At 37.2% G+C, this 72,089-nt stretch overlaps 1 pseudogene; it reads left to right on the top strand.

Annotated features, from left to right (window-relative positions):
* Nucleotides 1–28,045: 28,045 nt before the first annotated feature.
* Nucleotides 28,046–28,135, top strand: LOC141464198 (U2 spliceosomal RNA; annotated as a pseudogene).
* The last annotated feature ends 43,954 nt before the right edge of the window (nucleotides 28,136–72,089 follow it).

Below are 72,089 nucleotides of genomic sequence, written 5' to 3'. Positions count from 1 at the left end.
TTCCTTCCCTGGCAACTTTCTACTGGGTAGATAGAGGCTCTACAAGTAGGAGATGCACCATTTAACACCACAAAACAATTTCTCTTTGCTAATACACAGAGAAAGTAGCTAGAACTGACCAGCTACTACCTGAATCATAAATATTTTCACACACCCTCCCTCAACCCAAAAAGTCTTTGTTGGCCAGACAGTCCTTGGGGGGCAGAAAGGGACCTTTTGTTGTGCCTTGGAGTTGGTTCATCCTCAGTGTTGCTGAATTGCAGTCTTCTGGTTCTCTGCTATTCTCATGTCAGTATTTTTCCTCCTGAATCCTTAGCCGCTGCCTATGACAGTCTCAACAATTACACTTATGTGTTACTAGTTTTCACATCTTAATAAAAATTTGCTCAGTAAAACTGCCAAGTTCACCCAGCCTTGCTGCACTAAACCAGTACTTGGATCACAGAAACATGGGGCTGGAGGTCACATTAACAACCTCAAGCCGGTTGGAAGATAACTAAGTATCCATCCCAGCTATATGCTTAAATTAATTGTTGCGGGGGGAGGAGCAACTTGGGTATCTATAGGAAGAAGTCTAGTTGCCATTTGAGGCTCCTGGTTTCCAAGTGCCTTTCCAGAAGCCTGGAGGTTTCCCAGGATATCATGTCTGCCATTCCCTCTGGGGATATCCCAGCTTCCCTATGCACTGAACATCTATTTTTTAAGCATGTAAATCAGTCCCTGTATAACCACACAAAGTGCAATTATGTAGGTTAGCAGTTTTGCAGGTTTATTGTTTTTAATTTATTTTAAACATTTTATTTCTGTCTTCATAGAGATGCATTTCAAAATCTACATTTGTTTTCATAAATTGATGCATGAATAATTCTGGATAAGCCACTTGTGGCAAGATCCAAACAAGGTATCTATCTATTTACCGCACTTGTATAAATGTTCTCTGCATGTATAGAGTAGGAGTAAGAGGCTGATATATTTTCTGAGTCTGGCCGCTGGCAAGATGACTAGCTCAAGAAAGAATGCAGAAAGTCAGTCTGTCATGTTTACCTCAAGTAATGTCACTGACCTCAGTGGAAGTTAGAGGCTGCTACCTGTCAAGGAGCAAGAAGACTCTAATACATCTTTTTCTAGAGGTTAAGACTCTTTGTAAATTAGGAGATTCTCATTATTTTCAACAGTTTCTGTTTCCAAAGTGAGATGAAATGTTACATATTGTTCTAGCAATCAGAATTTCACCTTCCCAGAGCTTCAGATGACATTGGAGCCACCAGACACTGCAAGATAGATTGTAAGAAACCCCAAATCTAATAGCAGTGTAAAATATGGTACTAACAGGTAGTCAGGCAACAAAAACTGCTGTAATGCTAAATAGAAGTATGAGGATGAGAACAAGATTAACATGATCAATAGAAGGAAATCCATGGGATAGGACAGAGTGCCAATGAATAACCAGAGCAGAAAATTAACTTTCTGTGAAATCATAGTGACATACTGATAATTGTGTGAAGAAATCTACTAGAGAAAAGTCCATGTGCTGATAACAAAGCTTTCCTTTTTACTTGTTGGTTGGGATTTTTTTCTTTGGTTTTTGGTTTGGGGTTTTTTGGTTTTCTGGTGTTTTGGTTGTTTGGTTTTTTTTTTTTTTTTTTTTTTTTTTGCCTTGGAAGCTAGAAAAGGATATTGTATAAAAAATTAATTGAATAGTGACCATGAAGAAGGAGAAATTATTAGTTTCTGGAATTTGGAAAAATAAATCCTGTAACTAAAAGACAAAACTAGTGCTTGAGTAGAATCCATACCTTTCACTACCAGGGTCAGAACTTACTTTATGCACTGATCTTAGCCAAGGTTTATTACTGAAAGGATCTGTGCCTGGCCTTGGAACCAAAAAGTGCTAGAGTGGAATCTGAGTGCAAGGACTTGTCTAGTGGTTCAGGTATTTGCCTGAAAAGTGAGAACTGCTTCATCATACCTTGTGTTGTCTTGAGAAACCCTTCTCCAGCCTTTCCTTTAGAAATTCTCCCAGTGTTAGAGAGGAACTATGGAATAATCAAGCAGAGGCTTTGCTCTGGCTTGAGAGGGCACTGAGTTGAAAAAGATCTGCTTTCAACTAGACAGAGTGAAAATTTGAACTCAGATCTCTAACATCAGCTTTCTAGTCAGGAAATCACTGAGGAAGACAGGAACAGTTTTGCCACTAGGGTGCTCCCCAGGAGGTAGAAATCTTCAGTAAAGCATTGCTGCTTCTTGATGTATTGAAAAAGAATATTTCAAGACAAAAGAGTTTTAATTCTACTGCACCAGAAAAGGACATTTTTAAACCTCAGGTTTGTCACAAAATAAAACTGCATTCTCCAACCTGCTCTGATGATAATAGGTGCTTTATGCCTACTCTGATAGACAGGCACAGCCATGTCTTACATGCTCCTCACAAATAAGCAGAGTAGTATACGTCTACACAATTCCTCTGGAAAATTAGAATCTCTAACAAGTGACATACATTCATAATGTCATTTTACACATCAGCAGTGATACAAGACTACAGAAAAATACTGATTTTGTTATTTTTCAGACTGCAGAGTCCAACCTCAAACATTCCACAAAAGGACGAGCTAAAGCTGAGTCATGAATAAAGGCAGGATGTCTATACATCCCAGGAAAGATGGTAACAAAAGATAGTATTACTGCAAAACAAGATACTGTTTTCTCTTGAGTTGTCAGTAAGCTCCAAATCCTACTTGGTACTCTGAAGATCTGAAGCTAGTACATACACTGTCACGCACATCATTTGTTTTCTTACAATCTCTACATAATCATATTAAGCATCAGAAGCATGCCAGTGACACTGATTTAGTGAGAGAGAAGTGGAAGAGGAGAGCAGGATGAAATAAATTTAGGAAGACTAAATTCCTAAACACCAATGCCATTAAAAGTTTAAAGTAACATTTTCATGCTTCCAGGTAGAAATAAGTGTTTGAAGAGTTGCATGAAAAATCAAGCTTTCTGATTAAATGTTACTAACACACCAGCTCACACTAAGGAACATTTAAATCAAATATCCTATTTTTTTTTAATTATCAGAGAAAAATTATAAAATCAGTATGTCATTATATATGTGCTTGAGTGTGTATATATATACATCTATAAAATAATTTTTATACAGTCAGGTTCAAAATGTTTTCTTATTAGTAGATGACAGACACTAAGAATAAAACCATTGATCATATTTTAAATGAGCCTATTTTATTTATTTAGATAGCTATGTTTGCTTAGCATTTCTACACTGTTTTTTCTCCACCTCCATAATAGATAATGAATTTAGTTCTATTAAGACATTTTCCCACAAAATATTTCCAGGCACTGGAAAACTGAAAAAGATAATAAAAATAAGATTGTAGTTTGAAATATTATTTAAATAGACAATTGTTTTGATAATCAGATAGTTATTTGTTTTTATATATACATTTATATGCATATGTATATTTACATATAGGTATACAGGCACAGAAATACAAAACCATATCTGTGTATATAAGTTTTTCATTTACTTTTTTAAATCCACTTTTGTCTTAATGAAGTTTTGAAGATAAAGGAAAAGTTACCTTCTTTATTCCTTCTTTACGCCTATTTAATCTATGACTTGACAATACTCAGCCTTCATCAATTATTTTTTATCCGTGTGCTAGAGGTTTAACCTGGTGCGATTTCTGGGAAATGAGGCAGTCAGTGTTTCTTGTCAATGAAAAATAGAAGTGCCTGACATGCATGTTACTATTGCTTGTACCTATAAATGGCCTCATGTCTTTCAGTGGTTTAGAAAGCTAGAGAGGGCAACTTGGTGTTGTGGCACTCTGAATAAAATAATAGAAGAATAAAATAATAGAAAATAAAACAAGAGATTGAATGTGATTAAATCCAAGATCACTGATAACAGCATGTTTTTCTGGCCACCACAATGCCAACACTTTGTCTGCCGCATTAAATATGGTGGGGACCCTGAACTGTGGCAGTGGGTAGGACAATGTGGTGATACCCTGTGTTAGTTTCTCATAGTCTCGGATGTATCCATGGAATCTATCCAAGTCATCTATTCTGCATTCTTTTACTAATACAGGAATATCCATGTACATTTATATGCACAGATGCTATGATGCTGCACAGCAGGAAGACAGGTAGCTTAGCTAATCAGTCAGTAGTCACGGGAAAAAAGATACCTATGTTCTGGAAAGCATAAGAACTGATCCCCTGCTGGGTGGTAGATTTAGCTGAGATACAAAGAGAAGAGTCTGAGGCTGTATTTCCTTTCTGATATGCAATAGTTTCTGTGACAATGCAGTGCATAAATTTGAAATGATTAAGTAATGTTCAAATTACAAGCATTCATTAACAACTGAAAGAGAAAAAAAATCCAGCATTCAGACATTACTTGGTAGTGCTTTTGAAAAGCATTGTGAACTAATGACTTTCCAGTCATTTCTGTGAGTAGAACTGCTGTTTCTAAAATACATCAGCCTTTCCTTCAATGGATGTAAATGATATATAGGTGAATGGGCTTAGCATGGTTGGACACGTCATGCCTGAGTTGGCTGCTGCTGCTGCTGCCTCTGGCATGATTGAAGCTGAGTTAGAGCAGTCTCATTCAGCTTATCCAACTGTGTAGCTGACATATTTTGCTTCATCATCTTCAAGAAACATATTTGTAGAAGTATGTTACTTTTTCAGACACTTTTTGAGGAGAGTTTTGGACTAAGAAATGTGTTAATCTATTTTTGGTATATGTGGTATCACAAAAATAAATTACTACAGAAAATTAGGGTTTACTCTTGCAATTATACTTTCTGTTCCTTCTACTAGTGGACTACAAGCTGTAGTCTTGGGTAGATTAATTCATTGACAAATGAGGTTGATGCTGTCACTATAGAGTTTCTTCTAAAAAAATCTTACCTTGGGAAGCACCTAATAATTAAACTCGTGCAATGTATAGTAAACAGCTATTCCAAGACCACTTACTTTTGCTTGTTATCTAGCCACTATGTGAACAGAGATAATTCAGAAAAAATATGTATTTTCATCAGGTATCTACTTTCTTAATTCTGCAGCTACTGACAAACAAATTACAACAAAAGAGAATCCTTCTGTACAACCCAGGCTGACCCCCCACTACGCACATGAGTTTTCATTTGGAAGAAAAAAAGGCATATTTTTATTTCAGCATCAATACAATAAGCACAACTGTAATAACTTAGTGCGAAGCTTGAATGTTACTGGAAATTTCTGAAATTTCATGCAGTCTTGAACAGTTTGTTAGCATTTAGGTTTCCATAGCTGTTAGATATATAGCAACGCCCTGTGCTTCATCTTGAGATCGGGAGATTTCCTATAAAAATGTCATTTAAGACTCTCCATGTTTTGATTTCTCATTAAAGATTTGATTTCTGCTTATTGTCAAAGTTAATTTCCATGCAGGTTAATACTTTGGCTGAAGGTAGACTCAGCCTAGCGCTGTTCAAAGTCACATATCTTCCTTTTTTTTTTTCCCCATGCCATTTCCTCTGGCTGAAAATTAAAGACAGTTTTGGTGAAAGAAAATCCTGCCCAGCTGCCCCAGCATGGCTGGCAGAGCGGGTGCCTGTGGGGGAGGTGGATGGGGGCTGTCTTCAGCCAGTCACAGCCGATTCCAGCCGCTTCCAGCCGGCTCCGCACCAGGCAGAGCCCGCACACCACACACCACAGCCAGCCCTGTGCCGCCCTGGCTTTGCTCTGCCCCCCGTCAGGCATCTCTGCTTGTGCCTTCTTTCCCTCCAGCGTCTCTCCTGCCCCTAGCCATTGCTGCCTTTCTTAAATACGCTGGTGCAGCAGTGCCCCTGGGTGCTTCAGCTCTGGGACACAGTGGATCTATTTTGTCGGAACTGTCTGGAACCAACTGTGTCTGGCAGCCCCATGTCGTCCTCCTGTGCAGGCCACCCCTGCAGCCCCTTGCTACCAAACCCCCGCCAATTATGCCCAGTGTGCAAGCTTACAAACACAAAATTATATTCACAATATGGGGACAGATTAAGGCGGCAGCAGGGCGTTTCTCGTGTTGCCTCTTTGTCCCTGGAGAAGCCTGAAAAGGCTGAATTACCCTGTCGTGTTGGGAAGCTCCACCTGGCATAATGACTGAGAGAGGAGCCAAGGTCCTTCTTGAGTCCCTTCCTCTCTGTGTACCCAAAGTCCTGGAAGGTCAGGAGCTTCACCCTGGAAACCTGCTTGGAGGATCCAATTCTAGAGCTACTTGTGTTTCTTCAAACACATCCAGAGAGCATTCACTCTAAAATGGCCATGCAGTGGGAAGCTTTGTCCTTAAAACTAGGGAACAGAGCAATGATGAACCAAGGGCAGTGAGGAAAGAGTTGGAGGCAGATTCATGCTTTCTGTGGTTCAGTGGACTGCCTCTTTGCCTCTTTGCTGTGCTGCCCAAAGGTGGACAACATCTTGCCCCTGCTGTTCTGGCTCCCTCTTCTACATGTTCTTGATGTCAGAGTGCCTAGAAGCTCAGTGAGTTGTGGGCCAGCCAAAGGGATACCTTTTCTTTAGGGCCTGGAACAGTGGGCAGTGGGGTGGCTGGTTGCATTAGGGGGCTCCTCTGATAGCAGCCCATATGTGTGACCTAAAATAGCTGGGTTGGGAGTAGGGGGTCTACGGGTTTAGAAGAAGGAGGAGGGGCAGAGTGCTGAGGTGCCCTTTCCTTGGGATTGTTCCCCCATGACATTTTGCTTGCCAGAGAGAAAGGCTGCCCCTTGGGCACAGGCACTGCCCTCTGCTTACTCTTGTGTATCCTGGCCTCAGGCCCCCTCCATTAGCCAGCAATGTGCCCTTGTCACCAAGAGGCCCAATGGAATCCTGGGCTGCATAGGGAAGAGTGTGGCCAGTAGGCTGAGGGAGATCATTCTCCCCCTCTACTCTGCACTGGTGAGGCCACAGCTGGAATACTGTGTCCAGTTCTGGGCTCCCCAGTTCAAGACAGATAGGGAACTACTGGAGAGAGTCCAGCGTAGGGCAACTAAGATGATTAAGGGATTAGAGCACCTCCCTTATGATGAAAGGTTGAGAGAGCTGGGGCTCTTTAGCCTGGAGAAGAGAAGGCTGAGGGGAGACTTTATCAATGCTTATAAGTATCTAAAGGGTGGGTTGAAGGAGGATGGAGCTGGACTCTTTTCAGTGGTTCCCAGTGACATGAGGAGGGGCAACAGGCACAAGCTGGAACATAGGAAGTTCCATTCAAATATGAGGAAAAACTTTACAGTGAGGGTGACAGAGCAGTGGAACAGGCTGCCCAGGGAGGTTGTGGAGTCCCCTTCTCTGGAGATTTTCAAGACCTGCCTAGATGCAATCCTGAGTAATGTGCTCTAGGCAATCCTGCTTTAGCAGGGGAGTTGGACTAGATGATCTCTAGAGGTCCCGTCCAACTCTGACAATTCCATGACTCCATGATTCCGTGATGAACCTGTTGGAGCGAGTCCAGAGGAGGGCTACAAAGATGACCATAGGGCTGGAGCACCTCTCCTATGAAGACAGGCTGAGAGAGTTGGGGTTGTCCAGCCTGGAGAAGAGTAGGCTCCGGGGACACCTTGCAGCAGCTTTCCAATACTTAAAGGTAACCTACAGGAAAGATGATGAGGGATACTTTATCAGGGAGTGTAGTGATAGGACAAGGGGTAATAGTTTTAAACTGAAAGAGTGTAGATTTAGATGAGATATTAGGAAGAAATTCTTCTCTGCAAGGGTGGTGAGACACTGGAACAGGTTGCCCAGAGTAGTTGTGGATGCCACATCGCCGGAGCATTTGGTGGATTCTTCAGGGGACAGCCTTTTCAGCATGCTGCACAAAGGATGACAGCCAGTTCTTTATGGTTCTGTGGCATTGGGAAGTCACTGTCCTTATTGGAAAATGTCCTTATTGGAAACAAGTGCCTCATTTCTAGTTTAATTTGTCTGGCCTTAATTTTCAGTCTCAGAAATTGTAAGAGAGTATGGTATGAGAAACTCTGAGACTACTTAAATATCTACTGTGGAACTCAAAATGTGCTTTGTTCTTGTTTTCCTTAAATTTTCTCTCAGAAAGAAAGAAAACATTCTACATCAAAGTAGTAGTGTGATTCATTTGAAACAATGAAAATGACTGCTATATCTATTGCTTAGACTTGGTCAGGATTATACTTTAGCCACTGGCTCCCACCTACCACTTTTCTCTCCTTCCAGGCATGCATACCTTCTTCCCAGCCTCCTCAGTAGTGTTCATTTTAGTGCAGGCAGAGAAGATTACTTGTTATTTCTAATCACTGGGCACATACTGCAATCCCACACAGAAATCAATCTTTGTCAGTGTTGAAGTCCAGCAGTTCATTAACCTGTATCTCATTTCTCAAGGTTCACAAGTCAGCAGAACTGAGCATCAGATTTGACAAGTATTCTCAGGCCTGCGGATCTGTGGGCTACTTGCTGCATTTCCAGACGTGGTCCTGTGAGTGGTAGGTAAGAGAAGCACTGCAGCCCTCCTCCTCTGAAGCCAAAGGCAAACTTCCCATTGTCTTCACATAACATGATCTTTCCCTTTGAGAGGGACAGATTATCCTACAGCAATACACCCTTGTTTGTCAGATATCAAAAACTTTGGAGGTTTCAGATTGTCATTCAGCCAGCAACTAAGCACCACGCAGCTGCTCGCTCACCCCTGGTGGGATGGGGTAGAGAATCAGAAAAGTGGGAAAACTCATGGGTTGAGATAAAGACAGATCAGTAGGTAAAACAAAAGCCACGCACACAAGTAAAGCAAATCAAGGAATTCAATCACTACTTCACATCGGCAGGCAGGTGTTCAGCCATCTCCAGGAAAGCAGGGCTCCATCACGCGTAATGGTTACTTGGGAAGACAAACACCATAACTCCAATAACCCCTTCCTTTTTCTTCACCCAGCTTTATATGCTGAGCACGACATCGTGTAGTATAGAATATCCCCTTGGGCAGTTGGGGTCAGCTGTCCTGGCTGTGTCCCCTCCCAAATTTTTGTGCCCTCCCAGCCTACTCATTGGTGGGGCGGTGTGAGCCGCAGAAAAGGCCTTGACTCTGTGTAAACACTGCTCAGCAGTAATGAAAAATCCCTGTATTATCAACACTATTTCCAGCACAAATCCAAAACACAGCCCCGTACTAGCTACTATGAAGAAAATGAACTCTGTCCCAGCCAAAACCAGCACACAAGTCAAATGAAAGAGCACCACACAGAAAGGTTTCCAAGTCAGAGGGGTCAGTGAATCTATTTTCCATGGCTGTTTTGTTTTCCATACTGTGAAAACTTTTTTAGGTTGTGCAAAACTGCTCATGCATAGTTCCATGTTACACACAAAATGGGGAAAGAATCTTTTCAGATGGCTACAAATCTCACTCTCATCTCACAGTAAATGCTTTTTCTTAACTGAAAAATGAAATCTGTACTAGTGGATAAGCCAATGCTTAAAAGTTATTTAGACGATTGTTGTAAGTCATTGAAGCCCAACTTTCTTTTTTATAGGGAAGCACTCTCCATGAACGATTTGTAATTCAGTGCTGAGGAGACTCAAATGCACAACTTCCTCACCTAATTCACTAAGACAAGGTAGAAAAGGGGAGAAGAAAAAAGAAAAATGTTTTTAAATCTGTGAGAGTATAAAGAAAATATTTATTTGAGGGGAAAGAAGCATTGTGGTTGAATTATTTATTGAATTTGTTGTTTATCCTTGGAACAGTGCTGACAGATAAACTGAATGTGTAATGAAGAACAAAGAAATTTAGGATCTAAATTGGGGTAGTTCTAATGAAGTTAATGGTTCTGGCCCAGTAGCAGTTATAACATATTAATCTTTCAATTTTAAACCGATTTCACCATATTTTACTCTTTTCATTGTATTGGATAAGCTTTGTCTGCCTAGTCTAACTACATGATGGTTCAGATCCCAAGTATTAGATTTTTTTTCCCTAAACTCTAATACATTTAATTCATTTGTTGCATATCATCCTGGTGAAGTAAAATATTTTCACCAAATCCTGTTTAAAAATTTCAAAAGTTTCATTTTGGGAGAAATTTAATTTCTCTGATTCAGTTTTGCAGGACTGTGTCACTGTAAGTCACAAACTCACAAACATTAATTCCAGGATAATCTGTAAGATTGTCTGATCTTGTATCACAGCAAGCCAAACAAACTGTTTGGTTGAAGAGTACTTTTCAGAAAGGCATCTAGTCTAGTGCAGGGTATTTTCCATTGATGATGTTGCATAAACAATATAATCAAGTTATCTCTTTATCTCTATTTGGGATATATTAAATATCTTTAGCTTTTAACATTTTTCCTTGTAAGGCATTCTGTCCAACCTTCAGTTCGGATCTGGGCCTTTTCTCTGTAGTGCTTCCAAATATCTGATCTTGTGTTTAAAGGGGAAACAGCAAAACTTAAACCGGGTTTTCCAGATGGTTTTCACTAGTGCTGTGTTCAGAGATAACATTAAATTCATGAATTTTTTATTTACTGCAATGGGCAACCATTTTGAGTTGCTTTCTACTAAGTTTATGTATTCACAGACAAACTGTAAAGTGACTGAATGGCTGCCCAGGGTCCAATCTTTCAGAAACAGTGGCAAGCCCATGTGCCTCATCAACGGTTAAGCGGAGTGATCTGACTGCCATTTTCCCAAAACCAAGAAGGCCTTTGCCTTTGTGAGTTGCAAGCATGCCCGTCTCTGCTTATGGCTCAAAACGTCAGTGGTATCTTGCTTTTATTAGAAAAAGTGACTCCCACACAACGTATCTCACTTGGAAAAATGTTAGTCACAGTTGTTCACAATGACCAGGACTGAAATTGTCACAAACCTAATAAAATTCTTGTGTACGTTTGGAGCCAGGAGACATGGATATTTGTAAAAATAGTATCCTTTCCTGGTGAGAGTTATCTGTTCCTGCTACCAGAGCTTGGGAAGAGGGCCTGAAAGCCTTATCTTTTAAGAAAGCAAGGCAGGCTGTTACCAGATATTAAGTGCAGATACGGAGTGGAAACTAGTTCTAGTTATGGACTTGAGATCTGATTGCTTTTAGGTGACACCCTGGACTCCTGCTAAAGGCATACCACAAATTTTCCCATTTAGGCTGTAAGTATGCAGAAAGAGATCTGGGAGCCTCTGTGCAGTCTAATCTGCATGTAGAGACATAGTTTATTAAATCCTAATCCTCTTCAGAGTATTCCCTAATGTAGCCTGCTATTCTATCAGAATGGCCCACTGTCTTTGTTTTTACATTTCTTTTGCAATTGTCTTTATAATGCATCTTTGTATGAACTGCATATGCTTAAAACATAGTTCAAATTGTATTCTGCTCTTGCTTTGTCCTCATTATTACTGTCCTGCTAAACTTTGTGTAATCCACAAATTTCATCAGGAGACATATTTAAGAAACAGATGCCTAAATGAAATTTCCTAAATACTCATCATGATTCCAATCAACTTTACTGATTTTAAAGTGTTCTAGGCACAGAGAAATGCCTACTGAACTCAAATGTACACACGTACATGCAGACATGCATGCTTCAGTTTATATATGCATATATGTTTATGTTATTTATGTTGATGTGTCAGAGGGTAAGTTATTATATATAGGCATACTATATTTAATATTTAATGAGAGAGAAAATCGTTAATGATAGCAACATTGTACATAATTCTACCCACTCAATTTAGTGAGAAAAAATTCATAGGAGCTTTGATGAGCATTCTGTGCAAGAATTAATTGTTCAGAATAGTGTTTGCATTCTGAACAAGCAGTAAGTGATTTCAGACCTGAACTCGAAATTATAGTAGAATCAAAATTATTGCCAATTTTTTTGCAATCCTCTTAAAGATATATCACTAAAGACAGGGAGAAGGACTTCTATACAGCATTAACTGCCTAACAAACTAAAAAACAGGTCAACTAAAAGACCAGTTAATTAAATTTTTCACTTTATTCCTGGAAAACATATTGTGATTTTGTCAACAGTATCAGCAGGGTCTGACTTCCAAAGATGAGACATATAACACTGGTGCAATAGGGATTGCTGAGTTCAATTAGCATTTAGATATTATTTTTCAAGCAACCCCCGAGGCAATAGCCCCTGCACATAAGAGGAAAAAACCTTTTATAAACTCAATTAATAAAAGGAATGGTAAAAATCCATTATGGAAATACAACAGTCAGAGTAGAAACAATGCTATGTCTAAGGTACAATTAAATGTTCTAAAATAGAGTGCAGATGCCTTATCAGAATAACAGCAGAGAGATCATTAACTCCCCTAGGTATACAGGGCAAAGTAATGAGGCCAGGCTAGGGCCAGCCAAACATTAAGAAAAAAGCTAGGAATCTCCATAAAGCACCTATGCAGGGGTTAGAAGAATCAACAAATTTAGAGGTTAGGGTTAAACTCAACAGCAGCAGTTTTCCAATGTTTTTAGCCTGTGCTGAAGCCAAACTTTGTGTAATGCCTGCTATGAAGCTCTGCATGCATATGCTACAAGACAGAATTCAGATCCAAGTTCTGATCTGTGAACCAGGTTGGGTAATTCCTTGCCAATGTCCCAATATGTTTCAAATATTTAAAAATAGATGTGGTCTCTCTTTCTTATTTCTCTCCTTACTTGGAGAAAAGAGAGCTTAATCGATTAATAAGATTATTGTTTCTTTAATGGTGCTACCCATCTACTTCAGCAGACTTTACTCAAGTAAATCTAAAGTGAAATTACAACTATTATTTTCTAAAGCAATGAAGGTTGTGTTCGCTCTCAGTGCAGGAAAAAACATTACAAAATTCAGTGTGAGATCCCAAATGAAGGGAAAGTGGTAATTATTTTAAGCAAAACTTTTCAGTCACTCATACATACTGTATTCTAGATTTCATGTGCTCATTCTTCCATACTCATGAGTACCAATATATGTATGCATAAGCAGTTCTTTGCACCTCACATGGAGGATAAAGGATGCCAGTTATAGATACTGTCTCCTTAGTCTGTACTTTGAGTACGACCCATCAAGGTATGGGTCTTTACTATGCACAGTTATGTCTCTGGGCTCTTCATGATTAGTAATGTTGAACTGGTATTTGTACAGGTCATTCCTATCCATTAGGAGTCAACAGTTACTATTCTTTGATCTCTTGCCTCAGAATCTTGGTTACTTTATGGTTTACTACTCATAAACACTGTGCGTTATCTTTTCCCTTGTTCCAGGTATTTTTATGACTAGAGTATACCTTCCTGTTCTGATGACAGGAAGAAAAACAGCACATACAATGTGTGTCACCTCTTGTTATCACAGCTTGAGTTTCCTGCTGATAAGTTGTCTATGCTGTGGCTTTGTTGTCACTCAGGCATTTTGATGTTGATATAAGCAACACACTTGTAATGTTTACCAATTTTGTCCTTAGTAGTTAATTTTAATCATTCTTTAAAACCCTTGCTCTATTGTTTCTCAGGTGTTTTCACACGTACTTATTTCCATTCATATTTCATACCAACCTTAATATTTACATTACAGATCTTTAAATTGTTTCTTGTGGGAACAAATTCATAATCTAGGTACAGCCGAAATTGCTATCCAGGAATAGTCTGAATGTCAAGCTTAAACACCCAGCAAATACCAATATATATTTTGTAGTTTCAATTCATATTGTTAGCCGAGATTCACTGCCATGATCATTATGAGAGGGCATGATTCTATGGATCACTGTGATCCAGACAAGCCTGCTAGTAAAAGTCAAAATTTTTTCTCCAATGAAAAATGAAATTTAGTTAAAAATAATGTTTCTAGCATCCAACAGCAATCAGAAGTTTATGTACTGATACATGTGCTTGAGGAAAGACCAACTTCTGGTGAATGTGATATCGAGGAAGTAGGCTGTATGAGTAGTTTCAATTTTCTTTATTACTACCATCTTGTTTAAGTTTAGCTGTACCCAATGGTTCTTGATCTATCTCTGGCTGCGGCTAAGAGTCTGAGATGTCCTTGTGTAAGTTTAACATGAAAGAGACATTCATTCCTGATGTATCCTGCAACTTGTATCAGCCACAAGTTCTTTCTGTGACTTAGCAAAATGAACACAGTTAACTCCAATTGGGTTCTCCTTCCTTTGTCAATTTCCTTATGATAGCACATTTATGAAGGTATACACTATGCCTCTGAAGTAAAACTCTGGGAGGAAAAGTGGTTGGTGTTTTTTTTTTTTTTTTTTTTTAATCAGGTGGTCCACTGCAAAGATGTATATATCTACTGCAAAGTGATCACAATGTTATTTCAAATATGACATTGGAGATAAGTTGTACTCTTACCTCTTCTAAATCTGGTGCAAAATAAAATATATCTTGAAAAAAGTGCTAATAAGTTCCAGCTCAAAGCACTCCTTACTTTCCGAAATATCTTTTAAAAATATTTTTATGAGCACTGGCACATTTAAATACAAATAAAGGAAAGTATAAATGAAGCAGTTCTATTTATTAAGCAAAAAGGACCAATTTTACCCCCTTGTTTGTCCAGTGATACTTAAATAAAGCACAGATATGACATTTGTGACTTTTAACCAAAAATTTTATATCAATCTCTAAAAAGGTATATGAATAAACTGAAACTTAGAGAAGATTCTTGCAAATTCATGTGAATGGGATTAGCTAGGGTGCGGTAAATTGTATCTAAATGAAGGAGTCTGTAAACTCAGCCTCCCAACATGTTGATGCTTTCAAATCAATACTTTTTTCCTATTCAAATAGATGTAGTCATGTTCCTCCCTTGTGTGGGCGTGTGCATGTGTACAACCATGTAATTTTGTTATTTTGGAGGAGGAAAGATAGGGCTCCGTAGATTCAGGAGTAGTTGGATAATACTTCTTTTTCTGAATGCAACATCTGAATTCATCCTTCTGCAACCTCTTCAAAAACTGGCCACATGTTGACTTAACTGAACAGCAATATTTGTACTACATGCTTCATACTGTGCCAAGTAAGTCACAAAGGCACTCAGTACAAGTTTTGCTGTCCACACATCTGTTGTTTGCCATAGCAAGTTTGACGTTAACACAGAGAAGAGTCCTCAATGGAGCTATGTAGCAGATTGTGCCATACCGAGAGCACAAAGGAATGGCAGGTGATTGGCAGGTCTCTAACACCTTTCTCAAAAGCCAGACTGTGTTGGGGCAGGGAGTAAAAGTTCCCTAAGGGTTTCCAGTTCAGGGGCTGATTCTAATCATAATTACAAGAATTTCACACAGATATAACTCCATTTGATTTGAAGGAATGACTCATCACTGTGCATGCTGAAAGGAACAGAACTCAGAGTCATCTGATTCTGGCGGCACAGTTATGAAAGGTTAAGTTTGAAGGAAGTTGTGCGTACTAAGCCAGATCAGAAATAAATGTTGTCAAAGTAAAACCAGGGAAAGCTGGAACAGGCTTCTGTCATTTTGGACTGATTGATGTATATTTAGCCTCAGCACCTGCTGAGAACACAGCAGATGTATCTGTATCTAGATTCTGGTTTAAGTTTAGCAGGTGACATTGAGAACATTGTAGGAACATATATTTCAGAGAGACAAAGGTTAATTCCTCTTATAGATATAAAAGACTCATGTCCGTAATATTGCCATTTGGTAAGGTTGACAAAAAAGTGTCCTATTAATAAAGGAATATTAAAATAATTCTTATTCAATCTCTGTTTAAAATGAAATAAAGTTTCTTTTTTTAATCAATTACTAATTTTAAATTATTTTCTAAACATTTCTCAGAAACTGGACAAGAAAAGCTTACAGCAAATATCCTTGTTAGTTTTTGTCTGACCAAACTACTGTGACCTTTACTCTTGTTTTCTCATACGTCAGCACCACCTGCAGCCATGTGTACATTAATCTTGACAGAATAAGATACTACTCTAAAAATGGGAGAAAGACTACTTTAGGGATGATGTCAACTTTTGCTAACATAATTTTCTGCTTGGGAGCCATTTCCTTTTGCAACCTGGAGTTACTTTTAAATAACATGAAGTTGCAAGGTGGGACCAAGAAACTTTCTTTGGTTCCTAGGTCTAGGAGCATAGCTTGGCTACATCATGACTCCATGTCAGGATGAGACCGAGGTAGTTACTCTGCCTCGTATCCATAAAAAGGAAGGTGTTTTGCATCCTCTTAATTCTGAAGGAATTTTGTAGGCAAATTACATAGTTTTAGGATAGCATTAATATTCTAATTGATAAGTATTTGTGATGAAACAATACATGAGGCCTTTGGACCTCAACACTCGTTTCCAAGTCTGCTCAAGGCTCACGAAAGGGTCTGTGAGTCTGGGGCTAGTGTGGAAGCCTCCACTTGAGGTCCTGGTGTGTTCTCAAGCAGTAATTTTGCTCCACTTTGATTATGATCATGATGTTTAATCCAAAACTGAAATATTAGATTAAGACTTTCCTCTTCAAGGAGGGAGGGTAGATGTCTTTGCCCTAAGGAAATATTTCAGGGTCATTCTGCTTTTCACTTTGGTAATACTGTGTTTCCTGCTAATAAATAAATACAAAGTGTCTAAAATGTCCCTTTATGAGACATAAGAAATCTGCTTAGTCTCTTGGGGTTATTTCTTAGTTTTGATTTTTAATCTGGAAAATAGATTGATCCTCCTTTAAAGGAGCATGACCACATCCAGCTGAGAAAAAGGAGGATTTTAAAATTATTAACGCAGAAGAACTACACATCTGCTGCAATGTGAGCTGATTCATATATTCCTTGTCATTAATGACAAGCTATAAGTAGAGTTTTAGAAACCATTTGCAGAACAGTAAAAAGAAAGTGGGGTAATTTACATTAGCATTCCAGATATGGTATGCTACAATGTGATATACAGGATTCCTAGGTAAGACACAGAAATAGTGCTAAAGGGCTAAAATAATGACTCTGTGAGGCTAATAAGTTTTGAATGTTCAGAAAGTTACCTCTACTTTTACTATTGATGTACAAATTTCCCATCATTCTTTGTAATATAAAGCTAGTTACATATCCCAGGAAAAGTATCAAAAGTGCTCTACCTGCACCAAGAGCAGCCCAGGTTTGGGGCAGGATGGTGGGATGCCTATGTACCTTTATACTTAATACACACAAAACTTTCCCCCACTGGCAGAAAGCGGAAGCATTACTTCCAAATATGTTATGAGGTCAGTTGGAAAGTAGGTCCAAGAAGAATGCTGTTGAAGTTCATTCTGTGTATACATGCACCATTCATAGATATTTTTTGGTGCCTTTCCTGGTCAGATGGGACCAGGTCGGGGTAGTTGACTTCCGCGGTTGCAGTATCTACCACAGCAGCCTGGATATAAGGTTTTACTCAGGTCTCTCCAGCTCCAGCCAGCTTTATTTTGCCAAAATTAGAACTAAGATGACATGGTTTGATTTCAAGTGCAGTCATAGGAGGGCATTATGGGGGGTTCAGATCGGGGCTGGGTAAAATGTTAAAGTGGTAATTATTTTTTTTCCCCCTTCCTTTCTTCCCATTGCAGAAACTTTTCTTCTAAATCTACTTTCTGAGGTCTGGATCTTGCTTGCTCTGGCCTCTATGAATAGTTTTACATGTTTGATTCCCTCCATTTTGTATTATTGTTCATGTGCCTGATACTGCAGGCTTGAGACTTATTCTTTCTTGAGAAAATTTTTGCATATTGCATCATAGACTCAAAATGCTAATAAGAAATGTCATAAAACACCTGAGGAAGAAATCCTTCAAATGCTTCCAAAGCAAAATCATCATGAATCGCTTCAATTATTATTTTAAATGGGTGCTTTAAGCACTCTAGAATAAACAGTACCAACAGGTATCCCTCAGATTAAGTTCTTGGTTTATAGGTCAAATATTCTGTAAATTCAAAACACTGCTGCATAAATGCAGTGAAGGAATGCTTTGAAAGTATGTAGGTAACACCTCTGGTATGCTGCAGTTCCTAGTCTAAAAAGTCATGAATTCTTATTAACAGAGATAATAAACATATCAAGACATCAACAGATTTGCACAAAAAATAAGACTAACACTTAAAAGTGATATTCCTAGATGTCTTAATCTACATCTCTTTATCAAGCATGCTAGACAAGGGAAATAGAGATATTATTTTTAACATAAAAGTTAGTTATTATCTTTAATTGCAGTAATGTGATTGAGTTTACACATATATCTGTATACATGAACATGTATGTCAGAGCATGCAAAAGTGTCCTGTGTGTAGGCGTGTGTTTATATGCAAAGTTCACACATTGTACAGTTGGAAAGTTAGTCATATTGATGTAAACAACAGTGGTTTGTAATTGATTAATTTCATTTATTCGTACTTTAACCCATGTTTTTAATAACCCTTCAGAACAGTATGTCACAATGAGATGTTAGACTGAGGAGCTATTGCAGAGATTATCATATATTAGAAGGTTCCTACTCCAAGCCATAATCAAGGGCTAATTGTTTTCACTGTGGATTTAAATGCAAAGACAATAGAGGATAGATAAAATTAGAATTTTAAAGTATCTAGTAAAATTCTATTACAGAATTTCTCAGCCACTGAGAGCCCAAGTGAGAAGGTAAGACTTTTAAAGCTTTTAGATAGTTTGAAACAATGACCTTTCAAAAACTTTATCAATCTAAAGTACCTGTGTTCTCACTGACCCAGGTAAAAGACACAACTACGCAGCATCAGACATACACATAGTTTAGTAGGTATGCAGGCATGTTAAAAATAATTTCTTAATTATGCAGAAATGAAGATAAGAAAGATGATGCAGTGGGTTATAGCATTAACTTTCAATTCAGAAAAGCTGTGTTCCAGTCTCTCTCCTGTCATACATTTTCCTAAGGGCTGGAGCCATGACACTATATAAAATGAAGTTCATAACTTTTACATGCCAGGTCCTCAGACTAGAAAGCACTGTAGCATCTAGAGATTCCTTTTATATTACTTTAAAAAGTTCAGGAATGGTCCTATGACAGTGCTTACATGTAATTATGAAATTAAAGAGATAAATTTAAGATTCTTGTTCATTCCCGTCCATACAGGGCAATAGTGCTATTTCAAGAAAGGTAAACAGTAGCCCTTCCCTATGTAATTTATAAGGCACTAGGGAGAAATATCTAACGTGAAAAGCAAATAGAGCTATCCCATCTTTTTGTACTCCAATCACAAAACATCCAACCAAAGATTAACCTCCCCCTCCTAAGTAGTCACATCTCACTCTCCTTTATCTTGAATTTAATACTGTCCGTGAGAAGAGTATATACATATGGCTCACTAAGGGAATTTTTTGTTCAAGAAGCATATAAACTCTAGCTTATATGAAGCCAAAGCAAGAGAAGGAAGCAGAGCTTCCCAGGTGAGATTGCTTCTAAATGTGCATTAGTGTCGAGGGAATTTAGGACAAACCAAGCCATGTATGGGAGACTTGCGTGTCTCTATAGCAGCTAGACAAAGCTGTGAAGTTAGGTAGATCTGAAAACAACTGTCATTAATTGTGGACTTCCCTTTAAAGTGCTGTTTGCTTTCTGACTCAATATGAAAGAAGGGGTGATAATTTTAAAAATTTAAATGTAAGAGGAGTTTTTTCTTATAGTTCTTTATGCTTTTCTTTTGGCAAATGTACTAACAGAATTTAAAAAATAAGCTAAATTCAGATTTCCATTTATGTGGAAAAGATACACTTCCTGACATAAGCTTTGCACTTGCATTTTCTTTCAAACAAGTGAGTCTCTCTAAACTGAGGTGACATTTATGAAAAAAATCAATACAGCATGAAAGAGAAATCTCAAAGTTTCCTAACTCAGAATTCATGAAACGACACAGCTGGGTTTCTTTCTCAGCAAGGCCATCGGGTTTTCATTCCATAAGAAAACTGAAATCATTGCTAATTTTCTTCCTTATGTCTCCTTTGTAAATTAGAAAGTACTTCAAATTATGGTCGTCAATAAGTATGCACGTTTCTTGTAACTTGATTACCTCTAAAATCTTGGGAGGCTTTTTTTTCCTCTATTTTTTGTTTAAGATAATTAAAATTAAGTTCCTACAATATCGCTTAGAAATCTGGGTACCTTCACTATTCACTCCCACTTACTCAGGGGAAAACAACGTCAATTTCATCTGATCTGGCTTAGCCTCAGGAGAAACGTCCGCAATTATATCACTCCCCAAAACAGGGGGAAAAAAGGGCTAAAATTAAGGCTTATAAGTCATCCTCTGATCTTTCAGCAACCAGTTCGTGTGAAATACATAGAAATGGTGATTATGGGAATAATGCACATATTCTTCCCATCCAAGTGCTCTGCCTTGGCTAATCAGTTTACTATGAACATTTATGACTGCAGCACTCTGCGCTTCCTTTCGATGTATATCATTAATTACTTGCTGAAACCTATATAACTTCAGTGGAATTTTCTAATTGTCTTTTCTCATCTCCCACCTGTGTTTTCCTATGGGAAAACAGAATTCTGTAACAGGTTGATAAGACATGCAACACAAGGGATTAAAATCCTGTGAAGAAGCATAAAATGTTGTTCAAATGTAAAAATTCAAAATACAGAAGGGAAATTGAATATAATTTCATTGCCTAAATGTTTTTGATGGCTGCATTAATTTTGTAAAGTGCTTGGGTAAAACCCATAAGTGTGACCTGTTAATTGAAGATTGAGCTTAGAATGCTCAGAGGACTTACCATTTCTTTCAACTTTCTAACAAACAAAGATGAAACTCTGAAATTCAGAGTAAACCAAACACAGGATAAATTATACTGATTGTCTATTGCTGTTTGTTCTGGCAGGAACAAGCAAAAACTCAGTATCTACTGCTTCTTATCTCTTTTTACCCTTTGAATCTATGTGGAACAGTTAAGTCAATGTAGAAAGGGGAATGACAAGGTTTTTAGAGTGTTACTGTGGACTAATTAAATAATATTCTTTAGTACAGTTGAGTAACCATGTTTATTAGTAATCATTTACCTGTGACTGCTGTCTTCTGGTACTTCTGTAGTGACAAATGGTTTATTCATTGTTTCCAAAAACCTTGTTGTTCCAGCTTACTGGCTTGTTTTCAGTGAGTAAAGGTGGCAAAATCAGATCCTAGGAAACTTTAGAATTTCACTACTAGTATTTTTGTGAAGATGAAATATCTACTAAATACATTTAAACTATCCCAAATAGTTTTTATGCTCTGCTGTTCCTACCATGAAGTGAAAATGGTAGATTTTTTTACCAAGCAGGAACTGGGGTTTTGTGAAAATGAAAAGCAAAGGTAAGACTAAGTTTCTCCAGAAGCTGGGTTACAGATAATGACATTAATAGAGGGCCATACGTTGCCATTGTCTCCATATGAACTGCTTTTCCATGGTGAAATACCTCACATTCACCCATAAAACTTCTTTCTCTGCTTACACAGTACCTAATTCTGTTTTAATTCGTTCATTTCAGAAGAGACGTAACTGCCCTCTGGAACAGATTATTTGGCTACGAGTTACAGGCTGATGATGCCACTACAGTCAGTCTTTCCCCGACTCTTCTGCATTGTGCTGTTTTGAATTTCCTTCAGCCTGCCCAGGTGTCTGCCTCTGCAGCTTCACGGTCAACTTGATTACATGACACTTTAGATGCTGTAACAGGTAGGATCTCTTTAAGACTCCAGTTCTGGCAAACCACACCTATGGCAAAATAGATGTATTTAGTCCCATTTGTAGGATATAAACTTTCTTCCCCTCTCAGCATGTTTAGGTTAGCGGCTCTAATAGTGACAGTTTCTTGCTTTCCTGCTTCCCTTGTGAAAACTGAGATCCATTCTTATATCTCCAGGAGCTGGATCTTAAAGTAAAGATCAAATATGAGAAGACTCATGATATAATCACAAGGGTGAGAAACATCAGAGAATTCATAAGTGTGTGTGGTTCGGTCATCAGAGCAAAACCTCCCTCAAGTATTGCCTTAACTTGAAGCAGACAAGCAAAATGATGCATTGCCTGAAGAATCCCTGACAATAAGAATTAATCAAGTATTTGCATGAAGGTCCTGAATGTTACTGAATTTTTGTCTTTATGTTTTTACATTTTTATATCTTTAGTATGGATGACTGCTTTTTCTGCTACAACTGAAAGTAGTGCTTGATCATTGTTGAAGACGTACATCCATTTAAGCACAATCAAGAGCTCTCTCTCTCTTTTTCAGGCTAGATTTATAAGGATTTTTTTTTTCCATGACTTTATAAATTTCTTATTCTGAAGACACCAATGAGAAAAGCAGAGATTTTCTGAAAACTTAAGGTGGATTTTAACTGTGACAACCATCTGCTTGGGTCTCAAAAGCACAATATTTTTTAATTTCAGTTGTGCCAAAATTTAAAAAATATGTCTTTGCTCTGATTTTTCTTCATTCCTAACTTGTTTCTAAGGCCATTTCTGGCCCCATAGACCTACAAAGATGCTGAGAAAACATCTTTTTCTTCCTAAGTATATATAGAAGGCAAAGTGTGAACATGTCAGAGCATTCAGAAACATCAAAAGATTATATTTTGAAATTGTTGTTTAAGCTTGTCAACAGTGGAATGAAGATGCTTCATTCTCTGATGCTTCATTCTGAAGCAATCATCATTCTGAAGGACAATTAACTGAACAATACTCTTTAATTGAAAGACAGGCCATGGAGACAGAGCTAAAAATACCATCACAGATCACCAAAATTCTTGGGCAAAGACCTTGTTGTGGTTAGGCCAGCTACAAGCTGCTTAGTCTCCTTAAGGATAATCAGAAGTGTGATAACATGAGTTCTGCAGTATCAGTGGTTATTATCACTTGCCACACTAATTTTACTTATCCATAAAATGTTAATGATTGTGAAAGAATAAAAACTTAACATCTGTTTTCTGGTAAGAATTTAAAATGCTCTAATAGCAGTTAGATGTCTAAACATACTTTGAAAGTCTATAGATAGCAGTAAGATACTCAGCTGCCTTTTCTTTTCTTTTTTTAAAAAATATGCACTTTTCACACAATTAAACCAAATAATAAATCAAGAGGCCTGGAGAGTAAATGGAAATTTAAGTCTGTATCTTGCAATTATACATACTTTGTATTTTACTCTGTCTATTGAGGTTGCTGTTGCAATTAACTTAAAGGCTCAAAAATTGTGAATCAACTGCCTAAAATAATGGTCTTTTAAACATGCGTAGTTTCAATTTTACATATTGGGTTCTTTTTATTTGACTACTTCATTCTAGAAATGTCAAATTTTTTTAAAAGTTAGCTTTGCACACAAGAGGTGCACAATGCTGTATTAAAACAGAAAAAAGATACATTTTGTAATCATCTCAGATGTGCAGAAACTGAGGTATTAAGAAGGTACAAAGAAGAGAATGAGAACTGAAGTAAATATTACTTATAGTAATTTAGATCCTTTATAACTGCAAATAAGGGTGTACAAAAGCTCTTGATCATAAGTCTGTCTTTTTCTCATCTAGTATTAATATTCACCTTTAACTCTCATCATTATGTGCTAATACTACATATATTTTGCAAATGTTTATTTCCAGAAGGAATACTAGGTATTAAAACTCATTTTAAAGCCACGTGTAGTTTTTAAAACATTCCTCATCTTCCCAATTAATGATTGTTTGCTCTAGTGTTTCAAAAGTATTTTATAGCAAATGATTAAAACATTACTAAATTTTGTGTACTTGGGATATTTGAGTTCTTTTCTTGATTTCTTTTCCTTCTACATTTTTTTTTCCTTTTGCCTGTTTTTCATCGTTCTTTTTCCTATCCCTTTTCCCTCTACATTTTATTATTTTCCCTTGGTTTGGCCCTTGTGCCTTCATTTCCCTCCAGCCTCTCAGCTCTAAGTACTTACTTTCTCCAGAGAACATTGTTTGGGAGTTTTTTGGTTACCCTCTGATCTAAACATTTTTTCCCCCACTTCTACCTGTACAATTCATTTCACAATGTTTTCTGCCTCTAGGTCTTTCCTGGTTTTTTTTTGGTTTTTTTTTTTTTTTTTTTTCAGGAGGTCACCTTTTCTTTTTCCTTAGATCTTTCCATAGTATTCCCGTACAGGGGTGCTCTGCTCTGACCCTCTTCTCTTTCTCTGATAGCTTACTGTAGATCACCTTTCTTGTACCTCCATTACTCTCCACAGATGTTGTTTCTCCTTGTACTTGTTTCCTACCCACAAACACATGTTCTGCCTACAGTCACTGTATTGTACATTTGTTGCCAAATGACAAGTTATTACAGTTACCAGATCCTTTCTTTCCCTCTCCACATAAGGAAACAAAAGACGACCCAACAACTTTTTTTCTTTCCCCTCCCCTCCCCACCCCCCCCCCCCACCCCCCCCCCCCTACCCCCCCCACCCCCCGGTCATTTGTTTTGTTCCTAAAGAGAATAAAATGGTTCCTAATACAATAGCTGTTCTAAGGATTTAGGACTTGCTGCCTGCAGGCTTGGGTCCCTGTTCTGCTGAGTACTGAACAGTCTGACACCAGCCAAGCTTATCACTTAAGAATCCCAACATCTGATCATCAGTTAGGAATGACTCAGATCCAAGCGCTCCCTCTTCCATCCAAATTGTATTTCAATGGCATCTATCATTAGTTAGTTTAGTTCTTTGGAGAGAGTTGATCTGTTGTTTTCATCTGTGTTTCATTCCTCTGTTTCACGTTTTGCAATTTTGGGAAGTTCAGGATTTTCTTTTTAGTGAGAAGGGAATGGACGTTGAAGTAGAATGAGATTTGACTATTAGCTTTTTCGTTCTACCTTTTTACATAGGAGTTACATACGAAATGCAAGAACCTAATGAGATTGCAGCAGTTTAGTAAGAAGAGGATAGAAATGGAATAAGACTACAACCTTAGCACAAGAAATATGTCCATGAGTTTTTCATCTTCTGCATGCAAAAAGGGGGAAAAAATTCTCAAAAGCAGTTTAAGCGGGGAGAAAATAGGTTTTGTGGAGTCATGTAAAGTTACAAGCTCTTTCATTCTGGCCTTGAACTTTTTCAGAAGCTTGAAAAATTATTTCTACAAAGATAAATGTGCCGAGTTTCCTCTTTCAAGGTCCCAGACCCATGCATCAGTTACTCTGTAGAATAGTTCTCATTAGCCAAACTAGAATCTGAAGAAACAGGTTTGTGAGCTAAAAAATGTCAATAAGTATTTTAACACTCCTGTTGTTTCCTCACTGGAAAAGTTTTCTAGCTATAAACATACTCATATTATCAGTATTCTCAATATGAAAGATACTTATCACAGTGACAAAAATTAAATTTGTTCAGATTTTTCTAAGCAAATGCTTCAACTCATTATCAGCTCATTTTCAATCATTGCCATTTTACTGATTATTTGTCAAGGCCTGTTTTATTTTTGTTTTGTTTAATGTATTTTGTTTAAGAAATACCTGAAGTAATTATTACTTACTTCAGTAATTGATCTTGGTGCTCATTATTTAACGAATAAGCTACTCTTCTGTAAGAAGGCAGTTTGCTCCCACTCTGTAAAACCTTAGTTCCAATTGAGTCATTGTCCTAGGGAATTCCAATCTGCAATGAAGGCAAATGGGATAGAAAAGGGAAGAGTGAAACAGCTTTATATGTTGCATGCTTACAGTTCCGTTTCTTACCTTTTTATTTATTTATTTATTATTCATTATGCAAGCTAAGTAACACTGATAATAAAACCGGTAACTGGTTTTTTATCATAGATACTGATCTTGCTGTGATTTTCTGCATATAGTTCTTTCACCAATAACTTTTCCTATGGTTGTATTGTAGGCATGTCTAAACAAACCACTTTAAACAGATTGAACTGCAAATGAACTAATTAATTTCTGAGAAATAAACTAGTAAATGTCATTTAAAATAAAATGAAAATCAAATCCAAGCCTTGGAACTCAGAGCTTTTTGTTTTGGTGATCTGTGTTCTGATCATATATCACATCCTTGATTTTTTCTGGTAGAATAAAGAAAACCCCCAAACCCATCACTTGAAATTCTGGACCGATATTATCTGTGGAATGTAAAACAAAACCAAAACAGTGATAAATAAATAAAATGCAACTGAAAATGCCTTTATGATGCTATCATCCAAGACACAACAATTGAAAAATGTGCCTGTTAAAGCCCAGACTATGAAAAGATGACCTTTTATATACAATTTTTGGTTTGTAGTAATTAAAAATCTTGTTATTTTACCACCAGTGAAAGGACAGGGGAAATAGTGACTGCTGTCAGTGCCTCTGTGTATAGCTCTGCACATTCTATAATGTTCTGACATCTCTCATAGTACTTTTTTTGTGTCTAATAAAAATCTAGTAATGTACCTTAGCTGATACTAATCTCCTGTGACAATACAAATCAGTGAGGTGCATAGGTGTCTGAAGCAACATATAAAATGAAAATGCTGCGTGTTAAGGATGCTAAAAGAGCTGCTTTCATTCATTTCTATTCCTGCTACCTTTTAGAAGCATATGTTATTCTCAAATCTCTGTACACCCAGAAGTATGACCTCAACAACAATAATCCTTTGTCTTTGTACTTTATATTATTTGAAGTATTTTCCTGCATTTAGTGATGCCTTTTAAATATAGAAACCATGAAATAATAAATAATTCATTTTTCCTTTGTTTTCCACTTTTACTTCTTAAACAGATCCCAGCATATTAGGACTTTTCTCAGCACTGACTGAGAAAACTACACCATAGTACAGATAACAGAAGTCTAAATTTAGTGAAATAAATATCTAATATTTAGAAGAACATAAATATATTCTCAGCTGTTTAGTCTCTAAATATTAGAAACAACAAATTTGTGATTGATGTCTTCATGGACCTACTGCTGGACATAAAAGTCTGAACTTTGACCTCAGTTATATTCAAGTTGAAAATCAATAAACAACTCCATGTATCACTGATATTTTTCCAGAATTAAAGCAATGATATTGAAAACAGTTTAGCCTGCATCTTCTTTCTACCCTGAATTAAGAATGTTCAACCACTGATGTTGTTTCTGTATGAATTATCATTTTATTTTAGCCAAGTTATTTTATTATATAGGATCATTATCAATGTCACACACCGTTTACTCTTGTGAAAGACATAACTTTCCAGCAAGTAGATATTTTAATGTATTTTTCATCAACTTCCAATCTCTAAATGACAGTAACTCTCTTGCATTTAGCAAAAGAGAAGATGGATTTGTTCTCAGTCCTCAAACATTTATTTCTGCATACTGGTGCCTTCCAAAAGATACTATTGAAAATAGGAACAAGAATAGAGCAGCAATCAACCTGATAAGCATGTACAATCACTTGAAGTATCTGAAACCAAACCAAAAATGAAGGGCTCAGACCCATTTCTTTAGGAAATGTGGCATTTTGTCTTGGAGTTGAAGCAACACATATAAAGCATATTTTCTATGAACACATATCAAAGCAAACTGCATTCTGTGTCAAAAGCGCTGCCTGCTTTACCTACATGAAAAGGCTTTGTTTTCCATTTGACAAAGACAATGAGAATTTTGGACAGGAACTGAAAAGACAAGAGTCGGCCATACCAGTAATGGCGCTGCTCACAACTGAAACACACCTATGTTACTAAGGTGACCACTCTTACAGACTGATGCTGAACACATCAGTAATCAGGAGTTTAACTAGCTAAGTTTCTAGAAGTTGGATCTCTGTCATGGTTAGAATATAAAAGTTTCATGAAGCTTCTCTTTGTTCACAGACTTTTCCCCAGAACTATTCAGAACCGTATGGTTGAAGTGTAAAAATTCCTACAATATGACAAATTAGATCAATATTAGCAGAAACATTTTAAAGAAGCTAATTCATATACCTGCACTGTTATGTGATAATGTCCACATCAGTGTCATTGCTTACAACAAGAACTTTCAGGAAGGATTTTAATATATGAATCCCTATGATCTATTGTTATAATGAGCAGAATATCAGAATGTACACACAGACTTCTTCGTGTGTACGGCTGCTCAGCCTCGCTTCTCAGCCTTTTGGCTAAGATCAAGTGTAGTATCTGTGATTCTGTGATTCTGTGTATTATGATGGCATATGTATTCCAGCTCTTACATACTCCAGTTTTTACAGCTTCCTTACAGAATCCCTCTTGCATATTCATAGTGAAATGGAATTCTCCAGAATAAAATGGGCATGAAGACAAGATACAAAGGTCTAAAAGTCTATTTTGCAACCTAGGTAGAAAATTAACCAAAAGTGATGGAGAGCTTGTACCTCCGATAGTAGGAGCCAGCTGATCTTCTCTGCTGCATGGAAAACCACAGGAGTTTAGCCCTGCCAGTGCTGGCAGAGGTGTTCAAGTGAGTTAATGCTAGAGGTCACAATACTCACATCCTCAGTTGTTATGAACCACGCTATTTCTGTCCCTTGAGAGAGGCCCAGCATGGTTGCTGACACCCTGCCCCCTGACACACTGTCCCCTAACAGACATCAGCAGCACAGGCAGGATGCCAACCACATTGCCCATGTAAGGTATGATTCTCTCATATCACATAGCCATAGGTGGAAACAAGGACCAACGTGACTCTTACCCACATTCAAAAGGCATTTGCATCATTGGCTGTTGCTTCCAGATGACCCAGACACCAAATGTCCCTGGCAGTCCGCTGGAGCCATAGCATCACTTATGATCCTGTGTTTGCTCTAGGTGATTGGCTGAGCCTCCCCATGGGTGTGTTGTTGCTCATCTTTCTTGCTGCATCAAGAAAGCTTTATTTTATAATCTGTTGTCAGGCTCCATTACTGTTCAAGCCACAGCTGCTCAGTCAGTCTGGTAAAAACAAGCCAGCGTATACCATGAGGACTCCCAGTATCTTTGCATCCTTCTGTACCATTGCTGCTACAGTCATAAATGTGTTTAAAGAATGATGTGTACAAGTTAAAAAGAACCCAAAATCAAAACCAAATGCAGAAAGAGGTTGTTAGTGACCTAAATGGAAAATTGCTGCAACAGTTGTGTTTAACTTGTCAAAGCTGTTTCGTGGAGTTTGTTTTGTAATGGATTCTGCCAGAAGTTAAGGCATTAAGTGCACAAGAATATCACTGGTTAAAGTAAAGTTTTTCTTGTGGAGTAAAAACTCACAGTAAGAAAGCTAAGAAAAATAATTGGATCCTTTAAGATATCACAGAATTTCTTGTTTCTTGTCAGATGAAATTTCTTGCTGTCCAAGTTACTGCCTTATCTACTTCCAGACATACATGGAGAAATCGGTGTTTGGTTTCCTTTTGTTAAGTAGATAGCATGTATTAAAAACAGATAGTGTTTGAAAATTACTTAGTGAACACAAGGAAATTGGACACTGTGATGTCATGACACAAAACCCAGCAACAGTAATTTTTAAACTCTCTTTTCTAGTGCAGTAATATCTACAGTAGCTTATCACACAGAAATTCAGCTTTGAGGGATGGAAGGTACTTCAGGGCATTTTTCAGGCTGGATGTAATTATACTTTTATGAATTCATCTTTCCTTGACAGGAAGATTTAGATGTACTTGATTTGTGACTGGGAAAGAGACTTTAGTGTAAATTCATGGGATATTAGGAAACAGGTTGAGAGACAAACTTTACGAAAAAGATCAGTCAAAGCACACTGAGATGAAAAAAGGAGAAAGGCAAGAAAAGATCATGCAAGAAACTTGATTACTTGGAGAGAGAACTCATTCACTTGTTAACTCTGAGTGATCCTATACAACAGTACTTTGGGGAAGGAAGGAAATAACTCCATTTGATATTGAATTTTGTCCTGTCTTTTCTCTGAAGCACGCATAGCTCAGAGATACCCTATTCATTCATATATCTAAGTTTTTCAGCCTTGCACTAGTTGAACAATCCACAAGAGACTGAGAAGAAATCACATTTACTTAATGATACAGAATGTCTGGCAATAAATAGGATACCGGATTCATAGAGCAAGTTGTGCAAAAACATTGAAATAAAGTATTGGTTTTGGTTCACTGGTGAAGCTACACATTAAAATTACCTTGGACCCAATTCTTTTGGGGTCAAACTGAAACAACATTTCAGCTTTCCCACCAGAACAAAAAAATTGAAAGAAATTCACTCTTGATCTATAAAATTTGACTAGACCAAAATATTTTTATTAATTTTCAAGGACACTTTTATTTTTAGATAATCAAAAAAAGCAAAATTATTTATGTTTAGATCTAAATTTAGTTAACTAAATAAAACTAAATAATAAGTAAAGATAACAAAATAAAAATAATAAACCTAAATATTAACCAACTTACGCTGGTTATGCACATATCATTTAACTTTCTTCCATTTTTTTTCCCCAGGGTTGTCTTGATTGAAATAATCTTAATAATTAAACGCAAATTCATAAACAGCCTTTGTTGCCAAAAATGCATTTTATAGCCAAAAATGTGTCACCTGCTAACTATTATTCACTCTTCAAAAAAACATTTTCAAAGTGTACCTATCCTGCAATGCATAAAATTAATTGCAAGATCAAGCAGGTGGCAACTTCTAACTGCTACTCCTGATTCTCTAAAATTTGCATATATCTCAATCTCTTGATCAACTAATCTGTTCTTCTTTGCAGACGATGTTTGTCTCCTCTATTTCTTTTGCCATTTGGATGATAGGCTTCCTGAGATATGCTTGTTCAGTGCTTAACACAACCTGGCCTTTCCTAGCAGAAGAGTCTACTTACAAATTCTGCTCACAACTGTTTAGAAGATAAATAATGGCAACAATAACTGTGGCAATGTACTGTGCAGCAAAGGATTCTTACTGGTTTTAAAGCCTTTCTTTTCACTAACAGAAAAGAGGAACTTGCTGCAGTCACATAACAAATTTATGTAAAAAGAGCTTTTGGAACTTTGTTTTCATTCATTAATATTCCTTTTTGGGGGGCAGGTTTGAAACTAGGGCCCTCTGCTTGCCTATGCACCTTCAATTACTTTCCTTTACTGTCAGTTATGGGCACGGTAGAAGTAAACACCATCAGCAAAAAGTTGCTGCAGACAGACAGCATCTTAAATGTCCTATTTGAAGGACAGAAACATAATAAAATCCTGAATGTTGATTGAAAATCTTAACGGTGAATAAGAAAGCCTAAGAGATCAAAAGAAGTAGTTTGGATTTATACTTTTCCTGATTTAGTATAAGATGAATCCCTATCCTTGCAGGTGTATGTGTTTACAGACAGAATGCTACAGACGGAATGTTGAAGCAATTCCATAGAAAATAAACATTTAATTGGAGATCCTAAATGTTATTCAAAATGCTTGCTTTTGTTACTAGGAATAATGTTGAGCTGGACACAGGGGTTTAAAAATCCCTAATGCTGAAAAAGATCTTATACACTGGACAACTGTGGAAGAGAGGGAAAGGGGATCTTGACATCATATGATTTTTTGAATAGTAATAGTTTTTGTGGTGATCGCCAAGTTGGGATTCACTTCAAACTCATCAGCATTTTTATAATGTCTTATTAACCTTGTTTGCTGAGATTGTGTGGCTGGCCAAATTAGATTTGATGGTAGAAATTTCTTTTGGGGACTGTAGATGTGCTGGGATATGTACATTTACTGGAGTTTAATGGAAATAATGAATATTCTCTTCTTATGAACAACATCTTCAGATGATGAGTGCTAAAAATGAATTCCTTTCAGCATAATGGAGCTCCTACAGAATGTCAGGAAAATGTGTCCTTTCCAATAATTTCTATGTTTTATGCCTCCCAGTACAAATATAAATCTCCTTGAGAACTGGATAATCTGACACTCCTGGTACTACCAGCTTTCTGCCCCTTGGAAACTCTGAGTATTTTTGCTTTTGTTGTTAATGATCAGTTCAGTTTTGGGTCTCATTAGGGATACAGTTTAATGGTTGAGCAATGTAAGTTTTTATTCAGTCTGTCTGTCATTGCATAGCATCACAATTTTATCATATATAAACTGTAGAACTCAGTATATATCTTTGGATTTCACAACAAGAAACCAACAAAAGATTAAACTATCATAACTTATAACTGAAAAGTAGTATCTCATTGAGCATGAGTTTCCACAGGAAAATTCCGTGTTGGAATGGAAATATACCCCTCATCTTTGATGGGTGCATCTTGTGACAATACTTAAAGGGCATAATTCACTACAGTGTCATCAAAGTATTTTCTTCTATTTTTTTTCCAGATAATTAAAAATATCTGCTTTTTTTTTTTTTTTTCTTTCTAGAAAAGGACTTCACTCCTCCTGTCATTGATTCATCATGTGATTACTTCATTGTAACACTATGATATATTTTTAAATGGGGGGAGGGGAAAGGAGTTTCTTGAAAAAACATATTCTTCTTCCCTTACTGCATTTTTGAAAAAGACTACCTTGGAAAACATAGACACATTTTTATTATAACTAAAATACTATCATTTTGATTTCTAACACATTGGATAACTTATCACTGTCTGCAGTCGGTGCTAAAAATTCAACAGATATTAACTACTGGACTTTGGAGAAGGTAGCCAGGGACACTCCACGTGAGGGGTATTATTGGTAAAAGGGACCAATTACAATCACTAATTCGGATATGGAACTCTGACACAGAATTGTGTAAATATGTCTAGACAAGATTTTCTAGCAAGAGTCATTTTGCAGACTTTTCCAGCTCTTCAAATTTTCTGCAAAATTGCATTGGCACCGAGTCTCAGCCACAGCCAGCAAGCATTCACCAGAGTTGACTTAGAAGGATTGTAAAGGTGACATTTAGACCCTGCTGCATTTCTCCTGCAATCCTAGGCTGTCTGGTAGCTCATACCCATGCTTGCTGCCAGTGATACAAATATGTTGTTAAAAATCCAGGGATCTCAGGGTCTTAAGTGAGCCCATGTCCTCCCCGATTCTGCGGATTTGGACAATGCAGAAACAAGTATTTCTAATACATACTATGGCACAGAAGGTTTTCTTAGACAGTTACTGAAGAACTTTGGGGTTTGACTTTTCTATCACCCCATACCTGCAAAGAACATTTGCTTGCAGAGGAGGAGCTAAGCTATATTTTAATTCTGTTTATCAGTTAATAGCACTTTATTTTCTTTCATTTCTAGAAATGCTTCAGAACTACAGCTTAGGTTTCTCTTATTCTCTACTGAGTGTTGCATCTAGATTTGACAGCCAGTTCTCAAAGGCTCACTCTGGTTATCCACACCAGTCCAATAAAACACCACCACTAAAATGCAGCTCCCTAATAATGCTTACATAAATATTGGTGAAGTATGGAATATCAATGATCAATTCTGTATGCCTCCTTGTGAAGGAAAGGGGCACATGCTGCTCAGTAGGCTTGTGATGGTCTTATATACTCAATCTAGAGACAGGCCCACCTGTGCTATCAGATATTGTCAACTTTTCTGGATAGATTCTGCATAGTTAAATTTAGTGAACAAGGCAAACTAGTATTTTTCCCACAGGTTTCTTTTTTTTCCCTTTTTTTTTTTTTTTTTTTTGAAAATACAACTGGTCAGTGGACTATATATCAACGTATATCTTTGCCAACTTGTTCATTTCGTGGACCACATTCACAGATTTTGGCAAAATGTCTCATATAATGTGTCAGATATCTAATCTGTGATTCATCCATAAAGTTATTTATTTTTTCAGGCAAAAATTAATATTATTTGGAAACATAGTATTGTACTTAAATTCATTTGATTCCTTTCAGCCTATAGAACAGCAACAAATTATTTATCCTGAGATCCTAAAAAAAAGTCTATGAAATCAGTCTGTCTGATTTTTTTTCCCAAATTTGTAGAACTAGAAGAAGGCCTGAAGATAATAAGATCACCACAATTTTTTCTGAAGTTGTACAGGGGGTATATAAGACTGAAAATACTCTGTCCACTCATGGTATTAGCAGGGCATTCAATTTGTAAGCAGCCAGCTGGCCAAACAACAGGCATGAAGAAGCTGTAAAATTTGCATTACATGGTGGCAATATGTAGACAATGTCTAGATTATGTTTGGTATCTGCATTTAGGTGTTTATCCCCATTGCTGGACCTGAACATCTCCTGTGGCTGCATCTCTTTTTGTAATGGTATGAGTCATCAGTATGTACAAACATTTGTGCTAACCCAAAAGAAAGTATGGGAGTAAGTGGAGGGAAGGCAGGACTGTGTCTATTTATCTGTGTTACCATAGCTCCTACAGGATCCTATTGTTCTAGCTACTGTACAAACATATAGTATGAAAACAGTCCTTACCCCAAAGAGATGGCAATTGGATTCATCCCTCTCATACAAGTGAAAACTAACAGCTCATGTTAAAGAAATAACATATGGTCCACATGTATGAAGCAAAACTTCAAAAAAAGAAAGCAAAGGACTATTTACAAAAATTGTTCAGGGGAAGCAAATACTGTCCAGCCCACTCACTCCACCCACTATGTTGTATGGTGTTAAAAACCATAATTTTGCAGTTGGGAATAGGAGATTTTAAGATTTTTCTGTGATGCCACCTGGTAGTACTGAACTCTGTTATCTTAGAAATGAAGTATTAAGTCACTTCAGAGAGGGAAGCTGTGTAATTAAATTATTTAATTCACTGCTAGTGATGTCAATGAGCATTTGGCCATAGAAAATGCAGGGATAAGTTTGAGGACCTTCAGTGTTTCAGAATTAGAGACATGGACTCCAATTCTCATTAATTATCCTTATTTGTGTATTTTCCTTTTATTTCTTTATCCTGTTATTTTGCTTATAGCTCTCAACAAAACCAAAAATAAACTCTCACAAACTTAGTTTTCAGATTCATGTGCATTTTGAAGAGCAATACTTCAGTCATAAGAGCCACACCTCTGAGGATCAGTTCAACAAAATCATAGTGTTCTCCTTGAGCTGAGAACTGTAGAGTACGATAATATTTGCTTCTAAGATGTTACAGTGCTACAAATTTTCTGCGTGGAGATAATTTTGGCATATTTGAAAAACAGGATGGAATAAACCACACACATATGTTAGTTGTGTATATATAAGCAGTGTAAATCTAGATGTTCATCATAATGTTTTACTGAGAGCTTATTTTCTCCCATATGACTGTTTTGTAAGCTTCCTGTATCTTCTTTTTTGACAATCTTTTTTTGTCGTCTATCTCTGACAACAGTAAGTTCAATATAGACTAGGCTTTTGTTGTCCTATTATTACATGACACCTAGGAATAACAAGTGGTCAATTATCTTTTACCTAGCACCATCAGAAAGGAAATTCAATTTACCTGCATCTTCTGTCATCACAGTACAAAGGATGTTTCCTAACCTCAGTGACACTTAAATTAGCATGATGACGGAAAGCTGTATTTTTCATCATTAGGTAGTTTAGGGCCTTTAGCATGTAAATCATGATTTTCTATTATAGTTTGAATGGGTTAGATAATATCCTTCTCATGACTCACTGAAGCAGACAATCTCTATCTTTCACAAGCTTGAAACCTGTAGCTGAAATGTGCATTAAACAGACACGTTTGCCCATGTCTTTTCAAGATAATTTTAGGTAAACCAGTTTAATTTAAAGTATCAGAATGTAGATATTCAACATAGAATGTCTGATGTTCCAAATCTGGAGAAAGTAGTGATCTGGAGAGTCTATTCACAAAAGAGATTGTGGCTTTATTTTGTGGTATTGTATTGTTTATGTTTCTTTTTAATTGTCAAAAGCACTTACAAGCTGTGATCAATCCTTTGTGATATGCATTTGATCTCATTCAAAATATATAAAAGAGAAAATAAATCACATTTTGATTTGTTGAGTTTTAGACTACCTTTATTGTTTCAGTGCAGGGTAAATAGACTCTGAGCTACGTTGCAGACAAAACACAAAAGAAGAAAGTCCAAAACAGAGAATGAGAGATGAGAAGACCAACTCAAAAGGTGAGTCAGTACACAGCCAGCACTGGTGGAGTCAGTAGTTGCTATTTCTTATGTAGCTTCATTGCTTTCACTTGGATTAAAAAAAAACAGTGCTTTGCTGCAACAGAATATATAGAGCCATATATTGTTAGGAATTTAGAGACGGTTCTGATAGTCATGCTTAGAAGACTGACAGATCATGCCAGTTCCAAACTTTGAAACCCCTTTACTGTATCAATATTCAGTAAGAATACACATTGACAGTCACTATCAATCATTATCACTACACACCCCAAACAATAGTCCTTAACAAATCTATCCTAAATTACAAGTGAGTATACAATGTCACAAAACTCACACTTTTCTAGTTGGTACAGGCGTGTGTGCTCCGTGACAGTGCTTAGTCAATGACATCAAGATTATCAGGCTTGAGAGCTCATGGAAGAGGGAAGCCAGGACCTAAGTGGGCTGTGACCTCTCTTCTATTGCTGTCCTCACTCATTGTTGATGTTTTATGCTGCTTTGAACCTTCCCCAAAAGAAAAGGCAATGGTCTAACCTGCTTGAGGCATCTTATTTCTGGTATTGGGACTTCCAGCTTCTCTTATTCTAGAGGATTATTATGTTTTCACTAGACATTTTTCTATTTGTTTTGCAGGATGCTTTTGATTTTACCAGACATCTTTCCTGTCTGTTCCATCTCCTTCATTCTTATCTTGCACATTTTACTACTTGCACATATTTTTCTGCACCCATTTTTTGCAGTTATACCATGAGTCTTCATTTGCCCATTTGTGGCCAGGGCTATTAATTATATACTTAAGTTTATTCGTGTTACAAAGTGCTAATGGTGGTATTTCAATGTTACAAATTGCTCTTATGGTCTTGCTGATTTTAGTGGTTTAGTGTGCTTATTATGCCCTGCTTCAAGGCAAACAGTATGCTTGGCTTGCTTCTACTTTTTGGGTACAACAGACCTCTGTTTTCTCTAGAATTCTACCATCCTTCAACAGAGAGGGAGTGCTGGTCTATTCAGCACAGACAAAATTTCATTCCCAAATGGAGTCATGAAAAAACAAATTGGAATAAAAACCAGCTACATAGTTACAAGCAAACACCATTCTATAGTTTTCATGCAAGGCTCCTGTGGCTGGTGCTGTCATTTAGGCAATGACTAGATTAGATGTATTTAATAACTACATTAGGCTCATGACTATATTTGATTTTTTTAAAAAATCACAGCAAAACCAATGGTTAATGGAGGGACAGGCATTCTTATAATAAGTCATGTTAAACTTTTCATGAAGGACATAAACGATTAAATATCGCCATTTCAAAAGGTTTCAGTCTGCCAGTCTTTGCATCACTTTCATGTCAAGTAATGATTAATAGTGTCTGAGACCACATGGAAGCCCTTTTTCACTGACTGCCAAAATTACATATATGAAAGGTGTGTTATGTGAATTTCTATTGCTGCTTTGAATTATCTGCTAGATTAGTGTCTCTCTTTTCTGTCATAGATTTTTTTTGTCCAAGATTCGTAATTTTGCATGTAAATGCAGCAATCATACCTGTAGACACATGAGATAGCTAGAAAACTTCACGTCCACCCTGTGATGTCAGCGGTAGGATTTGGCTTTGATGACACTGAAAAATCCATGTTGAAGTCAAGGATTTAAATATGATTTTTTTTTTAGTAAATAGACTATTTCCAAAAGTGTTTTCCTCTGATTGATAGTTTTTCTAGGTCATCTTTTTAGACACTAGATAAGCTGTGTACTGCTGTGCTGTCTTGTGAGGATAGAACATAGAAACGGAAGATAAGACAGGAGAAAAAATCAAATCTGGAAAATTTTGGGTCCCTGTATAGTCCTGCTCAACCAGATGGAAATGTGGGCAGCCCCTCCAAAGCCAGCCTGTGTAAGCTATCTAGAAACATAATCAGTCTGCATCATACAATTACAAATAAATGGGCAGGAGTACTCCAGTTCTGTTCTTATGTCTTTTCTTGACGACATGCAAAAGCACTATTTCAATTTAAAAAATGGGAAACTGAGGCATGAGATCAGTTCAGTGATTTGTACACAAGCACATTAAAAGCTTAGAATTAAACAGGGAACTGAGTCCAGAGTTCTAACTCTCCAGCCTAGAGCTCTAAAGACCTTACAGTGGACCCATTTGCTTATTTGGCCATTACTCCTACGATAATTATATTTTTCAGTTTTATAAAAAACACCCCACAAGAGTGGCCACACTGTTCAGAACAAGACTAACAGTGACCATAATGGACACACAGAGAAAAATAAGAACAGCACAAATATATTTCCTCCCTGGTAGCTTCTCAGTCACCAACCATTTTCTGCTCGGTTTCTGCTCAGGATTTCTTGATCCAGTTGTGGCCTATCTGTTTAGTAATCCATAGTAGGGGTCTCTCCCATATACTTACCCGGCCATCCCTTGAAACAGATGAATTTCAGATACTCAGCTAGCTCCCTGGCAATGAAGTGGCTAGCCAGTACATGGAGAAACATCTGTTATTTTCATCCTTAGGCTAAAGGCAACTAGAAACCAGGCACCATCTAAGCAATGGCTTTGCTGATAGCCAAAAAACAAGTAGAGAACAAGCTAATTTAAAATTGTTTTTTGTCTTTAGCATCATCTCTAGTTTTCTGAATTCAGCAACTATTTTTCATTGATCTAACTATTTTCTCAAGTTTCAAGGGACCTGAGAGACAATATTAATCTGAGTCTGAGGATTTTTTTTCCTCTAACTTATAATGGTCTTTTATTTCGCATCTGTTGAGCATCAGCAGATAGAAAATATCAGCTAAGAATGACAATAAAAACCCTAAACACAGAATGGCCTTCAAAAGTAATTTGAAACTACATGTATGGATGTTGATCTGCATCTGGTATATGCTGATGAAGGTCCTCAGAAACAAACAAAACTATGACAGTTTAACAGCAGCTGAGATTTTGACTCTATGCCTATAGATAGTTGATAAATTTTCTTGTCCTGTGTTGGTTTTTTCAGCATCATCCCAGCTGCCAGATAAACAGTCAGCAATCTGGTTGAACGAGAAATTAAGCTCTATTAAGAGGAATGTATCTATTTTTCCTCTGTCTTGGTGAAAACGAATTCATAATAACTATGGGAGCTCTGAGCAGTTCTTAGAGCTCTAATATTCTTATTTTGCTAGTTGTTGAATTTAAATCATGCCTTTATAAATAATTGTATGAGTTACGTTTAGTAAGAATTCTAAGGATAGATCACATGATGATTTTATCTTTGAAATGGCAATTTTTATTGATCTTGTTTTTTAAAAGAAATTGTTTTATATTTCACTTCAATTCTCCTGTGAAGTGTGATTTAGCCTTCACTTAACACTTTTGATGAGAGGTAGCTTCTACCTATAATGAAAAGTTGTGAATCATTTCATCAGGCAGTTTATCACTAAAAATCGAACTGCAGCCTAATAAATAAACTGTGGAGTCTGCAGAGACAAATATTATATTTGTATGCACTAGGAACACCCCAGAAAAATCTGTAAACCAAGTGTTTTCAGTGGAAAAACTCATGACAGAATCCAAAGCTGACATCTCACTATCCTGCAGACAAACAAATGAAAAAACAAAGAAACCCAGGTGAAATAGGATTCATCTCACTTGGCGACCCTCTAACAGCCAGGCATGCACTGTCCCTCCTTTCCCAGTGATTATTACAGGTGCTTCCAGAAAATGTCAGAAAACTTGACATGAGGCAGATGTCCAAAATCAAAGAGCCAAGTTGCTTTCTATAGTTTTTAGCTCTCTCTGACTAAAGAGGAGTCTTCATGACTAAGGTGGATTAATGTCTAATTTTTACATTGCTCAAGTGGGATAGGATGTGTTACACAGTTTTGTCCAGTTGTTGTGGGCTAACGTGGGAAAAGTGACAGACCTGGAATGCTAGGTAAAGGCTTTCACTTCTACAGATTAGTCAAAATGCAGCCAAAGTCCTGGAGAAGGGAAAATGAAAAGAGGTGATGTGTTTTATTGATGATACGAAGTTATGTTGTAAGTAGCAGAGATGAAGGTAGTGTCTGAAGAATTGCAGAAGGAGCTTATGGGACTATCACTTTGGCAGGGAAATGGCAGATGAAACTCACAGTCAGTGAATGTCAAGAAATTAGAATAGGGAAAGAAAATAACTTACTTGTGCAGAAAATGGTGGATAGTGAAGTAGCAATTTCCATTCTGGAATGATACCTTGGTGTTACCACAGTCTGCTGCATGAAAACACTTGCTATAGTGTTCAGCAGACATGAAAAACAAGCACCTCTAATGTTAGGAAGTATTAGGAAACAAATAGAAAATAAGACAGAGTAATTATTCTACTGAATAAATCCACAGGAAACCAACAAATATACTCCTTTGATACTCTGCGTATCTAGTCCCTTGATTTAAAAGAAAGAATACACTGTGAGTGGGAAAGATTCAGAGAACAAGAAGAATGATGAAAGGCTTAGAATTGCTTCCATTTCAGGAGCAATTGAATAGTAAAGGACTGTTTAACCTGGGGAAAAAAAAATTGCATCAGTGCCCTGTTCCATATATGGAAGAATTATGAGGCTTTGCTGGACACTACTCACCTGTTAAAACCAAGCAATGAAGCTGAGAATTAGCCCAAGACTGTCACTATCAATTTGTAACATTAGACACTTATTTTCAAGCAGAATTTAAATAAAGTAAGAGCTTTCTTTCTAAAATAAGAAATAGCTATTCACAGTCATATTCCATTGAGTGAAATACTGATAGGAAAGCTGAGGGCATATGAACAGAAACAGTACTATTTCTTCGTCTTTTTCCCTTCTACAGAGTCAAAATGAACATATCAACCATATGGAAAGTCAGGCAGACACAAGATGAGCTTATGTAAGTGCTCTTAACATTACATATTTAATTGTAATTTATAAAATTACATATTTAATTGAAATGACGTTGGGTTATAATAGCTTAGGTTTAAAGAACTTAGAAAATGCCTTAATGCTACCCTACAGAGATCAACTCTCTTACAAAGATTTTAGCTGGAGCAAAATCATGAAAACAGAACTTACTGGAACCTATCTAAAACTAAGAACAACAAAATTAGAACAGGTATAAAATGGTGCCAAAACTGAGACTGGGTTGTTCAAACAACATTTTAATAGGAAATAAATAAATAAATGAGACAGTTGCTGTTTTTCTTAGTGCAGTAGTAACCATAGAAACCAAAGCTAGTGGTTATTTTCATTCACAAACCATTTTTTGCAGCAAAAGAAGGAATTCTCTGAACAAATTGATGGGTTTGATCCTGCAAAGTGCAGCTGCAGATCAGTTTGTGCTTGTTGCAAATGCAGTGAGCAGGGCACCTCCAGCACTGCATATCAAACAGCCCTTGGAGGGGAAAAGAAGGGAAGGAAAGTGGTCTCCGGGTGACCGCCGAGCAGAGCTCTGAAGGGAACTCTCTGAGGCATGGAGGTCTGGAGTGGATGGCACCCTTGGGGTGGTGGAGCTGCCCAGCTCTGAGTTGACTGCCGGGCAAGATCCTGCCCCTGCTGAGGATAGCCCCGACTCACTCACAGCTGGTGATGACCACACACCAAAACCATGCCCTGCCTTCAGGGACAGCGGAGGTGGGTGGTCACGGTCACTGCTGTTAAAGGCAGAGCTCACGTAGGGCTCTCACTTGGAGTAACGAGGTCATGCCTTCCCAAACAGGGATTTCTAGACCACAATCCCTCAGGTAGCTGGAAGAAAATGACACTATTACTCCCCAGGGAAAAGCTTTCTTCCCCAAAAAGGAAGGCTTCCTAGATCCTCAGACTGGCAAGGAAGACAGAATAGAGTAAACTGCTGAGTTATGAGGCACACTGAATGTCAGCCTTCCCCACAAGAAGCAGCACTTACATCTTAAAATAAAAGAAAAAAATAAGAGAAGAGAAGCAGAGGTGCAGTGTATTTCCGTACTTCGAACTCTTGTTACTGAAGTAGCATTATGGAGTCAAAGAACGAAAGGCAGCCAGAAAATGACATAGTCTGGCATTTAAAAGCTGAAGATCACAGTGAGGTAAATGGAACAAAATGCCTTATCTTGATCTATGCCATTTCCTTTGTTGGTGCACTCTTTGTGACTAAAAAGGAAGGAATATGTTAGGGGTATACAGCGTGAGTGGCTGGAAATCATGACTCATTTACCATTATCAAAATAGAAAGAATTTTCCTTCATCATTTCAAAAGCTATTTTCTTTCTTCTTACTGAAAAAGAGCAACAAGGAAATGTAAAGTATTCTCACTCATTTACATTTCCTCTTCCTTCTTGTCAAAACGTGAAAAACTGATAAGAAGATTGAGTTGTGTTGGTTGCAAAAAAAGAAGTAATCTCACCCTGTCTTTCAATAAAGAAAACTCAGAACTTTGTCTAGAAAGTGATAACCTGTTCTTATGTAAAGATTGCACAAAGGATGACCTGAAGTGCTCTGAAATACAGAGCTGATTTATAATAATTTATTCACAGTGTAGGAAAAATATTATTGCAATTAAGTACTGGATTAGAAACTAAGAAATCAGAGCAAATCTTTGTGTTTGGAATTTATTTTTTTTTGTTTCCTTGGGAAAAACAGCTCAAAGTTTATGATCTTCAGTTCAACATTTATAAAAGGTGTGTAATGTTTCTTCTTATTATGCTTTTAACCAAATAAGCGTTATGGTTTATCCTGACCATACGTAGGCTCTGTACCCTAATAGAGTTTTAGATTCTTCTATAGTGCATATACTAAACAATATTTTTTTTAAACAGCATGTTGAATGGCAACTTTTCGTTGCTCCATTAGCTGAAATGAAATGTTCATACGTCTCCAAACATAGTAATGCAGTGTCAAAATAAATTTCAGGAGACTAAAGCCTAAATCATAGTCCAGTGTACCAAAATTGCCATGATTCTTACCACTTGCTTGTTCACTTGCTGATTCCAAGAACTAGGATTGGTTGGGATATCAATAGGCTAATGAGATATTACACGCTTATTCAATTGTATATTGGTAATGCTGATTATCACAAACTCCAGAATTACCAGGAAATCTAGAAATCACCAAAACCATGGGTTATTTAAAGTGATCTTCCATGCCACATAAACATGCAATTTAATCCCTGTTGCATACTGGCCGAGTTTCTTTTGCCTTTTTAATACAGTCCTGCATGTGTCAAAATACAACTTGTACAAAGAAATTAGATTCTCATCATAGATTCATAAGAATACCACCACATTTTTTGCCTATGTCTAAAGTTGAAGCTTAGGCAGAAAAAATACAGAAAACTGTGGGTTTGGCTGTGAACTTTGATCATGCAATTCTTTAGTTAGAGCTACTTGAGTTGGCCATTAATTTAATTAGAACTATGCAGTGCCAACTAATTTTAGCATTGTAGAAATTCACAATTAATTAGCTGAAAATATCCTCTTATGAAATATAAATCCTCCTCCTATTCTGTTTTATATTGTGAATAAAATATTGTTCCATCCATTTTTTTTTTGATCTCTTGAAAGATGTAAAGCTGTACATTAGGTCGTAAAATATACTGATGAGTTTTCTCCTAAGCTCTACAATCCACATCATTATTGATTGAGGCATTAAGTGATACTTTCATTACATTCCTGTAAGATTATATTCAGAACTACAATCTTGTATCCAACGATTTATTCCATCCTCTTTGGTTATTTGAAAAATATTACTTTCAATAAGCCACTGAATGTTACTTCTTTTTAATTACTAGTTTCAATGACTGAATATATTCTAACATCGAGGAATTCTATGCATATAATATTAGGGGGTTTTAAAATAAATGTAGAGTTTTCATATAATTTTGTAAATGACTTAACAGACATTTAGGCTAGTTAACATAATAGAAAAGGTAAAAAGTTATAATATAACATGCTTTGAAAACTTAGAAAGTTATACTTTACTCTCAAGAATAAAGAAGACTTTTTGTTCTGTATCTATTTATGAACTGGTCATTCTTTGTCTATTTATGGGATTCATTTTACTTATAGTGACGCACACACTTTATTAGCAATGGTTGGCAATTAATCTATTTTTTTTCTTTGAAAACTGTTGCTAAATTACACAAAAGTGACTTCTTTAAACCAAAAATCCCACAAACATTGAATACTTGTAATTAAATATTTAGAGGTAGTGTTTAGTGGAAAGGAATAATTTGGCAGTCACAATATTCTGTAGTATTAATAGATGGAAAATGGAACCAAATATATTGCAATCCCAAGGGCATCTAGAAAAATGAGATCCAAACATTTAAGGCAATCAAAACCCTAAGCAGACAGCAGTCCTTTCCTATACAGATTTGATGGAAAACAGCACTACTTACCCAAGACAGTCTGTGACTATGGCTTGACAAGGTGATAAATCTATATTTAGGGTACTTGGTAGCATCTAAAAAAAGTTCAAGAGTCACACATCACAGAGGATGGAGTCCACCCAAACTCTTTTTACAGCTTCAGATTCAGTCAAAACTTCCTGAAAGGGTAACCTTGTCCCTTGTCTTCTCTACCTGTCTGTCTGACACGATAAGTGACAAGATATTACTTGCCACCCTGCAGACATGTAAGCACACTGAACTGTGTGTGTTCTGGCTAACCTGACAGAGATGTAATGTTGACCCATATCTGATCAAGGTTTAGTGTATGCTTCAGCAGGGTCTTGTACCCCACAGATCTGATATGAACAACTGTAGAATCAGAGAGAAACAATTAGAGTGTGATAACATGCTTCAGTGACGCCAGCTAAGACAGTCTAGCTCCAGTGAAGACAGCTACCTCCAAGATAATACAGGAGAGACACAGGATGATATGACAGAGTAGGTGAGCTAAAACATAGAGGCTATATAACTCAAGTGGTTTACGTCCAGTGTAACATTAGATTATCACCCTTATCATATACTCTGATGAGAGTGTTCAAGCCTAAACTGCCACTTCAGTCAAGATAGGAAATTTTTTTGCTGCACACAGCTGAACTTGAGACAAAACTTGGCTAAACTCTGAATGAAATAAAAAGTTTTATTTAAGTATATTTAAAATCTACACCTTATTTCCCATGCAGAACAGCGGGCCATTTCAGTTTATAAAATACGCAGTGCTGTCTCTCTTAAGGTCATAGGCAAAATGCCAACAGATTTCATCAGAACCAAGATTTCATCTGTACTGTCCCATAATTTACCCCTTAGCTTTGTGCATAGCTGAAATCTTTAAGGGTAAAATCTTGACTTAGGAAATTTAATGGCAAATCTCCCATAAGCATCAATAAATCTAAGATTTAATCCTAAAAGTTCAAGCAGAAAATGCTGGATGACACATCAGTGGCTGTCAGATCAAATATGGACTTGGGCAGATGTGTTATTATTGGAGAATATAGGCAAGTGAAGGTGATGAGAAAAAAAACCCCAAAACAATCTCAAACTTTTAATTAAGTAACAGACACATATAGCAGATTAGTAGTAAAGGTATTTGAATGTTCTTTTTTCCCTAGAATAGCACACACAATTTCTATAATAGCATACTTTCACCTCTCCTGTAACCACTAGTTCTCTATCCAGCTGCTGGAAGAAAGGTGTACTTAGAGCAGTCTAGTCAGTACACTTCTATTTTATAAGAGCATAACATTGCAAATTAATGTCTATCTGCCTCTCATATGAGGTTTCTATTTGGAAGAGAGCTGCTGAGCAAATCTGTCATCATCATATAGCTATAGCAGCTAATGCTTTCTCCTGCAGGGAGTGCCTGATGTGTTTTTCATTTAACATGTAAAAAAAATCAGCTGAGAAACAGGTGGAATAATTTAGTGCATATTGCAATGGCAAATAGATGGATTTAACATTGAATAAGGCCTGTGATATGGGACAGGTAGCTCTGATCAGATTGGTGTAAGTCCTGGTCCTGCAGCAGTTGTAGCAAAAAAAAATCATTGTGTTTAAAAAGGTGAAGATTTCACATCAATCTCTATCAACAAAGCAGGGCTAGAATATAGTTAAGACACAAATAGAACCTGGACCTTGCACCACATCTGCTAAATTCACATGAACTGTGGAGGAAGGGCCAGCGTTCTGCTCATGAGCATATATTTGCTGTTAGGGAGATGGAATATTTTTGGCTTTGAAAAACCTCGTAAAAGAGTTAAGCAAATATATATACTTTCAGAAGCTTCATGTTTGCTTGACTTTTTGTTGCATCTGCAGTTAACTAGGGTTGTCTTGTACTGTCAGTTCAGAACATATTTCACTGTATAATGTCTTTGGTGTTATCTTTGACTTGAACTCAGTTTTTGTAATGTAGTATGCTATAGGTGCTAAGCTAGCAGACCATTTTTTCAGGTGCTACACCCCTAGATTTGTAGCTGGCATTATTTAAGGTTATTATTTTTGGTTGATGCTGTGCATTCCAGCAGATTTTAGTAGGATTTTTGTGTTGTTGCTCTATTTGTCATTTCTCCAATTATTTTTGATGATTTGGACTACCGACACAGGAATAAATGACACAAATTCTATTCCCTACATTTGTTTGTAATAGTAAAATAATTATTTTTCTCTTGCATTATGTTTCTTTGTTTTCCACTTTACTGGGGAAATGTCTTATTTTCCAAGCAGACATTTAAGGAAATCCTGTTATTTAGAATGTTTAAACTGCAGTCAGATGAGTAGAGCCCCATATTATTTAAGCTAACTGTTTAATTAGCACATAACACACTGGAAAAAAGGAAGTAAATCTTCTTTGTTGGTTCTGAAAAATATAGAAATGAATGTATCACTTTTTATCTAATATGATAAGATATCCTCTAGTGGTATTAAACTTTGTAACCTTACAACCTACATTACTTATAAAACAGATGTTTAAACTTCTTGATGCACACAAGTGTATGTAGAGTCACACCATTTTAAATCTAATTAGTATTTAATAAGCCTTTGGAAATGTTGTCATTCAGCCCTTACAAATTAATCCCGATCTCTTAACACATGCTGATATTTTGAAACAGTAATTATCCTGAAACAAAAAAGAGGTCTGAGTTAGTCTGAATTAACATAAACAACTCCCATGATTATTTTATGTGCTTCCAGCAGAGAGGTGTTAATAGTTTCCTCATGGTTTGATAGGAAAAACTCTATAACGGAAGGACTGAAAATTGTTCTGCATGATGGTCAGCATTTCTCAGTAAAATACAATTAATACAGATCAGAACAGAAGAAAGAACTATAGAGCTTTCAGAATGACAGTCTGAGCTAGAGTGATGTACCTTCTTTGTTAGCAAATTACATGCAAAGTGACCCTGGAATCTGCTAATAAACCTGGGTTCTTTCCAGCTCACACACTGACAATTAAGACTCTGTGCTGGAAATAACTGACAATTCTGTCAGTGATGCATGTGTCAGAAGGGAATCCAGTCAGTTTCCCAGAGCTGGACTGGCTATATGGTATTAGTAATAGTAGTAAATATATGTGTTCACACACAGAGACACACACACGGACACACACAGACTTACAAACATTTATATGTATATATGCATGTGTGTTTATATAAAAACACACATGTATTATCACACTAAAAAAAAGTTGGGATACAACTGATATGCACCTGTGAGTCCAGTTTTGGAATGGTTAGCTGCAAGCAGAACACAAAACTTGCTCTTGTACAACAGCCCCGTTCTCACCATAGACTTGGAAAGTGCAAAGACTTCACAGTCCTTATTCCCCAGTCCTGCTTTCCTCTCAGTCAAGGAAAGGCATGGGTAGGAAGGAGGACAGTAAACTTAATAAACTCAATGTTTACCAGCAAACAATAAACCCCCAAATTTTCAATATGTACTGCATTGACATCAGCAACCTGGATGGAAGCTAACATTTTCTTTTTTTATGTTGTATAAATGCACATACTCTTTTTGGTGTAAAAATTTTCAAGGGTGAAATTTCTAATTCACAGACTATATTGAGAGATTTTGATGAGAAAGAAATTTCAAATTTAAAATATTAAAGCAGGAACTTGCAGTACAAAAAACTATAACTTTTTTGTTTGTTTCAGACGAGGCTTCCTTGCAATGGCATGATTCCAGAAAAGAGGTAAGGAATCAACAGAAATGTGATATGATGACTAATTTTGAAAAACAAATAAAGGCTTCGCCAAAATCATTGTGACACTTTCAGAAACAATCAGTGACCGATAAAGTACCTATATATATTCAATCAAATTTTATTTTTTTAATTAAAAATTGATGACTGTCTAAATAACTGCACAGTAGTTTGTCCTCTTCCATTGCCTTCATAATAAGGTGGAATGCAGGATAAAAAAGAGTAGGAGCAACAAAACCAAACCCCCAAGTCAGAAGATCATAACAGATGGTAAGAGACTCTGGATATGCAGACTCGAAGGAGGTCTGGATATAGAGAACATATGAACACTAGAAAACAAGCAGCTCATCCAAACTGCATTGAATAGTGAGTAATGAGTGACAGACAGATTCAACCAGGGCATGACTACAGCTGCCAGTGCTGCTTGATTTTCTCATCACTCTTGAATGATCTTACAAACCAATCTAGCTAATAATAAGATTTTGGAAGATAAGTAGTGCTCGAATGTACAGCTGCTGTAGTCTGTGAACGAGTGTGAAGATCCTAGAAAATGTGTCAGACCCCGTATTGTGGTTTCAATCAGTATAACCTGAATGGAATTGTATCTGCTGAGTAACTCACTTTTCAGCCAAGAATGTTCACCAGAAAAAAGAATCTCTTTGGATTTCTAAGTGATAATACAAAAGACGCTTACAGCAGAAATAGGACTGAGGCAATACTGAAACAAGATTTGCTTAACCTTTTGGTTATCATGTACCAGCGCTGCACAGCAAAAACTAGGAGCAGATTCTGCTACACTTATTTGGAATCAGAGCACTTCCATGGAAGCCCTGACCATTAGAGGTCAAGAGCTCTGGTTCTGAATTACCAATGTATTTGCTTTACTTCATATGCAGGCTAGCGCTTGCAGAAGAGTAATATGAAAGGGAAACAAACATGGTCCTGTGGTTGACTGAGGAGTTTCTTTCTACAGTTTTTTTTTTACACTTTTTTCTGAAGACATGACTACTGATTTCACTACTTCACTGGATTAAAATCTCATCTGGTTGACCACTGTTTAAGCTCAAGTGGTAACAGAAACAGTAAATACAGTTTGTGAACAAATGGCACGTATCATACAGTTCATATCCCATTTTCTCAGTTAAAGGTCTTTAGTGGCCACTTCTGAAGAATCACTGAAACATGAAGCCTCTCTTTCTCTCCTGTTCCCTCATTTCTTGAAATAAAATGTATCAGGAAACAGATGTGAAGTGTTAAAAAAGGAAAACATTTTTTAAATATTTGTCAGTAGACAAAGCGCTTTTAGTTTTTACTTCTGCTTTGAGGCACATTTAAGTAGGAGCTCTAACATCTAGAAATTTGTAGACGATCGAAGTGATACTTGAGTACACTGAGCAGCTGAGAAGACAGAATGGAGAACTTCTTGCTTTGAGGTGAATGGTTCAAATCCACCTGTATAAGTCCTGAGTAGGAGTTACTGAAGCTCATTGAAAACTGTGAAATGAACAATGGTTTAATTTCATTTCCCAGCAGACAAGAATAAGAATTTTCAGCCAAAAAAAGAAAAAAAGTAATCAGTTCAAAGAGCCATTTTAAACACTACGGCAGGTTTTCATATAGTGTTGGCATCCTGTGCAAAGCCAAGTTTAAGCTGCCATTGGCCTGAGCCAAAATGAAGTCAAAGAGAAAGTTGATCACTCAATCTGCATTAGGCCTGCTGACAAGATCAGTTGGTGAAAGTCATGTGGCTGTTATCTGGGAGTGCACTATTCTGTAATTCTCTCTAAATTAAGATTAAACCCTACAATACATCATCTTTTATGATCAATGAAATTTACTTTAAATACATGTAAATATCAGCATCTGTTTTCATTACGATTGTCATTACATTCACTCATTCATGGCATAACTGCTCATAAACATAATTATTTGATAATGCTCCATTCTGTTTCAAGTGAATGCTCAGAGTAGCCCTATACCATGTAGTGCTGGGAGGAAACTGGCTTTCTGGTTATGTTTGTTGCTGAACCAAATAAGCTTCTGAGCTCTTCATTCAGTAGATACTATTTACTGGGAACTCCAGGTGAAGAAGATTCTCTCTCACTATAGACTGTGAACAGGAAGTGTAATAATAATAAACAGTGCTGCCTTTATGTAGATGCTAATAGAAATCCTGCTGCATCCTGGAGTTGACTTAGCCCTGAATTCAAATCCAGAATTGGTGTAGAGGAGAACACCTTAGTAAGAAGTGTAGCAACCCTTCTGAATCAACCCTTTGCAGAAAACCAGCAGGAGATTACTCAGGCAAATGTGATTTTGTGTGTCTTTACAGTGAAGTATGGCATCAGTGGGTAGTTTAGTCATGCCATTCCTCAAGGCTCAGTCCTGAAAATAATCTGATTTAATATTTTCATCAGAGATGTACAAAAAGATAAGAGCATTGACGACATCTTTTACATTAAAAGATTTGAGAAACATCATCCATAGAGTGAAAAATCAGGACATTTATACAGATTAACTAAATGACCGTGGTGGTTATGATAGCATGTTATAGTTTCAGTTGGGGTAGAGTTAACTTTCTTACTAGCAGCTGGTATAGTGCTATGTTTTGGATTAGCGATGAAAACAGGGTTGGTAAAACACTGGTGTTTTTGGTGGCTGCTAAACAGTCAAGGCCTTTTCTGCTCCTCACACCACCCTGCCAGCGAGCAGGTTGGGAGGGCACAAGACGTTGGGAGGGGACACAGCCAGGACGGCTGACCCCAACTGACCAAAGGAATATTCCGTACCATATGACGTCATACTCAGTATATAAAGCTGGGGGGAAGAAGAAGGAAGCGGGGGATGTTCAGAGTTATGGCATTTGTCTTCCCAAATAACCGTTACGCATGATGTAGCCCTATTTTTCTGGAGATGGCTGAGCACCTGCCTGCTGATGGGAAGCAGTGAATGAATTCCTTGTTTTGCTTTGCTTGTGCATGAGGCTTTTTATCTACCTATTAAACTGTCTTTATCTCAACATATAAGCTTTTCCTCACTTTTACTCTTCTGATTCTCTCCCTCATGCCAGCAGGGGAAAATGAGTGAGTGGTTGCCTGGTCCTAGCTGCTGGCTAAGGTTAAACCACGGCATAGCAGTAACAGGATAAAAGTTTCAGGTCAAAGTTCAATATCATGAGGTTGAAAGCTAATAAAAATAATTTCTCGTGCAATTGGGAGACTTGCAGCCAGGAGCAGCAGCAAAGAAAAATTTGTACGTACCAGCTGATCAGAGGATGACCCTGATATCCACTGTAATCCACTAATAGAAAGATATAATTCTATAGTACACCAATACTGACTTTTCTAATAAGAAAATAAATTAGGGAAATTATTGTGCCATTGTATGAATTATTGGCATTTTTATATCTTAAATAATCTGTGAAATTCTCATAATTCCTATAGAAAGAATTCATAATTAAACAAAGTCATGACAGCTTACAGCAAAGACTGAAGAACCTGTCAGTAATGCCTGTACTCCACTTACTGGCTTTAGCCATCCTAGTAAAACAAAACCTATATTTTCTTAGTTAACAATATATCAGGATTAAAGAATCAAAATGTAAAAATGTGTTCCATCTGGAAAAAAAAAGATAATGGAAAAAAAATGGAAATGATTTGACATGAACATATATAGACCAAAAAAATGGAGGTGGAAAACGTTACAGCTGTCCTAAATGTTCAGCAGAATGTTCCTAACTGTTGGAAGAATGACACCTGGTATACCTTTACAACAGAAGAAGTAGTGGCAAAACCCCTTAATGACTTGTAAGATAGAAGCTGATCCATTTATGAAAAGGAGGATTAAATGGCAGGGTTCCATGTGAAAGCAAGGACTTGGATTCACTGACCCTGGAGGTCTCTTTCAGTCCCACATTCCTATAAATCATAAGCCTTCTAATCCTATAAAACTCGTGCACACAGTAGGTAGTGTCTGTGGAAGCATACAAAGCTGCTTATGTGATAGAGGAGCCACAGTCAGAAAACGAAGCCCTAAGTTAGGATTTTGTTGAAAAACCTGTTAACAATATCGAGCATTAACCTCTTAACAATCTTCTTTTACGAGGTGCATCCCCTATCTGAAGGAGATATATATACCTTCATCTATTACATTCACCTGCTCACTTTTCTTCCTGCAGATAAGCAGAATTGTGAGTGAGGTTATAGAACATTTTAAGCTTCTTGAACCGGTAATTGTCTGCATCCCTTTGGGGATCTTGTCTAAAGCTCTGGCCTTGACAGTTTGAAAGGTGCACAGTGTATTGAGATTTGATAAGCATTTTAAAAGTGAACATTGATCCAGTATTTTAAGCAGTTGTCCCATTTATCTAGAATGACCTACATATACCTCTGGATGGATGGATGGCATGTCGTGACTGTTAATTGATTTAGGGAAAAAAATTACTCCTTAAAAGAAACTACAAATAATTAATAAAAATAATGATTATGTGTTGCATGGGCTCCCAGTCTATTGCTAACTGAAGAAGAAATTAATCTATGGAAGAAACTTTTCCTCAGCATTTTATTGGTTTTGAACTCTTAAACTGCACAATACATAGAATGATTAACAGCATGCCTCAGTTGGCGAGAGAAAAAGACACTTCTTCAATTCAGTCCCAGGACGCTTAATTCATCAGCGGGATTCCCTAGCTGTCCCCTCACATGCAATTCTATTCTGTAATTAGCCAACTGCCTAATTAACAGAGCTTAGCAAATAGTTCTCAATGAATAATTTATTTGATGAATTTAGCCTTTTTTTTTTTCCCTTTTCACAAATTGTATCAGAAGAGACTGGGAAGTTTTCCAAGATGTATTTTTTTAGTTAATGTTTACAGACATCTTTAGTAAATAATTCTTGGTTTGTGGTTGATATTATTTAAGTTCATAATATTAGTTTTTAAAACTTAGGTATCTACTTTAACCAACTTATTCACTGTTAGTACATAAGACACCATATAGTACATAGCTGTCCTGGTTTGAGGTGAAACAGAACCAATTTTCTTTTCAATAATTTTACTTTTCAGCTAAGCCTCTTCTAACTAACTGAATTCTTTGAAATTAGCGGCTTATTTTTCAGACAGCATCCACTTCTAGCAGAGATAAGGCCTGACGTTTATAGCTAAAACCAACAGACTGATAATTTGGGGATTTTTTTACCTAGCTGTAATATTCATAGTTCATAATAGGAATTGTCCTGACTAGATGACCGATTGAACAGAAGCAAAATGTTAAATAGCAATCACAGTAACTAAGCAAAAATTCTGAGTAATTAACAACCAACTAATAGCACTGGGATAGTAACATACACTAGCTATACATGCACTTGCTTATTCTTAGAAAGCAGATGTGGGAACATCATGACAGAAATGAAACTTGTTTTTCTCTTTTAATTGGCCAAGAATCTGAAGACTTTTTTTTTTAATCCTTCAGCTCAATAATGCATATTAACGCTGCATCCAAAGCCCACTGAAGTGTTTGGAGAAACTTCACTGACTTCAGTGTTGTTTGGATCACACTATTAAGTATTAGAAAGTGCCATCTTCCTGATTAGAAGCAACGTAATGACATATTCTTAAAATACTGACCTCAATAACGGTAAATAGAGTATATGCGCAGTCCAATAGGACTGCACTTTGATCCTGTATTTATGAGTAAATCTTTCTACTTCCAGTCTAAATTGTGGCTGAAAGCTCACCCTCTTTCCAAGTGGTGAGTCAATTCTTCAGTGTTCAGGACTACATGGGAGCGTGTTTTATGGCCGAAGATGCCATTGAGGTGTGTCCATAGACACATTTGCAGACAGTTCTTGGCTCTCGCTTAGAGTTCATCGTGTGAACCCAGACTAAAACCAGAAGTGGTCAGTGCTAGTGCCCACCCTGTTATGCAACAGCCCAGGCAACCTCGGCTGCAGCACTTTGTTACTTGCAGGAAGCATGACTGTTTCTGCAGTGAGCACCTACCTACTCACACACTTATGGTGAGGAAACCATTCCCTCTGTTCTTTTGAGGTCCAGCTACTATGAAGCAAGAGTGAAAGAGCCCTACAGCCAGAAAGAGCAGGGAAAATTAATCTGATTCAAGTCTAGCAGGGAAGACATTAAAGTAGAAAGGAGTGATGAAGCCAGGATGTTCCTGGCTTTGGTTCTGGAAGAGTTTATTTTTTTGTTAAACGGTTTTCCAATATACTTACACACCCAAGGGAGATATCTGGAAACTCCATGCCCCTTGATTCCCAAATAAATGCACTTAGCCCAAAGCTGCACCACATGTTTGGCAGGAGAGGTGAAGATTATCTGGCCTCTGAACTATTACAAGAAAAATCACAAATTTTTCCTACAGTGAAATGGGTGAGAAACCAAGAAGGGGAGATGTCTGACATTTCTTCCCTGTTCACAATATTCTTAGGGAAAGAGGTTGGGAATAATTGCCTTCTGAAGGCACCCATATCATACAGTTAAAGAAAAAAGGGAATGTGGTCTTCATAACAGCCTGTGAGGATGTTTAGTACTTTCACTTGACTGTGAAGGGAACCTTTGATTGAAAGTGAATTGTTCTCTTTTGGAATATACAGGGCAATCGTTTTAGAAACCATATGGGATAAAGGGCAAGCAGCGGAAGTGCCATTAATAGCGAAATTTCTTAAATTAATGTTTTGTTGATGAAGGAAGACAAGATAAAGTGTCCTGTTTCAGTTGTTTTGGATTCTCATACCTAGGAAGAATGAAAAAAAATGCAAACTTTGGGGTAGTCTAAAAGTCATCAGATAGGTATTTCAGTTCAGTAGCCATAAGAAGCAGATGTTCTAAGTTAGAAACATGTGTGGTCTGATTGTTTTGGTTTTTTTTGAGGAACAATCATGCTGTAATCTGAGTTTTCAGAATCATAATTATTTTTCACTTAGTTGTCTTATGACTCACCCTTTTTGATTGGAGATGGAAATAATTATACGAAGTATGAGTCACAGAATTTTCTGTCCTATACTGTTTGTCAGATCTTTCAGCTGCAATGGGCTTGCCCCAGAAAAAAATTCAATCTTTTAAATCTATAACTGCTGTGATTGCTAATTATACAGCTCCTGTGACAGAACTACATATGTTTGGGTTTGTCTGTCAAAAGTTTTTTCCTTGCAGAAGGAGAGATACTTATTATTTTGTCTGCTCCAGATAGCTCCCAAATGTCCAGTGTTCTGGGAGAAGGACCACCATGTACATGTAGAACAACTTAAAAGCCTGTGTTGTGGGAGTCTGAGTTTTCCATATACTTTACTCACCACGTTGCACTGTAAGTCAAATATATCAGAATGCATGATCAACCACACAGTATCCATTTCCTCATCGCTACAGCTCCAGCTCCAGCAGTGTTCTGTCTAGGAAGACTATTTGTCAATTGTTTATCCATTGACATATCTGAAATCTAGAGGCACCAGAGCTTTTGCTGATAGTTTTTCCTGTGCCTCCTGTCATGCATTGGTCATGCACTGATAGGAGAGTTCCTCTCTCCATTTGTATCTGCTCTAGGTGTTACAAACCAAGCCAGAGTTTACACTCCAGGTAGCTTCTAGTAAAGGAATTGGGATACCTAAGGGTTCATTATGCAATCCCTTGAACATAGCTTCATCTCCTACATTTCCCTGCTAGTCTCACAGGCAGCTGATTATTGTGGTGCATTAATCCCCTATTCCTCTATGCAGATAAGCATTCTCCTGCTTCAAGTAAAAGGCTATGAGTCTTTTTCACTTACCTAAAGATATTTTTCTCCTCGTGCCTAGAAGCGGTGTTGTTAGCAGCTAAATGATTAATTCTCCCTCAAGCATGACTGAGATGCACTCAGTAAGGTTACCTGCAGAGTCCAAACTGGTATGCCTTCTTACAGCTTGGACACTCTTGAGCTTGGCTTCCCCTGTGATAAACTATAGTGCTGTTTTATTGAACAGCTCTGTGGTGTAAAAACTCACTAACACAAGGAATCCAATTCACTTCTTTCTACTCTAGCTATTCTTTCCCCTTCCTGAGGAAAAAACTTCTTGCCAGTCTATATGGAAGCCTAGGGAGTCCTCTTAGTCCTGCCCCGTGGTCATGGATTGAAATGTTATCATTAAAATGATTTAAAATGATTGTTAAAATGCAATAGGGTCAAGTTTCTTTAAGAAGAGAGAGAATTGATCTCACATCTGTTACTGCCAGGTGACAGTATTAACTACCAAGCTACTTAGGAAATGGTCTATTTCCTCTCCTGTATCTAGGGAGGATGAAGAGGGGCAAGCACTGAGATTGAAGAGTGCAGAATCATGAACCCTCATCTGAGGTAAGTGCTTTTTTGCAGGCTAAAGTAATGCTCCTACGCTCTTGAACATGTTTTGCATATCCCTTGATCCTGCTTTCCCTGTAGTCATTTACCTGCCACCCTCTTCCGTTCATTGATCTCATTTTATCCCATTTTACACCTGCAAATCTTCCCCTTTGTTATGTAGAGAACCACAATGTAGATCCAAAGGCCGGGGTCCAGATTGATTTTTAAAGATGCAATGTTCTGTCTTGAATTCCTTGGTTTTTGGCAGAACCAGCCCAGTGGCTTTGTTTTGTGTCTGTCTAATTAGCCCACAACAGTTGTTCAGCATAGTACTTTCTCAGTACTGGGATTTCACACTGCATTTGAAGTGCGCTTTGCAATAGGTGGCAAGCAGCAGGGAATCCTAAATGTATCCGCAGTGGAAATTCACCTCCTAGATCATTGAAAGGCTCTCCCAGGACACATAGGTGCCACCACAGGAATACTGCACTATCTTCCTCATCTTAGAATCCTGATGTGTGATATTCTGCATATTGCCATGCATGGTGTCTTAAATGCTCACAGTCATTTCCTACACCTGAAATGTAGCCACAAGCCACAGGAGCAAGTAGAAAAAGAAACTAAGAGTAAGAAAAGGGGACAGAAAGGGAAAGAATTTGAAAACTAAATGAAAGAAATTAGATACATTTAAGCATTTTTGCTAAGAAAGAGTCCTGTAAATTTAATAAGAACATCTTACTAGGCTTCTGAGTTGTTGAGATCCTTTGGAAGTTACATGTAAAGCCAAGATTATTGAAATTAATTTAAAATGTGGATGCAAATGTAGAAGAGACTAATGAGATGTTAATTAATACTTATTACACTAATGTGTTTGTAGGTATCTCGTTCTGAAAAAGAAATAAATATATAGAAATAAGTATCTTCCTTTCAATAAAACTTTAAAAAAACCCCCTCAGTTAAAAGAATATAAAAGTGATGGAACATTACTGGTAGGGTTTTTATATTTAAAAGCATTTCAAATGTAAATCCTTTACAGCAGGCAGTAACCCTGAGACACTTAGAGCTCCATTTTTTGAGACATGCACATAGTGTAAGGATAGTCAGAGGACAAGCATGAAGTAGAGTTCTCTTTTCTGATTCCAATTAAAGAATAGACTCTTCTGTAAACCTTCTATGAAAGAAGAAAATAAGGACAATTTTCTGGTGAAGTTTTTGTTTTTTTTAAATCCGTATTTGTGTATTTTGGGCTGTAAATCAATGTACTCTTGCTTTTCCTTGAAGAGACATTACTAATCAGAAAGAGCATGGGTACCCAATGTTACTGTTCTGTGTACCATTTGCACAAGTAAAAATGGAACTGTGCACAGTAGCACATTTTTATAACAATCTTAAAATTAATATTTTTAACTAGATCTCATTACAGAATACTTATACAAATTGCAAATTCTTTTATTTTCTGAGCATTTTTGTTTTCCTCCAGATCTCTGTATGTTTTGAAACAATCATGCAGTCCTATCCAACACATATGCTGTATTTTATTTTCAGTCCACTTCTACTTAAAGATGCACATATACTCTCTGAAATTCTTGCTGTTGGAAGGAGAGATAAAGGGAATGGGTGATGCTGAAATTATCCTTGCAGTACTTGGAAGTCCAAGGATTTCAGCCATTGTCTCCTGTATATGCTACACTCTGCTATTCTGTCCCACAGAACTGTCATCCAGTGGTGGTGACACAGACTGGGGAAAGCTGGGGTAGCAGATAAAAATCAGTGTAATGAAGGATGTATCAGAGGATACTGGAAGTTAGGTATCTCACTAATGTTTTTAGTGGCAGGCATGGATAATAGGGTGGGAATTGTTCCCAAGGGAATCCAGAAAGATGATCCACATGATGAACTTAACTCTGCAGCCTATGATTAGCAGAAGGAACAGGAAAGTAAGGGAAGCTGGAGGCAGCACTAGCGAGGTCAATGACTTCACACCTGCTTGCACACTGGACTAGTGCAGCTCCTGAAACCCAGAGACCTTGACCCAGACAATCTCCTAGATAGAGCTCTGGGTTTGGATAACATGGTGTGTTAGTAAAGAAAATGGATTTTCATATATGTTCCCACTGATGTCATTAATAATTGGTGTATTTCCCTTGGCAAGGTAAGTTGTCTTTTTCTTGTTGCCATGCAGCTCTTAAGTTATATTCAACTAAATTTAATTATCAGCCCACAAAATTTGATTAATCATTTAATGTCATCCTTTGACCCTAACCTGGGAAGTATAAGAGGGAAAGAAAGTAAATTTCTTTTTCATCTGGCTTTCCAAATCAAGAACTGTCTGCTTTAAAAGCTTCCAAAAAGAGTGACGAGTAGTCATTTTAATACACTATAAATATAGTATATTGAATCTGTTATAAAGTTCAAGGTTGACTCTTTCATGTGGAATCATCTGGACTATAGGTCATGTCTTACTGATGGTAACGTTATTTCTTTCTTCAGTACTTCTGACATACTATCTTGCAGGTGTGACAAGGTCTCTAAAACACAACAATCCCATAATCTGGCTCAAAAAAAAATTGGTGATGCACTTTTTTACCTAAATATTGACATTTGAATCACTTGCATCTCAGTTTACATTCTTCAGGAAAAGTCATTAAAATATATGAGGCTTCAGAATGCATTGACTATCTCCCTATTAACAGCAGAAACACACTAGGCAATTTTATGACTACATTCAACTACCATATCTGACAGAATGAAAAGGGGTTTGAAAATCTGGAATTTATACCTCTCATACAGTATACTCCAACCTGCAAAGTGCAGTAGCTACTTGTCTGGAGGATTTGTTGTCTTTTGATTTAAAGCAGTGGTTTCTTAGAAACTTATTGGGGGGTGAGGTATTAGAAAGCAGCCCTGAGGAAAGGGACTTGGGGGTGCTGATTGACGAGAAGCTGGACATGAGCAGGCAATGTGCTCTCGCAGCCCAAAAGGCCAATCACATCCTGGGCTGCATCAAAAGAAGTGTTGCCAGCAGATCCAGAGAGGTGATTCTGCCACTTTACTCTGCTCTGGTGAGACCTCACCTGGAGTACTGTGTGCAGGTCTGGAGCCCTCAATATAGAAAGGACATGGACCTGATGGAGCGGGTCCAGAGGAGGGCCACCAAAATGATCAGGGGGTTGGAGCACCTCTGCTATGAGGACAGACTGAGGGAGCTGGGGTTGTTCAGCTTGGGGAAAAGGAGGCTCCGGGGAGACCTAATAGCGGCCTTCCAGTACCTGAGGGGGGCCTACAGGAAGGCTGGGGAGGGTCTGTTTACAAAGGCCTGCAGCGACAGGACGAGGGGCAATGGTTTTAAGTTGGAGAAGGGGAGATTTAGATTGGATATTAGGAAAAAATTCTTTACCATGAGGGTGGTGGAACACTGGAACAGATTGCCCAGGGAGGTGGTTGAGGCCCCTTCCCTTGAGATATTCAAGGTGAAGCTCGACGAGGCCCTGGGCAACCTGGTCTAGTTGGGGGTGTCCCTGCTGACTGCGGGGAGGTCGGACTAGATGACCTTTGGAGGTCCCTTCTGGCCTGGACCAATCTATGAATCTATGAATCAATCTATTGACAGCTTGTGAAAATGTTGAAAATTCAGCTTGGAGAGGTTCACTGGGATCATGTTTAAAGTAGTTGATGACTTTTTCCTTCAACAAGTTCATCTGTAAACTCTACCCACTGTTCAGTTATGTGGGCACTAGGGGGTCTTGAAAGGCTATATATATAAATGTTGGTGGGAGAATCAGCCAGATACCTTAAATATAAGTTCTTGTTTTGAAAATGGGTAAAGTTTAAGCAGCATTTTATATGAACGACAGTGAGAAACTGATGATGAAAAGGAATAGTTCTCTTGCTGTTCTTTTAAAAGAAAATAAATAGTCCTCTTAAGTATCAGGGGGAGGATCTAAAGAACTGGAAAGGACTTGGTAGAAACCTTCTATTCATAAGGAAGGGTATTTCATGTAGTTTACTTGGATTATGTCTATTTTAAGAGACAGAAACTGTGTTAAAAGGGTCCCAAAATACAAAAAAGCCTTTTAGATATTTTCATCCTGGTAGGATTTCATGTTGAAAATCTGATAACATTTCTTAGTTATTTATGCAACACAAAACCATATAAATGACTCCTATTCTATTTGCCAAACTTCTCAAAATACATTACAATTCTACTTGAGTAAACCATATGGTATTTCAGAAAAAAAAAAGGTTTGTAACATAGATTTTATTTAGCTTGCAGAATGAGTTTTTAACTGGCAAAAGCCATAACAACATTGTACTTTGATGATAAGTAACGAATCATAGAATCATCAAGGACCTCTGAGATCACCGAGTCCAACCATACACACACAAAAAAAAAACCCTTACAATCTCGGCCACTAGAGCATGCCACTAGAGCATGCCCTGAAGTGCACATCTACATGTTTCTTAAATACCTCCAGGGATGGTGACTCCACCACCTCCCTGGGCAGGCTGTTCCAGTGCCTGACCACTCTCTCAGTAAAGCAATTTTTCCTAATACTTAATCTAAACCTGCCCTGCAGCAACTTCAGACCATTTCCTCTGGTCCTGTCATTATTCACTTGGGAGAAGAGGCCAACACCCACCTCTCTACAACCTCCTTTCAGGTAGCTGTAGAGGACAATGAGGTCCCCCCTCAGCCTCCTCTTCTCCAAACTAAACATGCCGAGTTCCCTCAGCCTCTCCTCATATGACTTGTTCTCTAGACCCCTCACCAGCTTGGTGGCTCTCCTCTGGACACGCTCCAGCAGCTCAATGTCCTTCCTGTAGTGAGGGGCCCAGAACTGAACACAGTAATCAAGGTGAGGCCTCACCAGTGCCGAGTACAGAGGCACCATCACTTCCCTACTCCTGCTGGCCACGCTATTCCTGATACAGGCCAGGATGCTATTGGCCTTCTTGGCCACCTGGGCACGCTGCTGGATCATGTTCAGCTGGCTGTCCACCAACACCCCCAGGTCCTTTTCTGCTGGGCAGCTCTCCAGGCACTCTTCCCCAGACGAAGACGGGACAAGGGGTAAAGGAGGTTTTCACTGTAGCTGCTGCTGGCAACAGTAAATTTTCTTGGTTTAAAATAGGCTGCCAAACCTCATTTATTGAGTCTTAATACAACTAATCAAATAGGCTCATTAAAAAGGAAATCAAAGCCTTTCAAAGTCCTAGGTCCAAATAAAGTGCTCAGGATGTGATGAATATAATTGGTTTTGTTTGCTTACAGAATTGATTTTAAGATACTGCCCCCACATTCCTTCCAAGCTGTGTATTTGGATTGTGCTGTGTGATTCACATTGAGCTATAGTACATTTACTGGACCCAGGTCCTTACTCTCCCTATGATGTCCCACTGTTTTCATTTCACCTGCCTCTGATACTTATCTGGGATCAACTCATTCTCTGTGCTGAAAAAGCTCCATGAGTTTCATCCTCAGTGCTCTGCTCTCTCTCCTCCACAGGCTGCCTCCAGGACTGGGTGGCCTGGGAGGCTGATGGTGTTGAGCCTCCCAAGTTGTTGATCTAAGGCTATTCAAAGAGACCAAAGCTGTGCCTCTGACCTGTTTTCTGGCCACTGCTGGTCTTTAGTCTGTGTCTTTTAAAAGTGTAGGAAGATAAATAAGAGAGTACAGGCCTCTCTAGCTGTGTAAAATAGCTAGGATGAGAGCACAGCCACACCTTTCGGGCTCACAGAAAACAATAAAATTTCTATCCTGTCATGCAAGTAACTGAGAAAGCCTTTCTTTCAGGTGCCTATTTCAGTCTTAAGAATTCCTGCCACAAAAATAAATCAGGAGCAATTCTGCTCCCATTATTCTGTCCAAATGCTGCCCTCAATTTGCCGTGACTCAGTGCTGCTACTCTCAATGTACCCTGACAGTGGGTAGAATACAATACTCCTTTTTCTGTTCATGGTAACTTGCTGTAGCACTGCTTTCTAGGCTGGGGTGCTGGCCATCCAATTTACAGTTTTTTTCTCAGCATATTGATAACAGCTATTTCTGGATCTCAGAAAGAGTACATGTTTTTCTAAGAAACTACAACGAGAGCAGCAGCGTGAATGTCAAACAGATGTAATAGATCTTTGTTTAAAACTCCCACCAGAAATCTTAGGAATCTTAAATTATTTGGGTTATTAATTTACTTAATGGGCTTGCTGTTCTAATCTTGGGTCAACAAATATTTCTGTCTTGCAGAAAATACTCACAGCAGGATAATTGTTTTCAACCCCTGAATTTTAATTAATCTTAACTTGTATGTAAAATATATCACTATTTCATTGCATAAAAATGTGTATTTTGAAAATATTGTTGTTCCAATTCAAGCTATTGATGATGTAAAAAGAGTGTTCTTAAAGGACATATTTGCTATTGGTGAATTCAGGGGAAATTTTTTTCTCTTTCACAGATACACCAACAATTATTTATGCTCTATGTTTTAAAACATTTATAAATAATGACATGAGATGGGAATGACTTGAAAGGAGCAGGTGGATCTCGCTTGTAAAAAGGGATTCTGGGAGTTATAAAACTAGAGCTGTGTAAGTTTGGGACTACCTGCTTTTGTATCAGGTTCAGCAAACTGACAAGGAACCTGCCAAACTTGTCAGGTGCACTGTGCCTCAAAGGCTGTTAGAAATAATTTTTTTAATTGCGTGCAAGAGTATGTAGGGGTTTGAATACATTAGGAAAGCAAGTATTCTTACTATACCATAAAATGACACCCAAAATGCATGCTGTCTCCTTATCCCACTCTCTTGCTTGCTCACTCCCTCTCCTGCACACACACACAGAAGAACATAAATATCATATTCAAACCACAGAAAAGACATTACAGAAGGGAACATACCTTAAAATGATAAAAGCACATTGGAGCCACCTTAGAAAATTGCAAAATATTATTTTTTTTGTACAAATTATTGTGTGCTGGAAATTCATGTTCATTTAAATATTTGAGTCAAAGATTCAGATGGTTGCCATTACTTGGTGTGCATGGTAAGAGATGGGGCTGCCAGCTCTGCTCTAGAACTCACCACCCTGGTGGAAGAGCCTCAGGGCATCACCTACACACATGACACTACAGTGACAAACCCTTTCATTCTTATAGATGAGAGAAATAAATGGCTGGCACTGAGTGGTATGGGTACCCCATGCTCCAACTGTGTAAATTTCACTTACCGGGAGACAGTGAATACTTTCTCTCTTTAGTCACAGACATTATGAACCCAGTGCTAGGTGGGTTTGAATATTTATAATAGCTAGGAATGAATGCATATACCTGTTGCTTTGGTATTTTTTTTGTATGGAGATAAGGAAGCTTAATTTAGTCATTTAAATGAGCAAGTGAACTTGTTTGATCATAACACCAGCACAGACAAACAAATTATTTGCTAAAACTTCCCATATTCAACAGTCGTATACAAAAATTAGCTACCTTGGGCGTGGGTTTCTCAGCACTTCCCTGAAAAACTAAACGTGAGAATCTAAATTAATCCCTCAAGACATTAATCCGTTTAGAATTAAAGTTCAAGTGGCCATTTTGTTATTCTTAGTTTGCTCAAAAATTACATCAGAGTAAAAAATGTGAAAATATTAACCCATTTTAGACATACTCAGCAACAGTTTTAAAACACTTCAGGAGAAACACGTAAAGTAAGGTGGTAGAATATTACCATTTTGAAAGGGATTACTAAAAATGTTTCTCAAAGAGTAATTGAATTTACGCTGGAAGACCCCTTCCAGAGTTTGCAAGAGGTTATTGAGAATTGTTTCTAAAAAAAACAACTGCATGAATTCATAAGCCTTTTATGTTTTAAGTCTGTTGGGACCTGGAGTTATCATGTAAGCAAATAACGTACATTTCAGGAAGTGAAGCAACAAGAGGAAGTGAATTAGAAAGAAACAAAGAGCTTAGGGACTCTGAAAGGCAATTGTCATTTGTGCCTGGATACATTGTTTTGTTAAAACTTATTTACTCAGCATTTGGTATACTTTTGCTCTGCTTTGAACATGGAAAAAAATCCTTATCTTGGCTGAAATATGAAAATTCCTTGCTGAAAAAAGCCAGGGTTCTCCATGGAAATCAATGACAGTTTTGCCTCTAGCTTCATTTGTACCATCTTTCACCACAGATAATTTTGTCAGGTACAGGAAGAAAAATCAGCAGATGTTACAAATTTTTATTGTTCAGCTATAGGCAATATAATGAAACACAGAAGTTGCTTACTGCAGATGCATATTCTTGATGTAATATGCCACCTGAAAAGCCAGCTCTTGACAGATGGACCTAGAACAACACTTTTCCAGGTGCCATGCCAATGATTTCCCTGATAATAATTCACTGTATAATATAAATAGAAATATTGATTAGAATAATGGTATACAGAAATAACATATAAATAACTGTAAATTTACCCTTTCCCTAATTTCTCTTCCTCATTAGTGCAGAAATATTTTTCATGTTGCTGTCATTGCTAGAAGCTATTTCTTATAATACATCAGCTCTTCCCAGAAATTAGAACTGCAGAAACTTTGCGTGTTGCTCAGTTGCTTGGAAATTTGTATGTTTTTCTCTACAGAAAATGACTTTGTAAGGTTGTTAGAAAACAACCAGTGCTTGAAGAATATAATTGGAATATCACATGAATGTTCCATGAAAATCTAAATCTCTCATTTTATTGGGTATGATTAGAGAAGGATCAAAACTTGAGTTTTATGTAATAAAATACTGTGATAAAACTGGAAAAGGTCATTGGAAATATAAAAGCAGAAATGATTTACTTATGACAAATATTACACTTGAAGAACTTGTCTGTTTCTATCTGCATGTAAAAATATGCATTTATAGATGCAGGTGTAAGAAATTTTACTGAAACTTTTCCTAAAATAGCTTCATCTATTTATGTATGTGTGATATGTTATACTTGTGCAGTGTTTTAGATGGGTGTGCCTTATGTATGAGTTTGTAATGCATTATTCTGTAATATATGAAAGTGGAAAAACACTTTTCTAGGACTAGGATTACAGCAAATATCAAACCACAGCTTTAATTCAGCATTAAAGTTTCAAATAAGCCACTGAAAAGTCAAAATTGGAGTACAGGTTGAGCTGCAAGATAAGGGTATGATCAAATTTACTTCAGTAAATTAACTGGTGTATTCCTTGATATACTTCTCAAAAAAAAAAAAATCAACTTGAAAATAAAGCAAAACAACATCCTTTCTGTTTAAAACATGTTGTGGAAACATAGAAAGCCCTCTTTCCCCACCAATGCAAATTATCTTTGAGACATCTGAGATTTTGAATTCCTTGTACATCTGTGAAGTCAGTAACCTACAGCTCATTCTTGGCCTTAGTGAAAGTAATGAGAGTTTGTTATCCTGGCTGGTGTTATCCTGGAAGCAAGGCCAGGATTTCTTTCTCTTCGTATGCACTATTTTTTGAAGCAGCTGAATATATATCCTTTGAGTTTTTACTCATGCAAAAAGAGAATGTGTTAGTGACACTGAAAGAAAAATAACAATGAAGCAGATTAAAAAGCTATCAAGAAAGTCATTTAACTGGGATACGTTTTGTAAAAATTAACAGTAAAATTAATCAGTGCTGTTATCTGTAAACTCCTTTAGTTATAGTTTCACTGTTCTGATTTTCATTGTACAATATTTTAGACTGTTTAAACAAGGATAATATGTGTTCTTTTATTAATATGGAAGAGTATAGAAACACAAGTTGCATTGTCAATTACTCTTTTGAAACACACTCACTGGAAATAATTTTGTAATTCTGTAGCTCAGAGGGACATTTCTCAAGGATTTTTTCTCTTCTTTGAACCTACTGAAGCTTTGATCCAGTGAGCACTTGCACCCTATATAGGGGTGATTTTCTAGTAATTGAAGTACAAAATGTCTGAAACATCTGTGCTCCATAGCTAAAGCAAAACCCTGTTCATCCTGTAGCATTTTTCCTAAGCAAATTGCCTATCAAAGCATGGGCCAGAAAATGCAAGAAGTAAGGGCACAAAAGCAGCGTAAAGCAGGGGAAATTAAATTTAAAGCGCTAAGAAGATACTAGAGAGAAGTATGTTTCGTAGAAAATGTTTCTTTTACACTCTGGGCTATTCTACCTTCCTTGGTCCTAACCAAAGAATAGTTAATATTTATCTACTTCCACATCACCTGTTGACACTTTCTCTGTATTGTCATGGAACTACTGCTGCACGCATATTGGTTTGTCTGCAGGTTCATGTGACCAGTTTTCTTTTGCAGCCAGTAATTTTAATCTCCCAAAACTATGCATCTCTTGCATCTTCAGTTGAACAGTGTGAGGTTACATTTCAAGTGACCTGATTGATAGTATGTTTGCATTTTTCAGGTACCAGTCTATTCTCACAAGAACAACCAGTACCCGGGCCTTAGGCGTTTTGAAAATATGCTCCCTCAAACCTACAGTTGGGATTTCAAGGAAAAATAAATGTCTTAAGAGATGTCTCTTAAAAGCACATGCTCCCCTTCTATTCTGTAGGCCTAAATTCCCAGTTGTTTATGCATTTTCAAAAGTCTGCACATGAAATTCTCAGCATTAGGCACCACAGCTATGTGACAGGTTAAAAGTAAATATAACAAAAAGAACAACAAAACTTGATGGGGAAAAGTGTGAATAAGCAATGTATTTTTTTGAATGAACTGTGTTTATATTTTATCATGTTTGAAATACACCTATTTATCTGTGTTTCTAACACATCTCATCACAACATTTAGTATCGTGTAATTAAAACAGAAAGTAAAGTGTAGTCATTAACATCACATTTCAGATTTCTTGCCAAAAATGAAGTCCAAACATATATAAAGCACTTTTCATCAACACTTGAGTTTTCTATGAATGCTCTTCTTTTCACACATTAACTCCAGGACCACATGACACAGTTTTATATATTGGAAAAGAAAGATCATGTTCTTGCCCCAGATTTGCTTTGCTATAGTTCCCATTACAACAAATTTTTCCAGACGCTTTTTTCGGAAATTTAAAGCAGTAGTTTACATGAATGATGTATTTAGAGAGTTCTGAAATCAGTAAACCTTGTGTGAATTTATCATCTGCTACATTACTGTCTGTAAAGAAATTGCTTCTGAAATACAATGATATATAAGAATTTCAATATTATAAATAACTAATTTTGACCAGTAAGAGTGATGAAAAAAAGGGAAGAGTAAAAATCTAGTAGTTTGAAAGGAAAGTACTTGTGTCACCATCTGAAGAAGGGTATCTTGTTCCCTGTTGTGATGGCAGGTTTAAGTGATAATTGTTGTATATGTGGAAGCTAATTTTTTAATGTTGGAACAAATGAATAATTTTTCATAAAGTTTTGTTGATGATAATATAAAATATTTTTTTTCTGTTTTCTCCTCTCAACCATAAAACTCTTATCTTTCTTGTGTATTGAGGTTGCCTCAACTCCAAATAACTTTTCTTTTTGTCAGTATAAACATCTTGTTCTTTTTTAAAGCGAAAAAGCAAGGCTTTACTTTGAGATAATGACTTGCAAGAGAGAGTAAATATTGATAGGGGTAGGCCTGCTGCACAGGGGAAAGTCAAGACCTCATATGTCATTGAGAGAGATGAATGAAAAGCTGTGTTTGGTGAAAATCTGAAGTTCCTTGATTAAGGGTGAGGAAATGTTAGCCATGCTAATTCTAAATCTGCAATGGGATCAGTATGTTGACAAAGGGACTGAGTGTGTTGAAGGAAGTAAAGTTGACACTAAACATAGTTTCTTCAAAGGATGGAAGGGGGAAAACATGTTTTCTAAAGTTTCAGAGAAGTTACGTAAGGATCATAGACTTATTCCACCATTTGGTATAGCACTTTGGAGGCAAGGGGGGAAGACCCCCATAAATTGCTAACTCTTAGAGACATGGTAACCTACAGTATACATTTAATGAACTATTCTGTGAAAGGTTTCACCCCTTTATGACATGGAATTAAATGAGCAGGAATAACCCTTTGCAAAAAATATCCACTCTGTCTTTCAGAATGTTACCAGTTCTAATAATTTTCTTTATTTTAAGTAAGGGAAAAAACAAAATAAATAGGTTCCCTAAGAAAAGAATCATTTCTACAAGCACACAACTTTAACATGATTATTTTGACATAAAAAGTATGCCCAAAGTGCCTTCTTGTATTCATTATTTGTAAGGTTAAATTCAAATTAAACAAAAGGCACTTCAGTCATAGGCCTGTTTTTCCTAAAAATAATCCCATTCAGATTAAAATAAGAGCCCATTCAAACAACAACAAAAAAGCCAAGCGCGTGGTCATGTTTGTGATACTGACATGGAGCTCCTTCTCTCATCCTGAAAATCTTTCACCTTATTTTCTCTTCTACAAGAATATTGAATCTGCTTCATATGTTGTGCTTAGTTTATAACAAGGTTGACAGGGTTTCATTAAACCAGCCCTACTTTGCGTTGTTGTCTGTTCAACACTATTGTGCCTAGAACCATTAGCTCAAACTATTAGTTGAGAGTTTGCCTTTCATGATTTATGTGCATGACTTAGTGCATGACAAAGTACTTTTTGGGAACCTTATGGGTTCTGAAGCTTGTTCAATTTCTGTGGGCTAGCACAGCTTTAAAAATGGTTTAGATGCATATGCCGTAGTGCGGGTGTGTAAAGAATCTTACTGAAGGTCTCATATATCATTCAATAAGTGTTTAAGCTTTGTCTTCAGAAACCAGTAACAGGGCTCTCACCTCCATCTTAGTTATAAAAGCTCCTCAAGTTCTGGGAAACTTCTGAATTTTAAAGTTCTGGCATATGAGTGAGATTCAACCACTCAAGTCTTTTGACAGAGCTCAGATACATTTGTCTTTATTTCAAAGCAATAGTGAACAATTAAATCCGATGTCTTCTATTATCTTGCATGTGATTTGAAACAATCTGATAAGTTTTAAACATTCCAGGTGATACACCTTTCATGTTTCTGGATGTCCACTTCCTCAGCCCTGTGATCATCTTAATTTGCAATTCTTGAGTACATAATTTCATAACATTTGTTTGAGGAACAAACAGCTTTCTGGGTTTCCGTTTTGGCCCTGACATTACTCTAATTTGCCTCCATTTCCGAAGTTGGAGCAGCTTTCCATAGGAAAGCTGCCTCTGGCTGAATCCTCTTTCTCTTTCATCTCATTTGATGTTTCTGTATGCCAGCAGGTAATGTGCTTTTAAATCTTGGGGCTTATCCATAGCAATAAATAATTTTACTACACTAAGGGGACTCTATGTACTTGTCAAGATGGTGCCAAAAACCCATTAGCCGAGAACTTTTCTCTCGGAATTTTTGGGGAAGACGAGGGTAATTTTTAATACTGATGTCTGTCTTTTCATTTTCCAGTGTCTATAGAATTATTATTTTTGAATACAGTTGAAGTGCTCTAATATTTTTCCTTTGAAATCTCTGGTAGGAATGCAATAAACTATATGTTCCTATAGAGAAACCAGATTTTCCTCATTTGTAATAGTGCACAAAGCTGATTTTGCCGATTCCCTGATTTTCCACTGCATACTTCATGGGTTTGCCAGCCTCTTCAGTTTTATATACTGCATCATTAACCCTCAAGAACCCTCAGGCAATAAGTTGACAAAGATATAACAAAGGGTAAGTGGGGAAAGAAGAGTTCCATATTTCAGAGTTTTATCCAAATATGCTAGAAACATCTTTCTTCATACTCTAGGAAAGGTCTGATTGATTTTAAATTAAAACATAGTATGTTGTATCTACTTAATTTTTTAATTACATTTATTTTAATGAATAATTGTACTTTTTGTTATCTTAACTTTTGAAGTTAAGAGTCACTGATCTGCAAAATTTTAGCATAAATATCATCATTAATCTGGAACAACAAGGATTCAAGTCTTGCTAAGTAACTGATTCAACATGTATTTGTTTCAAGGCTTACATATAATCTGTGTTTAAATGTGACTTTTTCAACCTCCTCATTACCTTTAAAATGGCTTTCATCATGAGTGCCAAGATTTAGGAGGAAATATTGTACCTTAGCATTTAATAATTATTTTTAAAGTGTTCAAACACACCATAACATAATACCAGATGCTATACCAAACATCCAACTAACAGCAAAGGTCCTTAATCATCAGAAATAGACCAAGATAATCTTGAAGGTCTGAATATGGATTTGAACACGTTGCCAAAAACTGACAGACTTCATGATAATTTTCTTGAACTGTACTCTTTTCACATCTTCCATAGATTGTGCCATGGCTCCCATGGAATATTCTCTGACAGCTCATCCTGTCTTGGAGAATGGAATTAGTTTGGGACCTTCACCTAAGAACAGATTTTAATACCTAGGGTGCTTTCAAGATAAGTAGAGTGTGTGTTTTAAAATCCTTAAGGCAGTGGGAGGGATTGGAGTCCAGGCTGTCCACCTATTACATAAGCGTCTTGCCATTAGTGTCTTGGATAAAGGAATGCAATGACAACAATCTCTGAAAGAAATATTCCTCTGTTTTGCAAGACTCAATAACTAACTTCACAAGTTAGTGAAGGACTCTGGACTCAACCCTTAAAATAGAAAGACACTTCACTACACCCTGGAATGAGATACCACCCTGGAATAAGATACCTGGTCCCTGAAATGAAGTAGGGCAATATTTCTTATTGGTAACCACAGGCAACTTTCTCTTAAATCCTCTTCCTGTCAATTCAGCTGTTTCTCTCCTCCAGCTGTATAGGAAGTATAGGTACCTCATTTGTCTTTTTTTTTTTCACTCAGCTGCCAGGGCTCAAGACCCTAAGAATTGCTTATCTCAGCACTTAAATCATTCTATGAATTTAAAGATGAATGATTTGACCTTAACAGAAACTTGAGGTGGAGACAGAACCAGGCCACAGAACATTCCCCTCAGCCTTCACTCTACAATGTGAAAAAAAACCCCAAACCCAAACGCAATAACAAGAGTTAATATAACATTGTATACTTGTTATATATGACAAGTATAACTTGTTTTGGCTAAAGACGACATAGCTTCTCATTAGTAAGCAAAAAGTCGTCGTTTCTATATAACATATCTATTCCTTCAAAAGTTACCACAAGTGGCAGCTCAGAGCAAAAAAATCCTCTATGTCTAAAGCAGGACCCCTAAACACATCATATTTCACCCCTTCCAAAAAACACCATATGCTGAACTCAGCCTTCGGTGTTCTTACATGCCATACAACCTTCATGAGACTCAGTGCTATATTCAGGGGTTATCTCTACAATATAATTACCAAAGAAAATGCTTTGAGAGTTACAAAAGAGAGGTAAAAAAGACAATGGCTTTTGACACCTGCACCTGAGTGTTCAAGTTAACAGGCTCTATGTCTAAAAACATGGATTTATGCAAAGTCAGTCATATGGCATACTTCATCTTTGGTGACAGAAGTGTGGGGTTTATTATTGGTTTTATTTTTCCTGTACAGAGGAAATGCAGACTGCAGTAAAACATTTTCTATGTTACACTGAGTAAATGATTACTTAGAGTAAAGAAATGTCAGTTGTTTTAAGAATTATAAAATGGATAAAAGTTTGGGTGTGGGAGATCAGTGTGATGTTACTCATGATGCAGTTCATCCT

The sequence above is a fragment of the Numenius arquata genome, chromosome 4 (assembly GCF_964106895.1).
Source record: "Numenius arquata chromosome 4, bNumArq3.hap1.1, whole genome shotgun sequence".
NCBI classification, from domain to species: Eukaryota; Metazoa; Chordata; class Aves; order Charadriiformes; family Scolopacidae; genus Numenius; species Numenius arquata.
This window is presented reverse-complemented; position numbering and strand designations above follow the sequence as displayed.